Raw genomic sequence first — 70491 nt, 5'->3', positions numbered from 1 at the left:
GCCCTAGCTGTTCCTCTCCACCTACCCACAGTATCTTTTTTTTTTTTTCCGGAGCTGGGACCGAACCCAGGGCCTTGCGCTTGCTAGACAAGTGCTCTACCACTGAGCTAAATCCCCAACCCCGTTATCCCAGTATCTTACGCTCACAAATAGCATTCTACATGCAAAGTGTATTTGTTCACACCTGTTTTCAGAAGGACCTCAGCAATGGTCAGGACTTGCCTGAGATCATGCAGCAGATGATGAAGGCCCAGCCTGTCCTGCCCAGAACTGAGAGGTAGCCAAGCCCTCCTCGTTCTCCCTCACTCCCCGGCCTTGTCTCTAACTTGTCCCTCCCTGGCCTCTAGGCCACAGTGTTGAAGCCTCCCCATTAACACTCCAATGGACCCTTCCAGAGTAATGAGATACCCTGCTTCATACACATGCCCCCTTCAACCCAGCCAAGAGCATCCCTGTCTCCACTTTGCACAGTGCCAGCCATCACCAGGCCTGGCTTGCATCCTGTAAGACTTCCTCCTTGCCTGACCTTTCCCTCCCCAGGGTTTGTCTTCAATCTATCTCTGAAACAACTCCAGGGTGGTTCCTACTGCTCTGCGGTGCTATGTGTAACTGTGGGGTGTCCCCTTAGGCAAACAGAAGCCATTCCAGGTGTTTCCTCAGACTGCACTGAATAAGGATTGCGACCGCTGAGAGCAAATGCTAAGCAAGTCAGAAACAGTGGCAGGAAGAAGCTTCTAGCCCAGGCTGGGTCTTGGGAGTAGAGGTGGGTCTGTCAGGAAAGGGGAGGGGCTGCTCACAGGTGCTGGAGCCGGAAGGAAGCTGCTAGAAGCAAGCCTCCCCCCCCTTCCTAGAGCCCCTCCCCCCATGTTGTTGCCAACATTTTACAGATGGGAAACTGGGCCTTAGGGAAGTAGAATCAACTTGTTCAGAGACCCACAGCTAACATTAAAAAGTGTCAGAACTGGGGTCCAAGGTAAAGTCTGCTGACACTTGTCCCACCCTATCCCCCTGACTAATGAGGCCAGCAGGAAGCTGTGAGGACAGGTGGCTTGACTTCCATCCCTAGAACTTCACGCCTGGACAGAGGACCACTCCTTGGACCCTTTGACCTTCGCCCATGCTTCCAGCCCAGCTGTCGTTGACCTGTGTACACACCTCTGCCCTCCTGCGTCTCCTGTATCTTTTATCCCTCACGACCGGTACACACAGGTGCTCAATGAATTCATGGGGGGAAACATAACCTAAAAAGACAGCTGAGGCCAAAGTGAGCCAAAAGCAACATACAGAGGAGTTTGTGGTAATTTGCTGTACCATTTACCAGGTCTCTCAATTGAAAGTCTACCCCACACCTCACGAAGTGACATCAAGCTGACCCAAGTCGTCATCTTCAGGGCTTCGTGAAGCCTAGTGAGATGTTGCTCAAACTAGATGTAAAGACCTCAGCCCCTGGGCTGACCCAAGGAGTCTGCAGCTTCACTGTTACAGCCCGAAACAAAGTCTACACCAGTGGTTCGCACCGGTGGGTCACGGCCCCTGGGGGTTCACACATCAGGTGTCTTGTTTATCAGATATTTACATTACAATTTATAACCATAGCGAGATTACAGCTATGAAGTAGCAATGAAATAATTTTATGGTTGCCATCCCCATATTAAAGGGTCGCAGCAATTAGCAAAGTTGAGAACCACTGGTCTACACTGAGCCATGCTAGACAGAAAAATAGGAGCCCTGGAGTCTCTCGTCCTCCTGGCCTTCAAGCTCTGTCCCCATCTTTTTAATACTGCCTGCTCTGACCCCGAGATCCTTCTGTGGACTTAGCATCACAGAGTCCCTCAGAGTATGTGGACTCTTTGGAGTCTCTGAGGAACCTGCCAGCATCTTCTACATGTCTCCACTGGCACTCCCCCCCCATCACCTCCAGGTCACACTCAAGTGACAAAGGATCTCTGCTACTCTCTCCAGACTCAGAATCCTTGGATCTCTTATTGATCCCTCTCCAGCTCTCCAGACACTCCTGGTGCCAGCACCATCCATCCTGGCCACCGGGCATAGGAGCTCCAGGCACTCCAGTCTCTCACAGCAGCACCCCCACCCCTTGTCCCACCTTCCTGATGCCTTCTGCAATTTTCTCCAGGTGTCTGGGAACTTCCAGCAGCAAAATATCTCGGAAGGGAGAAGAAAGGAAGAGAAATGGCTGGAGAGATAGCTCAGCAGTTAAGAGCACTGGCTTCTCTCCCAGAGGATCCGTCTTCAAGTCCCAGCACCCACATGGCAGCTCACCATAGCTCCTTTTTCAGGGGCTATAACTCCCTCACACAGACACACATGCAGGCAAAGCACCAATTCACATAAGATAAAAATAAATATTAAAAAAAAAAAAAAAGGAAGGAAAAAGGAGAGGAAGGACTAGCGTGTTCTGGCCGTGGATGGAAGAGACCACCTGACTCCTGGCCATCACTGGGCCCTACCATTTCTGCCTGTGGGTTCTTCTCTGTTTCATTTTCCCAGACAGGTCTCACTGTGTAACCCTGGCTGACCTGGAACAGATTTCCCTGGACCCTGTGTTGATCCTCCTGCAGTGTCAGCTCCCAACTACAGGGTCGACAGACATGCCACTAACTGTGGCTGTCGACTTGACTCCATCCGAAATCAACTAAAGCTGAAGCAACTGGACACTCCGATGAGGGATTTTTCTTGTCTGGAACATTTGAGGTGGGAAGACCCTCCCTGGGCCATACTTTCTGGTGGCTATGTAAAGGACACGGAAGAAGGAAGGCTTTGTTTTTGCCTGTTTGCTTTTGCTCTTGCTGGCAAATTCATCCAACCTGCTGCTGGGGCATTCCCATGCTGGCATTAGAAGCCATTTCTTTGGGATTCTGACGTTTGCCGAACACCAGCTGAGACATTCAGCCTCATGGACCGAACAACCACGTCATTCTTGGTGTTTCTGTCAGGACAGCCACTGTTGGACGAGCCGCATCACAGCCTGGATACACCCATATCCCCACACTCTTCTCTAAGCAGACCACCCTGTAGATGAAAATTAGCCATTCTTAGATCTACGGGAGCCGTTGGTAGCCATGCCCAGTCTTCCCAGAAGGAACGTGTGTCAGCTTTTTTAAAGGTAAAAAGACCCCTGCTGTGTGCATGAGGTGGACAGTTTCAGGAAGTGGGCTATGCAGTGTGGGACTGTGGCCCATCCTCAGGGCAGAGCAGAGGCTGTTCTGGGGCGCCCTGCTGCCTGTAAGGATGTTTAGATTTCTGGCTTCGGTGGTCACAACCAGATATCTGGAGTGTAAAAAGCAGAATCGCTCTTCTCTTTTCACAGACGGAAAGCAACCGTGGTTCAAGGGGGGGGGGGTGTGGGAGGTGAATGCTGAAGACCAGGCCGTCCTAGTCCTGAGTCCTAACGTGAAGGCAGGCCAGCTGGGGTTCTGGAGTTGCTGAGGCCCTAATCTACATTTTCCCCTCCATGTGCTTTCCCTGCCACAAACCAGCTTTCCCCTGGCTTGGGGAAAGAAAACCACAGCAGCAGGCTGGGGAGACTGAGGACTGCAGTGCTCTAGGTCATAGTCCCCAGACCCTTGGAGGCTAGCTGCCACTCACCTGGCCTCCTCCTCGGGAGGCCTTCCAGGCATTACAGACCCCCAGAGCACCTGGCCCCACCCTCCTCCTCATTCCTATCACCACGAAAGTACCTTCCTGTCTCATTCCTAGATTTCCTCTGTGTCCCAGAGAGGATGCACCACATCTGACCTGTGATGGACACCCCACCCCACCTATGCACTCACCTCCACCTGCCCTCCTCAGGGAGGGCCCACCTGCGCTGAGCGGTGAATGAGAGGCTGGCACAGGCCTCCATTTCTTCGTATATACACATCATGACGTAAAGATAATACCAGCCTCACCCACAGGGAGTACCGCAACCTCGGGGAGTGGCAGGGCCTTGCGTTGAACCACAGCTGACTTAGGACAGCTTGTTCCATTTTACAGAGGTGGGCACTGAGATTCAGGGCGACAGCACGTGCCTAGGCCACAGGGCTATACTAATATACTAGAAGCAGTTCATCAGAACCCAACTTCTCTCTCTGTCTCTGTCTCTGTCTCTGTCTCTCTCTCTCTCTCTCTCTCTCTCTCTCTCTCTCACACACACACACACACACACACACACACACACACACACACACACACAGTCCCATCTTTTTTGCTATCTATGTGTGACACATGCAACCTCAGAGGTGGCCTCTGAAGGACAAACATAAAGGGAGGATGGAAGTCACTAAGAGGTCACTATTTATTAAAATTTCTTTTTCTTTCCTTAGAACGCCAATGTGAAGGTGTTGAGCACGGCCTCTATGCCAGCAGCTTACCAATGCTGGGAATTCCAGAGAAATCGGAGAAACTTTCTACGTCAAAGAGCACTCAAGATGCTCAGGCAGGCAGAACACAAGTGCTACCCATCTCCAAAATTAGTAAATAAATGACCTGACCCATGCAGGAAAGGGTTTTTTCTTATTTATTGAAGAAGTTGAATGTTTAATGACGACAGCCAGTTATGCGGTCTTCCCCGACTCCTGAAAGCACTAGAACTGCAAACTGAAAGAGGAGCAGAGGAGAGGAGCCCAGGAGACACCTCCAGGGGTCAATGTGAGCATCATTAACGGGTCATCTAATTTTAGTCACTGTCGGCTGCGGTGAGAGCACCAGAGTCCCTTCTGTGACACACTGGCCGAAAACAAACAGTCCAGCTATGATAATGACGACGTGGCAGGAAATCCCTAATGAGAGACATTCTGCATTCAGTTTGTTTTAAGACAAGGATTCCAAAAGGACTGAGGAACATTCCAACTCTTTTGAACGCTGAATGTCACACAGTAGTTGTGTGGAAGGCTCAACTTGCAGAAATTGTTAAAGTAATTGGGAGATGATGGCATACATTAGCCAACTTCAAATGGCTTAGAGGGGAAAGTTGTTGAGCACGGCCTCTATGCCAGCAGCTTACCAATGCTGGGAATTCCAGAGAAATCGGAGAAACTTTCTACGTCAAACAGCACTCAGGAAGCTCAGGCAGGCACAACACAGCGCTACCTGGTTTTGTATTAGAACTTGGAACTTGTCTATAACCTAAGAAAGTCTGTTCTCTAAAGGTTCATCAAAGGTGAATTTTTAAGAAAAAAAATGAAGAAAATGACAGAGGAAGACAGCGGGTGGTGAATTCTGGTCCCCACATGAGCACATTCACCCATACACACACAAATAAATAAGAAAAAGTAAAAAAACAAACAAACAAACAAAAAAACTAAAAGCAGAAAAGTTGGGCTGGTTTGGTTGGAGACTCAGTTGTGTCCTATGATGTTTTCTGGAGCCTGTCTTATGAGAGGATGTTTTGCTGAGGCCAGACACGTGATGTTCTTCTGGAGCTGTCTGGTGAAAGGGCGTGTGATGTTTGGCTGGAGCGGACGCCTGAGAGGACATAGGGTGTTTGGAAAGCATGTAAGTATAACCCAACAGTCAGGGGATGACACCAATGCATTGATTCGCCTCCTTTCTCCTTCGATCTTTGCTTCATAGAGAGAAACGCACCAAAGAACTTCTGGAGGTGTTCCGGCTGCTTCTTGCTGTCTCAATGGACTCATGCCAGTCAGTGAACCTTACCATTTTTTCTGGATCAAGCTGCTGCTGGTGACTCGAGTGGACTTCTGACAATGATGATTGGAATCACCCCAAAGAACTACTTCTAAATAGGTCCATGTCCCCCTTGCCCTATTAGCCATCTTCCTCCCTGGCGTCTGGTGGGGGGGGCGTGGCTAGAAGGGAAATTGAAGCATTCAGAGCCCTCTTATAGTAGGTTTTGAAAAATCTAAACCTACAGGGTGTGGTGATGAGCATCTTTAATCACAGCACTTAGGAGGTAGAGGCAGGTGGAGCTCTACAAGTTCAAGGCCAGGGTGATCTACTTAGTGAGTTCTAGCCAGCCATGGCTACATAGTGAGATCCTGTCTCAAAACACAAACGCCAAAAATAGTGGGAAATACTGGGGAAAACATTTCTCTGTGAAGAAAGAACTACAAATTACTGTTTATAATTATAATTCTAAGGAAATAAAATATTTTTGTTAGCACTGTGACAATTGAAAGATAAGGAAACATTGCTAATAGCTACAGAAGTACCCAGCCTTCTACCTACTCTTTACACACAGCCTTTATCTCTACATACTCAGGGCAAAAGGATTGTGCATTATGGCCAGCCTGGGCAACCATAGCTCAAAATAATTAAATAAGTGTTGGAGAGATGGCTCATTAATTGAGAGCACTTGTTCTTGCACAGGACCTAGGTTAGATTCCCAGCATAAGTGCCCGTAATTCCAGTGCCAAGGGATACGATGCCTTCTCTGACCACCTCAAACATGGAACACACACACTGCACACACATCCACAAGCAGGACACACACAAAATAAGATACATCTTGTCTTTATTTGTAATAAAGTATATTTAGGTTCATATAGAACAATAAAATTTGGAAGATATAAATAAGCCGCTACGAAAGCCATGCTTAGTACCACCAGACTATTAATGCCAATTCAGTTGTTAGTTAAGCACCTGGAATTTGGAACCTTCATAGGCATAAACTTTTTTTTTAAAGACTTATTTATTTATTTATGTGAGTACACTGTCGCTGTCTTCAAACACACCAGAAGAGGGCATTGGATCCCATTACAGATGGTTGTGAGCCACCATGTGGTTGCTGGGAATTGAACTCAGGACCTCTGGGAGAGCAATCAGTGTTCTTAACTGCTGAGCCATCTCTCCAGCCCAGGCATAAACTTTTAATGCAGATTTTTCACTTGCAAAAGCCACTTAAAACTAGTTCAGATGTTGAGAGAAACTTATTTTCCTCATGGGTATAGTAATGGTAAGTTGCTCATACTCTGCTGAATATTTCCTGCCCAATCTCATACAGGCAACACTTGTCATGGTTTGAATATGCTTGGCCTAGAGAGTGGCACTCTTTGGAGGTGTGGCCCTGTTGGAGTAGGTGTGCCACTGTGGGTGTGGGCTATAAGACCCTCCTCCTAGCTGCCTGGAAACCGGTATTCAGCTAGCAGCTTCAGATGAAGATGTAGAGCTCTCAGCTCCTCCTGCACCATGCCTGCCTGGATGCTGCCATGTTCCTGCCTTGATGATGATGACTGAACCTCTGAACCTGTAAGCCAGCCCCAGTTAAATGTTGTCCTTGTAAGAGTTGCCTTGGTCATGGTGTCTGTTCACACAGTAAAACCCTAAGACAACCCTAATTAAACTCAGTGAGTCAAAAGAGAGAGTATGGTGAGATGACTCAGTGATGACATTTGCTGCAAAGTCTGAAGACCTGAGTTCAAGCCCTGGAACCCACACGATGATGGGAGGGGAGGGGACTGACTCTGGCACTGTCCACTGATCTCCACATACACAACTGGGCAGAAAGGAGGCAGATAAGAGAGGTTAATAGAGGTTGAATATGGTCATAATACTTTATATTCCTGTATACAACCGTCAAAAATAAAAAAATATTAAAAGTCTGAATACCGCAAATTTTCATTTGGATTTTTGTCATTACTACAGTCTTTCACATGATACAAACTTATTTTCAGAGGCTGGGAAGATGGCTCAGTGGGTAGAAGGTGCTAGCTACACAAGTCTGACAGCCTATGTTTGACCCTGGTACCCACGCAGAAAGTTGAAAATGGCAGCAAGAATCCATAGGACCGGGGGTTGGGGATTTGGTTCAGTGGTAGACCGCTTGCCTAGGAAGCGCAAGGTTCTGGGTTCGGTCCCCAGCCCGAAAAAAAAAAAAAAAAAAGAATCCATAGGACCAGGTACTCCTGCAGTGGGGTGGGGATGGGATTGCCTGACAGCTTGTAGGCCAGCTGGCCTGGAAGACACAGGGCACTAGAAGAAACAAAAAGAGAAACTCTAATTCATGACCTCCAACTTCTGAAAGTTGCTCCCCCCCCTCTCCCCCTCTCCCCCACTTTCCCTCTCCCCCTCTCCCTCTGTGAATAAATAAATAATTTAACTTTTTTCAATACAATTTTCAACTAGTATTAGGAAAGAAACAAAATAGCATAGTAACATTGTATTAGTCATTACTGTGGTGGCAGTAAAAAGTATCTTACAAAAGAAAAAAGGACTTGTTCAATGTGTTCTTGTGTGTGCTCTGTGAGCCTGGAGTTGTTAATCCCCACGAGCTGCAGTCCCAGGCAGTTGTAGCTGCCAGACGTAGGTGCTGGGAACCAAACCTGGGTACTTTAGAAAAGAAAAGGGTGCTTTTATCTGCTGTCAATCTCTCCAGCCCCAGGAAGGCATTGGGTCAGGAGCAGCAGGAAGCTGGTTACATTGTTTCCACAGGGGAGAGCGGGCCAGACTCCACTTCTTCCTTTTAGTCTAGGACTCCAATCTGGGTAATGAATGAAAGGGTACTATTCACATTTAGGTTGGGATTTTTCTGCTCAGTCAAACCTTTCTAGAAAACCATGGTGATCTTAAATCACATCCCATCAAGTTGACAATGCAGTCTAAACATCGTAATTATCCAAAAAGTAAAACTTTCTTTAGATCATTTACTTTTTCTAAATTTCCTTATATTCTTGATTTGCTTCAGAAGGTAGATGCTTATCATGGGGCTGTCTCAGACCCAGCAATAGTATAAGTAATAACACAGGAGGCTACTAATTAAGTTTAAAGCTTAGGCCTTTCCTTGGACAGTCTCCCCGCTAGCTCATCTAACTTAACCCAACTATCTAGCCTACGAGCTGCCATGTGACAACCTCTATACCTCTCTACTCTGCTGCAGTCTGTCTGTCTGCTCCGTTCTCTAGCACCTGCTTTCTTCTCCTTGCTTCATTCTCTTCCCAAAAGTTCCGCCCCCTACTTCTGCCCAGCTATTGGCTGTCAGTTCTTTATTGCAACCAATCAGCAGCGAGTCAACCTCTGATAAAATTCTAGAATGCCTTTAGGCAGGTGGGGCAGGACAGCGAATATTTATTTTCTATTTTGAAAACCCAGTGGTGGCCGTAGAAATGAGGATGGCAGCATCTCTGCAGGTTCAGAATTAACAAATGAAAGTATGGAGGGAGACACACCTTAACACAATGAAATTAAAAAAAAAAAATTACCCCAACAGATGTTGGCTTATCTCAGTAAAGACACTGAAGTAGAAGATCTAAAACCATCCAGATTAGCGTTCGCCAGTGGTTTCTGTATTTTTTTTTCTTTTTCTTTTGGGGGGAGGTGTTTGAGACAGGGCTTCTCTGTGTAGCCCTGGTTGTCTTGGAACCCCCTATGTAGACTAGGCTGTCCTCGGCCCTGGAGATCTGCCCGAGTCGGTCTCCCCAGCGCGGGGATTAAAGGTGCTGGTTAGCACCTCTCAGCACCGTACGCTTACTTTGCAACTCCAGAGGCCTCTGCTTGGCATTGTGATTGCTTTCAGATTGTTGTTACTGTATCTGCTGTCTGTCTTCTGGGAGGCAGTAAGAATGCTAACCCAAAAGCAGGCTGCCCAAAAAGAAGACCACAACCGTCGTGCTAGATTCCAGAAACCATGAATCTTACTGTCACAAGATTGTACACCTTTAATCCCAGCACTCAGTGAGTTGAAGGCAGCTTGGTGTACACAGTGTAAAATGATTCAAGCTAAGCCACACAGTCACCATCAATCCAGTTCCGACACTGGACACTTAGTTGGCAGTTGGTCTCATGTAAAGTGACAATTCTCCCACTGAGGGTCCACAGTGGTATTTCGCTGGCTGCATCTAAACCTGTTCCTTGCCTTCCATGATCCTGCTCTGTATTTTTTTTTTATCATGATTTTCATCAACCACTACTAAGTGACAGCCAAGGAGAAAAAACTCAAGAAGCAGGGTGCTCCCATGGAGCCCAGTTCTCCTCACCTATACCTTCAACCAGTCCATGGGACCTGCCGTCTATCAGTGGGCTTTTGGAAGTGAAGGCTGACAGCTACCATCCCAGGCTCACGATCCCTTTCTGCTCCTTCACTTCTTTCATCACCATTGCTTTTTCATAAGAAGTAGAGGCATTAGGAAAAAACATGTGGGGCTAAAGAAATAGCTCAGTGGTTAAGCTACCCCCTGCTCTGCTAGAGGACCAGAGTTCAGTTCTTCTGGGAATCATGGAAGTGTCTCTGCTCTGGTGCATCTTCCTAACAATGGTCTAAAAACTCTGAAACCGTGAACCAAAATGTAGCATTCCTACTTTTAAGGTATTATCACGGGGATTTGTCACAGTAGCAAAACATAGAACATCAGTGCCTGAAATTGATGCTGTAATCCTAGGAGTTGGGAAGGTGAGGCAGGAGACCAACTGGAGCTTCATATTGAGGTACAGGTCAAGATAGGCCAAAGAAGTAGAGTTTCAAAAGAAAAAAGAAAAAAAAGGAAGGAAGGAAGGAAGGGAGAAAGAAAGAAAGAAAAAAGAAAGAAAGAAAGAGAAAGAGGGAAGAGAGGATGATGGGAGGGAAGGCAGGCAGACAGACAGAAAGAAATCAGTACTGGAGAATTAAATTCATTGCTGTGACTAAGCTTGACTTTGTACTTAAGAAGGCTTGGAAATTTTTTTATTTGTAGGGACACTGGAATCCCATCAGGGGTATGTGCTTCTCGGCTCCAGAGACCTTTGGTAAGGTGAGAGGGCCCAGAGCAGCAGCCTTTCTAGACAAACTGGATTTGCTATAAAGTTCTCACTGGAGCCACCAGAAATATTTCAAAAATCTTTCTGGTATTACCACTCTGAGACTTTCAAGAGCTGGGTAGCCAAGCAGTGATAGCACACACCTTTAATCTCAGCCCTTGGGAGGCAGAGGTAGGCAGATCTCTGAGTTTGAGGCTAGCTTGATCTTCAGAATGAATCCCAGAGCAGCCAGGGCTAAACAAAGAAACCTTTCATGGGAGAAAAAAAACTCTCCAAAACCAACCTTTAGTAAGTATAATCAAAATGCTTTAACCTCCCTTCTGGCCTACCACCCGCCAGACGTAGTGGAATGGAAAAATGAAAGGTTAATAGGGCAAAGGAAGATGTGTATCTGTTTAGAAATAGTTCTTTGGAGCAAATCCAGTCTGTGTGGTCAGGATAGCAGCAGCTCAGTTCACACAAATCAGCAGCAGGAGCTCAATCCACTTGCAAACACCATTCATGAATCAGCAACAGCAGTCCAATCCAGAAGAAACCACCAGGCTCTGCCAATTGACCCAAGTCTGCAGAAGTGGCAAAAAGCTGCTGGATCACCACCAGAAGTTCTTTGGTGTGCTTCTCTCTATGAAGTCATGACAAACAATAGCTGGCAAAGAATGGTAAGGCAAACCAATACCACACAGCGTTGTCAACAAAGCCCAGCATCAGCAAAGCCCGACAATGGCCAGTAAAGAACGGTAACCACACAGCATCATCCACTGTCTGTTGGGTTATACTTATACTCTTTGCAAACATCATGTGTTCTCTCAAGCATCTGTTCTACCAACACATCACATGCCCTTTTCCTAGGCTGCTTCCAGAAAAACACATGTCTATTCTCAGCAAAACATCCTGCCATGTGACTGCTTCAGCAAAACATCCTCTCATAAGACAGCGTCCTGAAAAACATCACATGACACAACTGAGTCTTCAAAGACCCAGAAATGTCCGCTTCAGTTCTGGCTTTGGTCCACTGGTGACATCTCCTCTCTTCACTTTTATTGGTGTCAGAGTGTGAATCCCAGAAGGATGCCCACAAGGTTTGGAATTTGTTTGTAAGCAGAATGTGTAAATATGGAGAAGGAGGCTTAGGTAAACCTAGAATGCAGAGGCTGGGGAGTTGGCTCTACGGTTGATGGAATCTGTGATGGCTAATCTTGGTTGTTAACTTGACTACATCTGGAATTAACTAAAACCCAAGACACTGGGCAAAACTGCAAGGGATTTTACTTGATTGGATGATTTAAGATGAGAAGATCCATGTTACATCGGAATCATTTGAGATGAAAAGAACCACTGTATGGAGAGATGGGGTTGCCAACCCACAGTCAAAAACTCTGACCCAGAATTGTTCCTGTCCGAAGGAACTGCAGGGACAAAATAGAGAAGAGCCTGAGGAAAAGGAAGTCCAATGATGGCCCAAATTGGGATCCAGTTCAAGGGGAGGCACCAGGGCCTGACACCATTACTGACGCTGTGATGTGCTTGCAGACAGGGATCTAGCATGGCTGCCCTCTGAAAGGCCCAACAAGCAGCTAAAAGAGTCAAATGCAGATCTTAGCACCCAATCAATAGACGGAAGTCGGGGACCCCTGTGGTTGAATTGGGGAAAAGCTGAAAGAAGTTGAGGAGGAGGGTAGCCCCATGGGAAGACCAGCGGTCTCAACTAACCTGGACCCCCCAAGATCTCCAGACCTTGAGCCACCAACCAGACAGCACACACCAGCTGATATGAGGCCCCTGACACAGATACAGCAGAGGACGGCTGGGCCTGGACTCAGTGAGAGAAGATGCACTTAATACTCTAGAAACTTGAGGCTCCAGGGAATGGGGAGGTCTGGTGAGGTGGGGGATGGGGACATCCTCTTGAAGATGGGGATGGCAGAGGTGGGGAAGAGTGGGATGAGGAACAGTTGGGGGGCAGACCAGGAGGGGGATGAAGACTGGACTGTAAAAAAGGATTAAAGAATAAATAAATAAATAAATAAATAAATAAATAAATAAATAAATAAATGGAGGGAAGAAAAGAATCACTGTAAGTCTGTGCCACACGTTCCCGAGTCAGGCTACATAATAAAAGAACACGGAAGGAACACACTTTTGCTTTTGCCTGCTTACCTTCACTCTCCCTGGCCATCTATCCTCCATGATGAATTTCTACATTGGTGTCAGAACTTCAGGATTCCAACATATAGCCGTAAGACACATCAAATATGAGTCTTATCCTTTAAATAGTACAAAACCTGTGGTTAGGACAAGGAATTAACATTTTTATCTCCCCACCTTATAATACGTTTATGAAACTTTTGTTTATACAAAGGCCCAGTGCTCTATTCTGGTAATTTGATGGCCTGGAGCAGTAACTTTCTCCCTTCTTCCTTCATTTGCTGTGTACCAATTTTTTACAGAGTAGCCAACTGAAGAAGTGACCCACGCCGGTGGAAAACAGACACAGCCATCACTTGAGTTAGATGTACTTCCTGCTTAGAAGCTTTTCTGAACCCACCCTCTTGACCAAGACAAATTTTGTTTTGTCCAGATACTTCGGCTGCAATGGCAGTCTCTTTCTTGGAAATCCTGAACTTATTTCTAACAGACCAGAGACCAGCTGAGACATCCAGCCTCCTGCACTGAACTACTACTTGGCCGTTCCATTGGTCGACAGCCACTGTTGGACTATCTGGACCACAGCCTGTAAGCCACTCTAATAAATCCTCTTTTAATATAGATCCATTCTATCAGGTCTATTCCTCTAGAGAACCCTGACTAATACAGACTGTGTACAAGGAGTGGTTCTGGAGAAACAGAATTATAAGAATGGATTTTTTTTAAAGTATCTGAAATAGGCTTTCTAATTTGCTGACACCTATTGTTACTGAAGTCTCTTCTAGAAGCACGGAGAGCATTAAAATGCCTTGATGTGAATTATTTAATCAATTTATGAAATAAAAGCGCTTGATTATCCTGCTTCACCTAGGGCAAGGAGTAAGGAGTTTGGTGAAATGATGAAGCTGCTGATTGCTCTTCCCATCATCCCTGGATAAACGGACAAAGGAATGAGCCCATGATAAAGCAGACCAGCTCTAGATTCATATGCACACCGTATTCATATGCACACTGTATTCATATGTACACTATATTCATATGCACACTGTATTCATATGCACACTGTATTCATATGCACACTATATTCATATCACACTATATTCATATGCACACTAGATTCATATGCACACTGTATTCATATGCACACTATATTCATATGCACACTAGATTCATATCACACTATATTCATATGCACACTATATTCATATGCACACTGTATTCATATGCACACTGTATTCATATACACACTATATTCATAGCACACTAGATTCATATCACACTAGATTCATATCACACTAGATTCATATCACACTAGATTCATATGCACACTATAAAGGCTTCCAACTGTTCCGTGGAAGAGAATCTTCCCTCTAGCAGCTGCAGAGCTCAAGTTACAGAAAAATCAAACAGAAGCCCTGCTTTTAAGATTAGCTGACTCATAATGAAAATTTAAGTCCCAGTGGTAGATGGTGTTGGCAGTTAGAGTAAGGACACTGACTAGTAAACACTGGGACCCTGTATCTTGGGGTTGAAGTGTATGGGAGTGTCCCTGTGAGGCCGAGGATTCTGAACACTTGAATTCTAAAGAAGTCTCTCCGTTAGCAGAAAATGCGCCTCCAATTCCTACCTCCTGCAATATGGCCTTCTTCACCTTTGCTGTGAGAATTAATTCTTTACTGTCTGCTGAACCAAAGGCGACCTTCCCTGAAGAAGATGCAGGCAAGACAATACCGGTGTCCCTCAGAACCCACCAATAGTTGCCTCTGGACCTATAACCAGGGCTTTAAGCAAGCTCCTCAGGAGAGGTGTAAAGTGTAGACAAAGAGAAAGTACACTACTGAAGTGGGAACGCCTGGGTTCTTTGGAAAGTCAGTGATGTCAATGTTTTGCCGGGGCACACAGGTGAGAGGAGTTTTGCTAAAGCAGACTGTGAAGGGACACGTGATATTTAGAAGGACTATAAATACGACCCCACAGACAGTGGGAGCTTGAACACTGGTTTGTTTTGCTCCACCTCATTAGTCTTCGCTGACAGCACACGTGTATTGGTTCACCTTACACTGCATTTCTGAGCTTCACTTGTGGTGACTTTATAGAGAGAAACTCGATAAAGAACTTCTTGTGAGGTTCTTGTGCTTGCTTCTGCAGACTCAGGCGGATTGGTGAGTTTCTTCTGGATTGAACTGCCCTTGCCAATTTGTATGTGGTGTCTGCGAGCAGACCAGACTGCAGCTGCTGATTCATGTGTGGTGTTTGCTAGTGGACTGGACTGAGGACAGTGAAGATTGGAACCACCCCAAAGGACTATTTCTAAACAGGTCCACTTCCCCTGTATCCTACTAACCTTTCTTTTCCAGCACCTCTGGTGGGTGGTGGGCTAGAGGGGAGGATGAACCCTTATTAAAATAGGTTAAGAAAAAATATATGCCTACACACTGCCTACTAAAGAGCTTGAGGAATTTGCTAATTCATTCAAGCAGAAATCTGAGGAATATGTGTTGGATAATGGTGGAAGAAACATGAACTGGGTCAGGCTGAGGTTATTGATATGGGCCCCCTGAGGGGAAATTCTAGTTTTAACATGGAAGCTCAAATAGGTCTTTTTTTTTTTTAAAGGTGTGTTAAAAGTTTGTTTGAGGGGCTGGAGAGATGGCTCAGCAGTTAAGAGTACTGATTGTTCTTCTAAAGGTCCTGAGTTCAATTCCACATGGTGGCTCACAACCATCTGTAATGGAATCCGATGCCCTCTTCTGGTGTCTGAAGACAGTGACAGTGTACTCATATACATAAAATAAATAAATAAATCTTTTTTTAAAAAATAGAAAATTTGTTTGAATGGTTGGCTGAAGCATTTTTCAAAAGATGGCCTACTGAAAAGAATCTAGAGATGCCTGATGTCCCTCGGCTTAGTGTTGATGATTTTGGGGAAATCACAATAGAAGAGTGATTTCCCCATCCAAAGATACCATCCAAAGAGTACACATGGACTGACCTGTGACTCCAGCTGCGTATGTAGCAGAGCATGGCCTTGCCAGGCACCAATGGGAGGAGAAGCCCTTGGTCCTGCCAAGGCTGGATCCCCAGAGTAGGAGAATGTCAGGGCAGGAAGCAGGAAGGGGTAGGTAGTTGGGTGGGGAACCCCCTCATAGAAGAAGGCAGAGGGGGGATGGGATAGGTGGTTTATGGATGGGAAACCAGGAAAGGGGATAACATTTGAAATGTAAATAAACAAAATATCCAATTTAAAAAAAATGCAAAGGTTAAAAAAAAAAAAAAAGAGTGGATACACTGTGTAAAACCTAATCCTCCACAATAGGAAGGCATGTCCTTCAGTAAAATTCATAAGATACAAAAAGGTGAAAGGGGCACCAGCACATTTGAAGGGCTTTGTTGTTGTCGTTGTTGTTGTCGCTGTTTCCTTGTGTCAGATCGAGGATCAGACTCATTAAATGTGGTAGGTTAACCGAGTAGCAGGAGCCAGGTGGCAGCACTGAGTCATCAGAGGCAAGGTGGTTATAATGGGCTCATGACCACAGAAACACCCACAATGCTCTGTCCCAAGTGGGAAGCAAAAGCGAAGTGATTTTTATCATGGCATGAGTCATATGGAATTTGGGACTTAATAGCCAGTCATGGTATGTATTAGAGTTCTCTAGAGTAACAAAGCTGAGAGAGAGAGGAGAGAGAGAGAGAGAGAGAATGACTTACAGATAATCCAATGATGGCTGACTATGAACAGAAAGTCTGAGAAAACAATACTGTTCAGATCGTGAGGCTGGATGTCTCAGCTGTTCTTCAGTGTACTCTAATACCCAAAGAAGTAGGCTCTAATGCCAGTGAAGGAATGGACTTGCTAGCAAGCAGAGGGAAGCCAAAGCGTCCTTCTTTCCTTCCCTGCTCCCAGCAGCAGGAATGGCCCAGTCCAAAAAAAAACATATCCTGGGCCGACACACATCAGTTAACAAGAACAGTTTTTCAGAAGCAGAACTACAGAAACCAAAAGGTAAGGTTAATACATCTATGAACTTCGATGGATTAGGCCTTTGTTTTGTTTTGACAGACAATGCGGTCTGAATGCTGAGTTTAACAGCCCGAGTGGTTCTAAGAAGGCATAATGCTTTTTTTTTTTGATTTATTCATTTATTATATATAAGTACACAAGTACACTGTAGCTGTCTTCAGACACACCAGAAGAGGGCATTGGATCTCTTTACAGATGGTTGTGAGCCACCATGTGGTTGCTGGGAATTGAACTCAGGACCTCTGGAAGAGTAGTCGGGTGCTCTTAACCGCTGAGCCATCTCTCCAGCCCAATGCTTTTTTGAACTGTGTAAAGTTTATCCTTGTGTTATTCAAATACTGATTTCTCTGCCCTTATGTTTTGTTTCAATCTGGACAGGTATTGTAGTTTTTATGTGAAGAATCTCCTCTCTGAAGCTGGAGATGTGGCTCAGTGGTTAAGAGCACCAACTGTTCTTCTAGAGGTCCTGAGTTCAATTCCCAGCAACTACATGGTGGCTCACAACTGTCTGTAATGGGATTCAATGCCTTCTTCTGGTGTGTCCCAAAACAATGACAGTGTATTCATATACATAAAATAAATAAGTAAAAAAAAAAAAAAAAAGAATCTCCCATCTCAGCAGCTAATGGCACTGCCTGCTCTTCCAGAGGTCCTAAGTTCAATCCCCAGAAACCACATGGTGACTCACAACCATCTATAATGTGATCTGATGCCCTCTTCTGGTGTGCAGGTACACATACAGATATATACATAAAACAAATCTTAAAAACAAAAAATAATTTCCTGTCTCAAGTTTGTGTAAACAATGCTCTTCCTTGTCAATAAAAGCTGATCGCCCAATGGCTGGACAGAAAAGGGAACAGGACAGGACTTCTGCCAGCAAGGGGAGAGAGAGAGAGGAGGACCATATGATCCAGAAGGCCTGATGTTACTTGAGGTGTCAGTGGCAGATGGGGATGCTGTCTGGAGCCTTTAGCGAGTCCCTATAGGTGAATTACAGAAGAGACCTTTGGGACTTTGGTGCAAGGCTCTACCATCATCTGTAGACAACTATTCTCCCTTTGAAAGATAGCTCTTGGCCTGCTGTTGGGCCTTAATGGAAACTGAACATTTGACAATGAGCCATCGTATTAAATGCATATGCCGTGGGGCTGAAGCAGAACCTGAAGGCACAAGCAAGTTACACGAAGAAGTTTTCCAAATGCCTGGAGTTTCCACTCCTGTTACAACACCGTCTGCTGCTAAGCACGCACCTACAGCCTTGTGGGGTGTTCCCTATGATTGGTTGACAGAGGAAGATAAGACTAGAGCCTGTTCTGCATGTTACAGGAATTACCCAGAAGTGGACAGTTGCAACATTATAACTCCTTTCTGGGACAACCCTGAAAGACCCTTGAGAAAGGAAATCTTTACAGTGGGAAGAACTTCAGGCAGTACATATGGTACCACAATTTGTTGGAAGGAGAAGTGGCCAGATGTGTATCTGAGTTATGGCTGCAACAAAACACCATGACCAAAAAGAAAGTTGGGGAGAAAAGAGTGTATTCAGCTTACACTTCCAGATCATAGTCCCTCATTGGAGGAAATCAGGATAGGAACTCAAGCAGGGCTGGAACCTGGAGACGGGAGGCAGGTCATGGAGGGTTGCTGCCTACTGACTTGCTTCATATGGCTTGCTCAGCCTGCTTTCTTATAAAATCCAGGAGCACCAGCTCAGGGATGGCTGTAGGCAAAAATTATTTGTAGCCTATTTTAGTAAACGCTCAACATCTTCTCTAGAAAAGAAGTTATTAGGCTATGGGGGAAGTGGACCTGTTCAGCAATAGTTCTTCGGGAGTGAACTTGATCTTCTTTGACAGCAGTTCAGTCCTGTAGCAAACACCACTGGTCTGGAGGCAGACCAGTCCTCTAGACAGGCAGACACCAGGCACAAATCAGCAGCTACAGTCCAGTTCCTTCAGCAAGCCTACACCAGGCAGCTGTAGGTCAGTCCTGAAGAAACCGCCAGGCTCACCAACCGGCCTGAAGCAAGACCACTGAAGCGGCAAGCTGCCGCAGAAACCTCGAGAGCGGTTCTTGGGCGAGCCTCTCTGAATGGTGGTGTTATCAGAAGTTGAGATCAACAATGCTATGTAAGGCAAATCAATACATGTGTGTCTTTAGCAAAGAGTACTGGGGTGGATCAAAGCAAACCAAAGCTCAGTGCTCGTCTCCCACTGTCTGTGGGGTCATCTTTACACTCCTTCATCACGTGTCCTTTCATGTGTCTGCTGTATCCAAACATCCTTTCACCTGTGCACCCCAGCAAAACATCATTTGACATAACTAACTTTCCAAAAACTAGAAGTTTCCACTTCAGATGGCACCACCTAAACTGGGCTGGAACCTCCCGCGTTGATCATAAATTGAGAAAATTCCTTTTAACTGGATCTCATAGCGGCATTTCCTCGGCTTGGTTTCCTTTCTCTTTGGTGACTCTAGCTTATATCCCCCAGTACAATGTGCAGTTCTTCACTGACTCATGGGCTGTACCTGATGAATTGGCTGGATGGGCAGGGATTTGCAAAGCATGATTGTAAAGCTGGTGAGAAAGACATCTGGGGAAGAACGTGTGGATAAATCTCTCCAGATGGGCAAAGGATGGGAAGGTACTGGTGTCTCGTGTAAATGTTCATCAAAAGATGACTTCAGCAGAAGAGGAGTTCAGTAAGCAAATAGATTGTATGATTGGTTCTATAGATAGTCTCGTTCCTGATCCATTCCTATCATTGCCCAATGGGCCCATGAACAAAGTGGCCATGGTTGCAAAGATGAGGTTATGCAAGAACTAGACAACATGGACTTCTACTTACCAGGGCTATCTGGCTACAGATATGGCTGAGTTTCAGATCTGCCAACAGCAGACACCATCACTGAACCCCACATATGGCACCATTCCCTAAGGTGACCAGACAGCAACCTGGTTATAGGTTGACTACATTGGACCACTTCCACTGGAATAGAAACTTACCCTGGTTATAGATTTTCCTTTCCTGCATGCAATGCTTCTGGCGAAACTGCCATCCATGGACTTACAGAATACACAATCCAGCATCATGGTATTTCACACAGTATTGCTTCTGACCACTCACTTCACAGCCAGAGAAGTGCAACAGTGGGCCCATGACCATGGACTTTACTGGTCTTACCATGTTCCCCACCATCCTGAAGCAGCTGGCCTGACAGAGGATGGAATGGCCTTTTGAAGACACAGTTACAGCAACAATTAGGTGGTAGCAGCCTGGAGGGCTAGGGCTGGGTTCTCCAGAAGACAATATATGCTTTGAATCAGCGTCCAACATATAATACAGTTTCTCCCATAGCCAAGATCCACAGGTCCAGGAATCGAGGGGTGGAAAAGGGAATAGTTCTCCTGCTGCAGTTACCACTACAGTCCAGATATGGAGAGGACACGAGTGAGAGATGGGCTGCTTGGTGTGAAGATGGTGAATCCACTTCTAGTCCTGACCTTTGAGGTAGGAAACAGACCTCTGATCCAGATCTTGAGGTAGGAAGACACACCTTTAATCTAGGCCACATCTTCTGCTGGAAGCCTATATAAGGACATGGAATCAGGAAGGTTTCCTCCCTGCCTGCTTGCCCTCACCTTGCTAGCACATCCATTCCTTCACTGGCATTGGAACCTAGGTCTTCAGGATTCCAGCAGATACAGAAAACCAGCTGAGACATCCAGCCTTGTGGGCCTGAGCAACCACTAGATTCTGGGACTTTCCCTTCACAGCTGTCCATTGTTGGATTAGCTGGACTAAAGCCTGTAAGTCATTCCAATAAATCAGAGAGAGAGAGAGAGAGAGAGAGAGAGAGAGAGAGAGAGAGAGAGAGAGAGAGAGAGAGAGAAATTGATTCCATAACTTCCGTGACTCTAGAGAACCCTGACTAATATAGCCTGCTATTGGGCCTTAGTAGAATGTTGACAATGGGGCATGCCAAGTGGCCTGTGACCTGAACTATTCATTATGAAATGGATATTATTTGATCCACTGAGTCATAAAATAGGACATTCACAACAGCAAACCATTATCTTTTTTTGTTGTTGTTGTTTTTGTTTTTGTTTTGTTTTGTTTTTTTCTTCCGGAGCTGGGGACCAAACCCAGGGCCTTGCGCTTCCTAGGCAAGTGCTCTACCACTGAGCTAAATCCCCAACCCGCAAACCATTATCAAATGGAAGACAGACAGACAGACAGGAATGGAAGATATATATTCATATGACCCGTGTGAACGATCAGGGTCTGACTAACAGAGTCCTTTGGCCTCTATCTATATGCTCACAGACATACCTAAGAAAGCCTAGAATACAATAAGTAGAGATTAATAGGTAATTCTGTTGGCAGCTCAGAAAACCAAAATGGCTGAAGGGTGCTTATGTCTCCTCACAGGGGCTCTATTGGGAATTGAATCAGAGTCCATTCATGTTACATTATAGCAGAAAGCCCGGTTCTATTTTTTCCAAGCCCTGAAACTTTGTGCTTGGCTATTTAAAAGTGACGATGTAGAGAGAATCTCTTAAGCTTGTGGCCAATGAGCTGAAGCAGGAAATAGGGGGTATCCAGAGGGGGTAAAGAGAAATCTGGGAAATAGTCAGAGATGGGCATAAAAAAGACAAAGAGAAGAAACCAGCCACATAACTGAACCCAGGTAAAAATAAAAGGGATAATAAGTTAAAAGCAAGTCAGAAAACAGGCCAACGCTTGTGGCCTAGGCACTTACTAACAAATAATTAGTCTCAGTTGTTATTTCTGGGAATTAAGTGGACCAGAAGAAAAACCTGATTATTTTACAGCAATAGAATAATTAACGTGGGAGAGGCCGTTTCAGGGCCCAGCATTCAGGCAGCAGCATGAATGTCACTGGCTACTTTTAACTAAATTACAGTCAGAATAGAAGCCAAGGTTTAAAAACACTGCCGTTTGGGCAGAAAAGCCCACTTAAGACTGAGGTTAAGCAATGTGTGAAGAGATTACCAATGTTCAAAAGGAAACCACGTGCCAGGCCTGTGCCATGCTTTAATCCTAGCTCTCTTTGGGAGGCAGAGACAGCCAGATCTCCATGAGTTTGAGGTTAGCCTGGTCTACAGAAACTCCAGGCCAGATAGAGTACATAGCAAGACTCTGTCTCAAAAAGCAAACAAAAAAGAAAAGAAACAAAAGGTCAAGAACCATGAACTGGAAAGACAGGAATGATGTCTTGAAGACATCTCAGAAATCATCAGACACCTGGGAGTAAGGGATAAAAGTGCCAACTAAGACTTCCCCTTGAGGAGCAAGAGCTGCTGGGGCCCTGTGCTCCTAAGGAGTCACCTCTCAGCCATGCAGCTGAAAGGCAAGGGTGTCTGGCTGCAGGCCCCCCTAGTGGTGGAGCTTGGTATTGTCCACAGGTGTTGATGGCATGCAGAATGTAAGTTAAAAGAAGATGGACCTTCCACTCAGATTGGAAGGAAAGCCAGGCAGTGTATATAGAAGGACCGATTCCCTGGGAGCAGCCATATGAAGGTCATATGTGAAAGTGTAAGAGTGGAACCAGAGATTCCCTGCCAAACCCAGAAAGGTAGGAATGCCAGGACCAGGGCTGCAGGCAGTGAGCAGAGCTAGCTCGAGAGAGGGGCCACATGGACTGCAACCAGCAAGGCCACAGAAAGGACGTTATATGTCCAAATGTCAGACACGGAGTTACAGGGTCTTAAGTGTTTGGTGTTGGCTTTTGGTCTTGCGTTGGTCAGGCCCCTCATATCCCTGTTCAACTGTGAAGTGAGACTGTTAGCTCTGTTATATCTGGGAAGTCTGTGACTCTATTTTGAGTCTACAGGGACCTGCAGCTAAGAGTTTGCCTTGCATCTCAGAGACACTTTGAATTTAGACTTTTGAACAATGTTAACAGGCTGGATACTGCCGGAAATGAACAGAATGCAACTTGCCGGGCGGGGAACAGATGAAAACAGGTGTCAAGTTGCCAATGGATAAACTTGTGATTTCAATCTTAATTGTCAACTGGTTGATAGATGCATGGATTACTAAAGGACTCTTCTGGACTGTCTGAGAGGGTGTTCCCACAGAGAATTAAATGAAGGACGAAGGCTTTCCCTGAACATGGATGACACCATAGCATAGACCAAGGCCCCGGAGCAGTGGAAGAGCGCTAGCCAGCACAGGTGAGCTCTCTGCTTCCTGGCTGCTCTGCTCTGCCATGCCCTTCCCAGCACAATGACTGAGGTCTGAAACTGGGAGCTAAAATAAGTCTTTGTCCCCTTTAGATGTCTTACTCCTATATTTTGAAGCAGAGTTAGAGGGACATAGGTAGATTAGGAAAACGTAAGTTGGTTCTCTGAGAGGAGTGCTTCCCGCTGGCAGAAAACCTGGTGAGGAGAAATGGGGAAGGTATGGGGGGGATCGCATCCAAACAGGACAAGCAGGGCAAAGAGGAGGACCCAGGCGCCTATAAAATACCCAAAGCTATTTAACGGACTTCCAGACTTGGCTTCTCCGATCGGAATGTACAAAGCTGATACTTTTCTTCTCTCTGCTTTCAGAATGGCTACAAACAGTGGGCAGGGGAGGGCATTCTACAGGCAACGACTTCCTGGGTGGTCTCTTCATCTGACGACTTCACAGATGACTGTGTTAAGCAGCAGGGCCAAGGCAGCTTTGGATGTAGATACTTGGGAAATAAAGCTTCAAATCTCTTACTGGAAAGAGCTCAGACCTAAGCGCTGCTGGAGACGGGTGGCGAAAAGGAACACGATGACTGTCAGTTACAACTTCTGGACCAATCACAATCAGAGGCCTGCAGCTTTGTTCACTAATTCTTCTGCGTTACTCTAAGAAAACTGTCATAGCCACCATTCGAAAGGTGTTACTGTCCAGGTCTCTAGCTCCCTCCTTCTAGAAAGTGGAGTAAAGAGTTAAGATTATCTTTAAAAAAAATTTTTTTTTTCTGAGACAGGGCTTCCCCTAAGTATCCCTGGCTGTTCTGGAACTTGTTGTGTAGATCAGGCTAGCCTCAAACTCACAGAGATCCTGTCTTTGGACTAAAGGTGTGCATCACCGTGCCCAGTGAGAATGTCTTTTAGTTTTTAACAGAACGAATATAAAAAGAAAATTGTAGAAAGGGTCAAGGGATTGACTGAGTTGAACATAAAGCTTGTATTACTTTAGAGTCTTTTGTTCTCTGAGGGAAGGGCATTGTTTGCAGTCTACGAGAGTCTTTTTTGCAAGGCAGGGTCTCAGATGTCCCAGGATGGCCTGGAACTTGTCGTGTAGCCCAAGGATGACCTTGAATTTCTGATCCCCCTGCCTCTGCCGCCTGGGTGCTGGGATTAAAGGTATGTCTGGTTCAGCTTTTCCTTTACTCCATGCTTAGTTTATGCAGTGCTGGAGATAAAACCTAAGACCCCATGATGGATATCAGCTAAGCACACTGCCAACTGAGCCCACATCCACAGCCCCCTCAGTGCCTCTTGACTCATTATTTCCAAAGAGAATACCTGGTCCTGGGCTCACTACCACACTTATCAGAGCCTCCCTACTCACTCCGTTTTGGTTTGTTGGTTTTATAGCCACAACTTCACAAGTTGAAGTCTTTCTGATTGGAAAGACAGATTGGACAGATCAGAATGACAATCTTCACACTCTGTGTGTGAAGCTGATTGCTCTGCATCACCTCTTCATTCTCTCTCTCTCTCTCTGTCTCTCTCTCTCTCTCTCTGCCTGTCTCCTCTGTCTCTGTCTCTGTCTCTCGGTCTCTGTCTCTCTCTCTCTCTCTCTCTCTCTCTCTCTTTCTCTGTCTCTCTCTCTCTCTCTCTGTCTCTCTCTGTCTCTCTCTCTCTCTGCCTGTCTCTTTCTCTGTCTCTGTCTCTCTCTCTATCTCTCTGTCTCTCTATCTCTCTCTCTCTCTTCTGTCTCTCTCTGTCTCTCTCTCTCTCTCTCTCTCTCTCTCTCTTTCGCTTGGTTTGGTTTAGTTTGGTCTTGGTTTTCTGAGACAAGATTTCTCTGTGTAGCCCTGGCTGTCCTGGAACTCACTCTGTGGAAGACCAGGCTGGCCTCGAACTCAGAGATTTGCCTGCTCTGCCTCCCAAATGCTGGGACTAAAAGCCGTGCAACCTCATGCCTGGCTCAGCTACCTTTTTTTTTTTTTTTTTTTTTTTTTTTTTTTGATTAACATCATTATACAGTAATGAACTCACAAACAAAAATATCACACTGCTAAGTTAAAGTAGCCACGCAAATAAACACTTGCCCAATCCCAAACTCTATAAAAGAAGTATAAGTTCCATCTCATAGAGTGAACTTTAAATCCAATCAGAAAGTGGTTGACTACTCCCATAGCATTGGTGCCATGATTACACCAGGATATCTTGCAGGCAGCTCACTGTCGAGGTATCAGTTGCAGACAGATCTTCTATGCAACTCGAATGGCCGTCCTGAAACTGCATCGCTTTGCTCATGATTTTAAACATCAGCTGTCAATTACACTTCTAGGCACTTAACCATGACAAAAAAAAAAAAAAGAGCCATGATATGGTTGAAACCAGAGCAATTACCTTCACTCACAGCTCATGTGGCCTTTGCCTGCGTTCCATCCTTCCTCATCACCTTTCTTCTCTAAATATAAAATTTTTATACAATGTATTTTGATTACGTTTTCCTCTCCTGCAATTCCTACCAGACAGATCCTCCACCTCCCCATCCACTCAATTCTATGTTCTTTTTTTCTTTCTCTTTCAAAAAAAATCAAAAATCAAAAATAAAACTAAAATCAAAACAAACAAACAAAAAAACTAATAAGGGGGAAAAAGCCCAAATAAAGCAAATAAAACGAAGTCCACAAAAGTACCATTGTGTTCACTTTGTTTTGGCCAACTAACTACTGGTGTGCATGGGGCCTGTCCTGGGGTTGTGAGGTCTGAATTGAATCTCTTTCAGGACCTCTTGAACGAGACTCACAGAGACAGTGATTGATGCAAAAGCAAGAGGAGTTTAATTCCAACATGCCGGGGTCCTCCCACTTAGGGGAGACGACCCTAAGCAGACTCTGACAGAGAGTTATATACCTTGCAAATAATTGGGGCAGAATTCAAACAATTGGCAACTAGGCAGGGTATTATTGATGGGACAAAGTGACCTCCAAGCTGACTTGTGATCAGTGGACCGTTCTGGACTTTCCAGGGGAAATGGTTGGGAGTCAAGGAGAGGTCAGTTGGGAGTTACAGGTGGCTTTGTTTGACATTTTGGCTTGCAGTTGCTCCAGGAACTAACTACTCCCTGGAAGGGAGGGGTCTTTGTGCTTGGAGATTTGTGGTAGAACTTTCCCACTGGCCTTAGATTGACCCCAACTCTGGCTTTTCAGGGTATGGCTGATATACCCAGTGATACTTCATTGGAGAAATCTCATTTTCCCTTTGTCAGAAGGTATCTTAGGGCTGGAGAGATGGCTCAGCAGTTAAGAGAACTGATTGCTCTTCCAGAGGTCCTGAGTTCAGTTTCCAGCAACCACATGGTGGCTCACAACCATCTGTAATGAGATCTGATGCCCTCTTCTGGTGTGTCTGAAGACAGCGACTGTGTATTTAGATAGATAGATAGATAGATAGATAGATAGATAGATAGATAGATAGATAATAATATATATATACACATACAATATATATATGTATATATATACATATAGAAAGAAAGAGAGAGAGAGAGAGAGAGAGAGAGAGAGAGAGAGAGAGAGAGAGAGAAGAAATTATCAATTGCAGATAGCTTCTTGATTAGGGATAGAAGCCCATGTTCACTTCCCCATCTTAGCCAGGACCTGTCTAGCTTGAACCTATGCAGGTCCCATGAATGTTGCCACAGTCTCTGAGTGTTAGGTCAAGAATACATTGTTTCCTTGGAGACATTCATCCACTCTGGCTTACAATCTTTCCACTGCTCCTTCCAAATAGACCCTGAGCCTTTAGGGGTTGGGGTTCCATTTAGTACTGAGTGCCCCACAGTTTCTCTCTTTGTACCCTTTCCAGTTATGGGTCTCCATATTAATTTCTATCGACTGCAAGAAAAGCTTCTCTGAGGTGGGTTGATCCAGACACTGATCTATGTATAGGAATAGCAGTTTGTTATTAGAATTCTTTTAGGTTTTGTGAGACAGGGTTTCTCTGTGTAGTCCTGGCTGTCCTAGAACTGGCTCTGTAGGCCAAGCTGGCCTCACACTCAGAGGTCCGCCTGCCTCTGACTCCTGAGGGCTGCGATTAAAGATGTGTAACACTGGGGGTTGGGGATTTAGCTCAGTGGTAGAGCGCTTGCCTAGGAAGCTCCGAAAAAAAAAACCAAAAAAAAAAAAAAAAAGTGTAACACTGTCCAACTTGGGGGCTCATTTTATTGCTATATTCCTTTAGTAAAATAATAATGGTCGGTTTGCCCCTAAGCCCATGGCCTATTTAGTCTTAGGTTCTTGGCCACTTTAACAGGATCAGGAATGAGTTCCACCTTATAGAGTGAACCTTAAATCCAATCAGAAAGTGCCTGGCTACTCCATAACGTTTGTGCCACTGTAACACCAATATATCCGCAGGCAGGTCACTACTGAAGGTCACAGGGTTAGTAGCTGGTTGATACTGTGATGGCCTTTCTCCCCCAGTAGCATGCAGAGTATATACTAGTATTATGCATGAAAGTCAATAGAGGTACAGCTTCTACCTGGCCATTCAATCGACTTCTCCATGTTTAATGCCAGAACTAAGTGTTGTCTTCAGTTAGAGAGCCTTACCATCAAGCTGTAGAGAACAACCAATAGATTTGGCAATAGGCTGTGATGTTTGGGGGTGTCTCAGTTAGGGTTTCCGTGACCTCTGTTCTCTTGCATTGGCCTAACTCTCCTATTGTGATATTCCAGCTGTGGTCTTATTTGTTGTTTGTTTATTTTCCAAGACATGAATTTTCTATGTAGCCCTAGCTGTGTTAGAACTTGATCTGTATACCAGGCTGCCCTCAAACTCAGAGATCCCCCTGCCTCTGCCTTCTGAATGCTGGGCGTGGGACAAAAAATATGCTGTCTTTTGCATTTCTTTTTTAAGATTTATTTATTTGTTATATATGAGTACACTGTCTTCACACATAACAGAAGTGTGAAGATCTCATTACAGATGGTTGTGAGCCATCAATGTGGTTGCTGGGATTTGAACTCAGTACCTCTGAAAGAGCAGCCAGTGCTCTCAACCGCTGAGCCATCTCTCCAGCCCTGTCTTTTGCATTTCTAAGCCATGTTAAATATAGTGATGTGGGTCATAGAATCTGGTTTCCTGGGTAGATGCCAAAAAATGCAGAAGATGTCAGCTGCCCAGTGTACCTTGCCTCTGGCTTGCAAGTTCTACCTCTTACAAGCCCCACAGCCTCCCAAGACAGCAACTACCTGCTTGGAAGCACACAATGGACAAAGCTGTGAGATAGTTCGGAATGGACCACAACCGCCAATCCTGCCACTTCTAGCAGTGACATGTTTACTTAGCAGATCCCCTAAGGTTGCTTAGTGTTGCCCTAATTCGAATCCATCATCTGCTCAAAGACGGACACCAGACCCCTCCTCTCTAACTCAGGGTCCCATGGGTCCCACATAACTAACACAGCCCCCCAGCAGCTGGAGCAATGGCCCCATGAGCAAGGTTCCTGCTACACAGCATGTGGGCCTGAGTTGGGAGCCTCGGGATGCACATACAAACTGGGCACACATCTGCGAGCCCGGTGCCGGGTTCACAGGAGATAGGTGACTCCCAGAGGGTTAACTGACCCTGCCAGTGTAGGAAAGATGAGCTCAAGACTTTTTTTTTTTTTTTTTTTTTTTTTTTTTCTTTTTCCGAGCTGGGGACCCAACCCAGGGGCCTTGCGCCCAGGCAAGTGCTCTACCACTGAGCTAAATCCCCCAACCCATGAGCTCAAGTCTTAATGAAACACCCTGCCTCAAAAAAATAAGATGGAGAATGGTCAGGGAAGCCACTGGCCTCAACCTTTAGTTTCCTTGTTACATACATAGGCGAGTGTGCCTGCGGTATAACACATATGTTGAACAAGCACAGACACATATACATATATACACAAAAGTTCTTCCAGAGGTCTAACCCACATCCTTCCTGTTGCAGCTCTGCCCCATTCTCCTCATGTATCTCCTCAAAGCAAAATTCTGAGTATGAATCTCTGAGAAGCCTTATAACGCTTTTAGAGAGGGGACAAAGGTCAGATAGCAAGAACATCTCATACCTAACAGAGTAACCCACCCCTACCCAGGGGCCTGCCTTCCAGAAACAAGACTGTAGCCCGACTGCACTTTCCATGACGTGGGTCCTTTCAGAGACAAAGGCAGTGGGTAAAGTGACATTTCCTGCCCCTGGGGGAAGAAGTGGGAGGAGAGATGAGCTGCTGCCGAGTGTGCACCTCTTTTGAGAGCACGCACACCTGCTTCCATGGAGTTCTGCTTGGCCCAGACATGTCCCCAAGGTACGTGGAAAGTTCTATCTCTCCTGCCTCCCTGAGCCTGAGCTCCCACTTCTCGGTTAAGCAATTGACCCAAGCCAGAGCTGCCATGGTGCCCACAGCTTTCGGTCCATCTCCGGGGCTCTGCATCTCTGCATCCCTGAGGGCAGAGGATGGGATCCCAAGAGGTTTGTAAGGGACTGGAACAAGAGGGTGGAAGGAGATGGCAGGTGGAAGAATCTCAATCAAGGGAAGGCCTGGCCTAAGGGACCTACCTCTCTACAGGCCTCCAGGGCTCAGAGATCCAGCCTAGTCCCCACGGTCCTTGTTTTACTGATGACCCTTCTGTTGTCACAGCCCCTTTGAAATGCCTTGACTCCTTTTTCCTATTCCTGGGGTCCCTATCCACTACCCCCTGGTTCACACTTGCACTTCTGTCCTCATGGCAGTCCCTGTCGGGAAAGCCCTTTGGAGATGTTTAAGAGCCTGAAGTGTGGAAGGGAGGGAGAGGTGGTCTGCCTCAGGGACACCTCAGCAACCTCCCTTGTGCCAACAGGGAATCATGAAGCCACCTCCCCAACCTTCAGCACCTTCCAGCCCACGAACCTGACCCAGGGGAGATGCCAGGACTTGGGTTGTGGGGCCAAGCCCAGCATGCAGGCTCTGAGGGAACAGGAGGTTCAGCTCAGCCCCAGGGTTACCCACACAGTGGTGAGTAGAAACTTGGGTGGGTACAGCTGCCTCCTCCACTGACATCCTCTCAAGGATGAGGGCATTCACTGGAGCCCATGTCAATATGAGAGCCCACAGGAATAAATGGTTAGCTGAGGACCGGAAGCAGGAAGTGGGGAGTGCCTTCCTCCCATGCATAGCTATCCACTTGCCCTCAGTTTCCTTGGCCCTGAAAATCTCAGACCCAGTCATAAGGGGGCCAGGACACAGCACACTGGCACCAAATGCAGTTGTCTGCATGCTGTGTCAGCACCTCCATTTGCCCGGAGCATTCCAGATCTTTTTTTTTTTTTTTTCAGTCACTTTTCCTCTCACCAACCAGCTCAGTTTCCTTTACTAGAGAGGAAGCCACCCTCCCTCCCCTGGCCTGAAGTGACTGCCTGTACCATCTCCTGCCCTCTAGGGCCACTATGGAAGATACAGAAGGAATTTAAGTCAGCGACCTTGGAAAGGACTTTCTGGGCAATCTCACCCTAAAATAGATTAGGGGAGGAGCTAGAATGAGGATAAAAAGGAGGCAGCATGGGGTCAGAAGAAGTCCTACAATCATGGCTGCTTCTGTCCCTGACTTCTCATGTCCAGGCCTCTGCCTCAGCCCCAGGAGCTGCCTGGGTCCTAGGGACTGTCAACAGGGAGGAAGAGGAACCTGGGAAAGGTGAACTGTCATTGCAAGCTGAGACCAGAGCATGGGTTCAGAAGACCCAGGCCCACTGGCTCTTGCTCAAGACTGCACCACTTTGGTTCCACGGCTTCATTACCAGAAGGTGAGTCACAGAGGAAGAAACCCCCACAGGGTCCTGAGTCAGTCAGGGAAGTCCTGACATCTAGGGCTCTAGCTTCCAGGTCTCCGTCTCTCAGCTCTCTTCTCTCCTCCCGTTTCTCGATCTTTTTCACATCAGAAGAAGGCATCACACCCATAAGGAAGGGGAGGAGGGAGGGGGATGTTTGCCCGGAAACCGGGAAAGGGAATAACACTCGAAATGTATATAAGAAATACTCAAGTTAATAATAATAAAAAAAAATAGATAAATAAATAAAAAAAAAAAAAAGAAAAGGCATCAGATCCAATTGCATTTGCTGGGAATTGAACTCAGGACCTCTGGAAGAGCAGTCAGTGCTCTTAACCGCTGAGCCATCTCTCCAGTCAGATTCCCCATTTCCCAATCCTACTTCTCTTTCATTATCTCCAGCTTTCGACTTCTAAACTTTATTACTGTAACTACCATGTCCGTTGCTGCTGCAGCTCCTGCTCCCTGCTACCCTGCAGATGAAGCAGGAACTCAATCCCCTATCCCTCTCATCTCCACTTAGTCTTGGTATGCTTGTTTGGGGTGGAGGTGAGAGGTCTCTTAAGGGAGGAGACAGAAATGAGGTCGCAAGTCAAGAACTGACTCCACACTTCTCTCCAGGGAAGCTGAGAGGCTACTGCAGCCCCAACCTCTAGGATGCTATCTGGTGCGCTTCAGCGAGAGCGCTGTGACCTTCGTGCTGTCCTACAGGTGAGGGGCAGTCCTCATGGACCAGCTGGAGGCGGGGCTTCCTGCTAACTAAGGGGCAAGCCCCTGTGCTGACCGCTCTCTCCAAAGAGAGCTCAAGATGCTTCCCTCAGCCTGGTGGGGGAAGAAATGCCAAGTCTGACTCAAAGTGACCCTCCAGGAGCCGAACCTGCTGCCGTCACTTCCTCCTTGCTCAGCTAGGGGATGGGCGCCACGTGGTGCTGGGTGAAGACAGTGCCCACTCGCAGCTTCAGGACCTGCTTCAACACTACACAGAGTGCCCCCTCAGTCCCTACGGGGAGATGCTCACCCAACCCCTTGCTCGCCAGGTGAGCCTTTATCCAAATTCCATAACTGAATGTCGTCGTTGCCGCCACCCCTACCAAGTCCAGGTTACTGGCCTCTCTGTCTTTCTCATCCCAATCCACGATCGGCCACCCTGACTTACCCACACCTCTTCCAGAAAGGTGTCCTTTCACGACCAGACCAGCCACAAAGAACAGGGTACGGAGAGGCAGAGAGGCAGTCAAGTTAAATTAAGCAAAGTTTACTTAGTCTCCAGAGCAGGGCTGAGAGGGAGAGGTTCTGTCAATAAACCTGTGACCAAGACAAGATGGGCATCTCGCTCACCAACCTTACTACAGTAGCAACGACAGATAATCCAGTGGTGGGATCATGTGTGGTGGCTATGATAGACAAACGTCAGGGAGCCCCCACCTTCAAAAAGTGCAGGCGCTTCAGACCACTGTGTATTGAGAGAGAGGTTAAACACGGAGGAAATAAACAGTCGCGATTTATATCTATCTCCTGGCCTTCACGAGGCATCTATTCTAAGATTAGGCAGATGCCGTAAGTGATACAGAGAACACATTGATAACAGGAAGGGTGAGTGCTAGGAAGAAAGCCAAGCAGAGATGGAGAACAACAGACACAGCAGAGAAGCTAAGGGACATCTGAGCAGAGGCCTGAATGGTGTCAGAGGGAGCTGTGCAGACAGCTGGAGAAAAAGCATTTGGCGTGGAAGTGACAGCAGGGGCAAAGGCCCTGATGTGGGAGGATGTCTGAGGTGTCTGAGGACTGAGCAGTGAAGAAGCAGCCTCACTGTGAGCAGAAGTGAGGATCAGGATGATGGATGGACAGAGAGGTCGGAAGTGAGGTCAGAAGGGAGACGTAAGGGGGCCCTGTGGCTCTTACAAGGCTCTGAGGTTTTATTCTGAATAAGATTTGATTACATTGATGAGTTAGAAGCAAGGGCCTCACCTGACAAGGTCGTGAGGGCCCAACAAGGCCGCAGGAGGTGAAGACTACAATGTTTCAGAGGGCGGAGGAGTGGGGTGTGGGGAGTGGGGTAATGGGGTGTGAAGGGGCGTTAGGGCCAAACAAGGCCACCTGAGATGGAAACTGCAGTTGCGTCAGGGTTTCAGAAGTTGATGGGCCTGGCTAGCACAGGGGAAGTTGAAGGAGTAAGAGAGGGCCTGTGGGCTGTTTAGAGTGTGGGGTTGACAGGATCTTTGCAGAACAAACAAGGAACTGGGAAGATGTTTAGATGAAGGAGCCTGTCTGAACCAGGTGTGGGAACATTTGTAGTTTGAGGTGTCAAGTAGGAAGCTGGGGGCTCAGAAATAGCTGGAGGGGCTTGTCTAGCTCCAGGCTACAATTTCAGTCACCAGCTCCACAGGAGAAAACGGGGAAAGGCAATGGGAATCTGTAGGACTGAATCCAGTCTGGAAAAAGGGTCAGAACGGGAACTAGGTCCAGCACAATCAAGCTTGAAGGTCTGGAACCTTCTAGAGCAGGAAGCCCTGGCATGGGCTAGAGAGACTGGGCAAAGAGACTGCAGAATGGTGAGCGTGGGAACCAGTGGGGATGTGTGTGCACCTGAACGGAGGTGCTGGCTGCATGTGGGCTCAGAGAAGATGTAACCCATTGTCGGGGGACAGGACAGCTTGTGTTGGGTTTGATGAAGGAGGAGGGTGAGGTATTGACGCTGACTTCCCTGCTGTTTGGGCAGCAGGGTGAGTCTACTGCTTTCTCAAGGAGAGGTGAAGTACAGGGTAGACACAGGAGAAAGAATTCTCATCTGGATCTAGGAAGCCAGACGCAGAGGGCATGTGGAGCCCTGCGTGAGGCTAGCCTTAATGCCGAGCTAAAAACAAAACTACCACGGAGCAGTTAGAAGGGAAGGTTTGTCTCTCCTGAGGTGGTCTCTGCCCCCAAACACGAAGCTTCTATCTTCATACATTAAGCTTCTTGAGCCTGAAGAAGTAAGGGCCAGTAGTTATGGAGGTTAGTTCCCGGAGGCAAAAACTCCCAAAGCCTAAAGCCTCCCAATTTTATGCAACTGTAAGTACAGATGAGACAGTCTTGGCCCTCATTCCAGACGGTTCATTGTTAGACACACTGCGAACAGAGTTCGCTTCCGTCCACAGTTCCCAGGCCCCCTCAATACCCACCCCCTCTCTCACACAGAGAACCCGGCACACACACCACACACACACACACACACACACACACACACACACACACACACACACACACACACACCACACACCACACACACACACACACACACACACACACACACACACACACACACACACACACACACACACACACCACACACACACACACACACACACACACACACACACACACACACACACACACACACCACACACACACACACACACACACCACACACACACACACACACCACACACACACACACACACACACACACACACCACACACACACACACACACACACACACACACACACACACACACACACACACACACACACACACACACACACACACACACACCACACACACACACACCACACACACACACACACACACACACACACACACACACACACACACACACACACACACACACACACACACACACACACACACCACACACACACACACCACACACACACACACACACACACACACACACACACACACACACACACACACACACACACACACACACACACACACACACACACACACACACACACACACACACACACACACACACACACCACACACACACACACACACACACACACACACACACACACACACACACACACACACACACACCACCGTCCCCCCATCCTCTCAGACCTAATTGCTTTTCCTGGATCGCTTGTCGCCGCCGACCGCCCCAACCCTGCAGCCTCCTTCTTTCCCTGCAGACAGCTGAGCCTGCCGGTCTTTCCCTAAGGGCTGAATCAGACTCTGGAAGCAAAAGACAGGACCCAGACACCCAGCACAGCCTGTTCATCCAACAGGGGCAGGCCCATGCCCAGGCCCCAGGACATAAAGAAAAAGTGAGGGCCTCCCAACAGAAGAAGGTACTGTAGTGATCAAGTCAGCCTGGGGATGGGCGGGGGGCGGGGGGGCAGGGCATGGAGAGGGAACACAGGACAGAGGGAGAGGTCAGGAAGGGAGGGCTCTCATGAGTAGAGGCTCAGGCTGTGATAGGCCTGGGCTTAGACCCTGTCTCCACTCCACAGTTCTCATTAATTCTCTTCCCTGGCCTTGCCTTTTTCCCTAGACTTCCCAGGCATCCAGACCCAGGCCCCCCATTCCTGCCAAGCCTCAGCTACCTCTTGAAGCCTACACAAGTCCTGCTCCACGACCTCATCAGGCCCTACCCATTAACCCCGTCTACCAGGAGCCTGACGAACCCATAGCCTTCTATGCCATGGGGCGGGGCAGCCCTGGGGATGCTCCTAGTAATATCTATGCTGAGGTGGATGGCCCACGGGAAATACCACCCATTGGGCACCCCACCCTCCGTAAGTGCTGGTCCAGGCCTATCTCAGGAGGCCAGGGAAAGGGGGTACAGGAAAAGAAAAGCTCAAGAAGGCCAGCAGGAAGAGGGAGCCCCTCCTGAACAGCAGGCAAGGCGAAGGAAGAAGCAGGCTGGACCAAGATGGAATGGACCATGCTACTGAAAACCTTTGCCCAGCCCCAGGCCTGAGGTTGTTCCTGGACATGCACATGGACTCAGCTTTGTCAAGCTCTACCTGCCCCTACTCCAGAGAACATTAAAGGGGATGGGTTTCCTTCAACCTTTCTCCATCCCAGGCTGCCTCTTGTCAGTCAGGCCTTCCTCAGACACATGTGGCACTGATCCAGCTCCTCGGAGAAGAGCGCTTAGGAGCCCATGCATTGCCACCAGTGGGCTCAGAGGAGGAGGCCACCCACTGTGTGCTTGCCCTCACAGTTTCCCCCACAGAGAGTTTCATGTCTGAATGTGGTATTATTATTAAATGAGTCGGACTCTTGCCCCTGTACCTGCCTCAGGTTCTTCCTCAGCCTTCCTCTCTGCTGCCACCAAAGACCCCTGCTGGGCCTTCGCCAGCTCCTGCCCTCTTAACCCTGGGTTCATCCAGGCTTTGCCAGGGTTCCAAAGCCACTCGAACATTGGTTCAGCCAATCTCACTCCCACCCTACACACACACACACACACACACACACCACACTGTCCACCTGTGTCCCATACCCTGACTGATTAGCTCCCAGCACCCAGCTATCCAGCCAGAAATGTGAGGTCCCTAAACATTTCCATCCTCTTTACTTCAGTCTCTGTAGGTCAATAACGTCTGCCTTCTCCCCGACCCATTCTAGTCCCTGCCATCTTCTCATCAAGACTTTTCTAAGAACAATGGGGTTTTTTGTTGTTGTTGTTGTTGTCATTTTTGAGACGCGGCCTCACTGTGCAGCCGTGGTCTCCTAGAAGTCATGATGGTATAGACAAGGCTGACTTAGCCTTTGTGGGTATCTGCTTGATTCAGCCTCCCAAAGAATGCTGGGTGCTCAACACTCCTGGCAAGGTCTCTTGCAGCCCAGGCTGGCTCCCGCCTTACCGTGAAGCTGGCGAGGACCTTGAACTTCTGACCCTTTTGCCTCTCCCTCTTGAGTTCTGGGATTACAGTGTGTACCACCAGGCAGTCCATACAGTATGTGCAATCAAGGTTGGGGCTTGGTACATGCTAGGCCAGCACTTTACCGTCTGAGCCACACCCCAATTTCTCTACGAGTGGCGTAACTGCTCTCCTAGCACCAGGCTTGTCAGTTCTGACCCATTCTTCCCTGAGAAAGCAAGAATGGGCTTTCTGAGGCAGCCCTCCAGCTCTGACACCCGGCCGGGCCACTGGCCCATTATTCTTTATTTCTTCTCTCTCCCTTCCTACTGAGCATGATGTCCTGGAGACAGGCCTGGGGATACTCAGCTATGTCCAAAGTACTGGCCCAAATGCTTGACATGAAGCAGCTGCCACAGGAAGGGAGGGGGAGGAGAAGAGGAGAGACGGAGGAATGGATGGAAACCTAAACCCCCACTGGAGGCCAGAGGGTTAAGACCTTCTAGAGATCATAGACCTGACCCATAAACAGACCCAGGGCTGTCCTTCTGTCGTAGAGGACAGATGGTCCAGATCTGCATTCTGAGGAGCGTGTGGCAGAGCACGGTGGCCCTCTCCTTCCTCATCCCCTAGAGGCATGCACTTCTAGATAGGCGCTTCAGGACAGAGAGCATGCATGGCTCCCCTCAGGCCTCCTTAGGTGGTAAGTCTGATCCTGGAGGGTAACTTGGGGCGTTTTGTGTCCTCAGACCTTCACAGAGCCCTGGGTCCTTTCTTAGGGGAGGCAGGTGGAATAGACTCCAGGTGAGCAAAGCTCCTTCATCGGCAACAAGGAGGTGTCATCCCGCATGCCAACTCCAATCCATTGGTCTCGGCTGCCTAGCGTGCGGCACTGGAAGGATATTAAGGTCAGATCTAAGCTCAGCAGAAAAGAGCAGGGTGACGGATGAGTGGCGTGCGTCTGCCGTGCGTGCGGGGAGGAAGGACGAGCAGCATTTCTTTCTCCTCTATTAATTAAGTCCAGTTCTCTCATTATGCAAATAATGAAACAAGCCAGAGAAGGAGAATGTCTGGGCCAAGGTCATGGATTAAAACCCCTGTTCAGTGTTCCCTATCCATACTCTGAATCCTCTCTTTTCCACAAGGGACGGAGAGAGTTTCTCAGCTAAGAAGCTGGTTGCTTTCCAGAGCTCTGCACTGGGACTTCCCTGCACCCCAGCTTTCCCTGTCCCTCTAACAAGTCTGCCTTCCTTACTCCAAAGCAGCCTGGAGGTCAGAGGAACAAAATGTGGGATCTGTGCTTCCTCATAGCAACACACACACACAACACACACACACACACACACACACACACACACACACACACAGAAACACCCACACACACACACACCCCACACACAAACACACACACATGAATACACACACACACACACCACACACACACCACACACACATGAATACACACACACAGGTAAGAGGAACAAATATGGGATCTGTGCTTCCCTCAGCACACACACACACACACACACACACACACACACACACACACACACACACACACACACACTGCTCCCTCTGAGAGTCTCCAGGAACCAAGGCAAGGAACTGTATGTACTAGGGAAGCCATCCTGCCTCCTGTGCCCTGGTTTTTCCTCTTGAAGAGACTGGACCTTAGGAGCCTTTGCATCTGGGCCCTGGTCCAATTGCTGCTGTTGTCTGAGGAATGGTTTGGTGAGAACAGATGTTAGAATTTGTTTGTTGGTTCTTGTCTGGCTAATAAGTCATCAGCCACAAACTCACTCCTCAGGAATCTTAGTCCTTCCAGCTCCTCCCCAACCCTTTTCTCTCTCCCACTGTGGTTCATAGGGGTCTAGAGGTTCAAAGACTCTTAGGCAAAGTTATTGATCTTTTGGCTGAAAGTTGAAGATCTTGAGGACCAGGACACAGGCTCCCTTTGCCAAGTGCTTCTCCCTTAGCTGGGGTAGGCTGGATGGGCAGCCAGGGGCACAGGAGTGGATGCCTATAGAAACAGGCGGTTCAGAACTGGGGAGAAGGGTGCCCTCAGAGTCTGTGAGCCCTCGGAGGATGCACACTCCTGAATCGGCTCCAAGTCTCTCCTGGGACTTCCTGACCTCCTGGGTTTAAGCCCTTGTCTCACTCAGGGACCCATCCCCCCTCCCTGCCCCACCCTATGGGATTTTCTCCCTTCTCTGCCCAGACTCACTTCAGGACTGGCTTGCTGCCCTAGAACAAAACTCCTCTGGAGACTCTAGAGTCCTGACCAGGGAGGAATCTGCCCTAGGTCCCACTTTCATCTCACACTGGGGGTTTCTGGGACTGGTCATGCAGTAGGCTGGCCTGTGGCTCCAGAGTCACCTGAGGAGTCTCTGGAGGTAGCCTTTGCCACTGCTCCCCACCCACCTGTTACCCTAATTCTGCTAAGGCTCGGCCACCCACCTGTTACCCTAATTCTGCTAAGGCTCGGTTAAGGTAACGTGTGCTCTTTGGGTCCTGCTTTCTTCCCTAGCTGAGGCACAGCAGTCTGACAGGCTCTTCCCTTCAGTTTTCTTGCAGACAGCGGCCACAACTGCCCCTCCCCCAGCCTGGCACCCACACCAGCACCAGTGACTAGCCAGTTCTTTCTTCCCCACTCCAGTGCTAATCAGCTGGAGACTCACCGGTTGTGAATCAGCAGTTCCATGTCTGCTGGAGATCTAGAGCCTCCTAATCATGGGAGAGATGGGAGCGAGGGGCACACGACAACCGATAACCGCTCTCCTCAGGAATCAGAAGAGAGAGGCTGAAAACACAAGAAAGGTATCCTGAGAAACGTGGGTAGTCCTCAGGGTAGGTTCCGGGCAGGCAAGAAGAGGGGATGAAAGCAGGGAGTCAGAAAGCAAAGGATTTCCCGGGCAGAGCGCAGCGGGCACCTACGCCTCCTTAGGGCACTCTACTGTTGAATGCTGCAGACTTTAGGCTTAGGCCAAAGTAGGCCCCAAAGACAAAGTGGGACTGGGGCCTCCCCTGCAGAGATGTGTTTTGCACGGGCAGCTTTGACTAGTATGACAACTAGGACCAGCAGGGGCTTTGGAGATCCCTTGTGACACCTAAAGAGAGTGCAGGGTCAGAAAGGGAGGTGACAGAAAGCTCCAGACAGTGAGACAGAGCCCTGGCCTTTTCATCCTAACCAAGTCCTGATACTAAGAGACCCCCAGAGGAATAAGGTCCCTGACCTGCCAAAGCTTGAAAAGGTAGCCCAGCCCTGAAGCTGAGCACTTGCCTATGTAAGGCCCAGAGCTCAGTCCCCAGAGCATACGGAAATAAGGTTCAAGGTCATGACCCGCCCCGCCCCGCCCTGCCAGCAGTACTACCGACCTCAGGCCTACAACTACAGTGAGGCCCTCAGGTGTGAAATTGATCAACTGAAGAAGGAAAGGGAGCTGACTCCTTGGCTTTCCAGGCAGCCTCCTCACGTGGGAGGTGGGACCAACTCAGCCTTTTCCAGCCATTCCGTCTGTGACAGCTGATGTTGTCAACTGGAAGAGATCTAAAACCACCCAAGAGGCAAGCCTCCTAGCACATCTGTGCTGTGGCAGCAGTATCTAGACCAAGGCTAGCTTCTGAGAATGCTGGTGAGGGACTACTGTTAATTAATGTGGGAAAAATGCTCCTTAATTATGGATGGAACCACTTTTTGGGGCAGGGGATCCTGGACTATAGAAGCAGAGAGCGGAAGCTAAGCAGCTTCATTCATTCACTGCTGTTACCTGGAAACACGGAAGCAATCAGCTGCTTCAAGTTCCTTGTGATGGTTTGTATATGCTAGGCCCAGGGAGTGGCACTGTTAGGAGGTGTGGCCTTCTTGGAGTGTGGGCTTTAAGACCCTCAACCTGGCTGGAGAGATGGCTCAGCAGTTAAGAGCACTGGCTGCTCTTCAAGAGATCCTGAGTTCAATTCTCAGCAAAGGGTAGCTCACAAGCATCTGTAATGTGTCTGTGTCTGTAATCTGGTGTGTCTGAAGACAGCTACAGTGTACTGTATATACACTACACAGTGTATACAGTGTATTATTGTATGTATTTTATACATAAAATAAACAAATCTTTAGGACCGTCCTGTCTGGAAGTCAGTATTCTGCTAACAGCTTTCAGATGAAGATGTAGAGCTCTCAGCTCCTCCTGTACCAGGCCTGCCTGGATGTTGCCATGTTCCCACCATTGATGATAATGGACTGACCCTCTGAACCTGTAAGCCAGCCCCAATAAATTGTTGTCCTTATGGAGTTGCCTTGGTCATGGTGTCTATTCACAGCAGTAAAACCCTAACTAAGGCACTCCTGTTGCCTTGACTTCCCTGCCGTGACATGCTTAAAGTATGAGCCAGGAAGAAAAACAAAACAAACTTTTTCCCATCAGATACTTTTGTCAGAATATTTTATCCTATCAACAGAAAAAGAAACGAAGACAGCAACCCTCCTGCCCGGTCCAGGCACTTTGGCCCAGCCTGCTCTCATGTCTGCCCACAGTCAGGCACAGTTGCCACTGCAGATCAACTGTCCTTCAGACCCAGCCTTTTGCCAGTGACTGATCCTTGTGACTGCCATTTCCCTGCTCCTTCATCGGAGATAGTAGAAAGTTTCAGAAATGCCACTTGTGGCTGTCTCGAGGACGAGGCTGGAAAGCAGTGACCCCTGCACAGATGCACTCAAAAGGGCTGGTTATCCTTAGCGGTAGCTAAGATACCATAAGATAAGACTATAGAGGACTGTCCTCTATAGTCCTCCCCGAATGCGAGCTAAAACCAAAATCCAACCACTTTCCAGCCAACAGCAGGGAACGGCTCTGGGTGGATGGAAGTCCTCACAGCAAGTTCTCCATCTTTCTGCAGTTTGAGTCAGATCTTCAAAAACCTCGGTCCTCTCCACTCGTGTCCTGGCCAGTGTGACTGTGCACCTGTATCTTCAAGGATAGTGATTTGTTTTGAGGCAGGGTCTCAGTCTGAAACCCAAGCTGGCCTTGAACCCTTCCAAGGGCTAGGATAGAATACATATGTGGTCAAAGCCTTCCCGCCTTCTCCCCCTTGACCGTCGCTGTTAGGCCAGTTTTAGGCACCCGTCATTCCTACTCCTACCTCTCTGATCCATCCATCATCTGTCTTCTCTTCCTGTTCATCAGAGGAGGTTCTCTTCTTTTCTTGACCCATACCTTTTAGAAAGGGACTCACTATGTAGCCCTAGGTGGCCTGGAAATCAGCGATCGACGTGTCTCTGCCTTCCAAAGAGTGTTGAAATTAGTGTCCCACCATACCTGGCCTACCTTTTGAATTTTGAGACTAAGTCTCACACTTGTAGGCCTTAAACTTCTGGTAATCCTCCTGCCTCTATCTTTAAAGTTCAAAAATAACAGGTGTGAACTATCACACGTGCCAGCATTTCTTGATGACTAGGAAATTCCAGCCACCAAATAAAATGTCATCTTTTTAGGGCTAAAGAGTGACTTAAAGATGTGTCTAGGAGCTGGTGAGGTGGCTTAGCAGAGAAGAGAGCACTTGCCCTTGCAGAGGACCTGGGGCTTGGTTCCTAGCACCTACACATGGCGGATCACGACCATCCTAACTCCAGTCCTGGGGATCGTGATGCTCTATTGACTTCCTTGGGCACCGGGCATGCATTTGGTGCACATACACACATGAATGCATGCAGGCACAACACACAGATGCATAAACCTTTTATTTTTTTTTTTTTTTTGCCGGTGCTGGCGACTGACCCCAGGGCCTTGCGCTTGCTAGGCAAGTGCTCTACCACTGACCTAAATCCCCAACCCAAACCTTTTAGACTTTAATTTTATGTGTATGGATATTTTGTCCATGTGTCTGTCTGTGGGTGGTGGGAATTGAACCCAAGTCTTCCGGAAGGGCAGCCAGTGCTCTTTTGACCTCTGAGCCATCTCTCAGTCTGACACATTTTTAAAAATTGTTTTTCTAGAATAGGGGCATAGTGGTGCACACCTATAATCCCAGCTCTTAGGATACAAGACTAAAGTTTGGTCAGCCTCAGCTACATAGTGAATTTCAGACCAACCCAATTGCTGTAGTGACCGTCTCAAAACACATTTTTTAAAAGGTAAATAGAGAACCCTTAAGAACCGGAGGTGAAAGGCCCATCTCCTGCACCCCAGCAGTGTCGGGCACTTCCTAGCACATCACGGTGCAGACTCTGAGGAGAAGCTACTGAACGCAGAGTGGTAACAGCACAGGTGGTTAGAACTGCACCTAGAGCATGCCAGGCCCAGAGCGCGCCTGGCACGAAGGGATCTCAAGACCTCTGGGCCCTGCTGAGCCCACTATGAGCCCCAGCTCTGAACCTCAGTGGACAGGGAGTGTAGCCGGAGCCGATGCTCCCTGCTGAGAATGGCTGGATGCACACATCCGAACTGCAGTCCCTGTGGGACTCAGAGCCCTGTCTGGCTCCAACCCCAAGTAGGTCAGATTTCAGATAAGCTGTTAGTTTTCCTGTAAGTGATGAAACCCTACAACGTACTTAATGAGAAACAGACGCCTCGACTTACCTCCATACACAGAACCAGAAACTGAGATGTCTAGTCTACTGGACCCTAGTTCCACCACAACCTCTTCAAACCGTCGGCTGAACACTACTAAACCCTGCCCGGTGTTTCCCATCAGCAGTGGGCCGAAGCACGGCGCTCTGCATGGCTCCTCTGCCTGGCACCGACAGGCTGGAGTCTATCACTCCGTTCCTGCAGAGCAGGTAGGGCTCTCTGATCCCTGGCAGCTGACTCATGCATGCTGTACAGTTTGTGATCATCCCTGCTTGAGCCCTGCCTGATCTGAAAGGAAGACACTGCACTGCGTGCTGTTCCTGGTGTGCACATAGCACCCCACAGCTCCTATGCTACATTCCCTTCCATATCCCTTCTTCAAAACACACAGAGGTTTTGAAGCCTCCATGGAGATCTCTCTAGCCTCCGACTTCTATGCCTGGCTTGCAAATTAACCTGTGTATATTGTGGTATAGTGGTGAACACGACTTACTCCAAACCAGTCCATGTCCTTGACCTCAGTGTTAATTTGATTTTCTCTGGAAATGGGATGTTTTGCCACAACCTGCTGGGTGTCCCTTTGATTCTACTGCTTCTTTTTCTTTTTCTTTTAAAGGTAGGGTCTTGTTACTGTAACTCAGGCTGGCCTTGAACTCACGATCCTTTGACTTCAGAATCCTGAATGCTGAGATCACAGGCATACTGCACCACACCCACACCGACAAGTCCATCCTGAATCACCTGAGACCAGCAATACGCTCCACATTTGGGGATCATGCGCCTGATAATCACGCCTGCAGGTGAGACACAGCAGCTCCCGGGGTGGTCAGTGGAGACCATGGGCAAAGGGGAAGCAAAGCACTAAGAAGTCACTCAGGTGCTTAGCAGGGGGCACTTTGCACAAGCTCAACTCTGAGATCCAGACACAGTATAGGCAGCATCTGTCACACTCAAATGTTTTTATTTGAACAGACATCCCTGTTTAAAAAAAAAAAAAAAAAAAAAAAGAAAGAAATGGTGGGAGAGTTCACCATCTCATCACACCCGACAGGAGCAGAACTCCCAACCAAGGTCATAGATCCTTGGGGCAGCACGCGAGTCTTTCCAGCCCCAGCACAGAAAGGAGCTGGATTTTCTAACTTGTTAAGAAAAATCTATCAAATATGTTCCTTCTCCCGGACGTGAGGGCCGAGTCCTCAGGGTAGAGGTCCTGGACACAGAGCAGCTGGGGTCCTGGAGGTGAAGCTGGGGTTGAGCCAACTGTGCCAACGGGAGGTCCTGGGCCATCGGTTCCTGAGCCCTAGAATCCATATTTGGCTTGGGTCTGCCGGCGACTGAGCTTGTTTTCTGACCACGTGTTCTTCAACTCCAGCTCCCGCTCCTTAGCCTAGAACACAAGAGGGGGTAGAGAGTCACAGTGGGCAGACTCACTAGGAATCACACCCACAGCCTTCGGACAAGCTAAGCTCACACAGCACCTCTGTGCATCCCAGACCCAGCTGCTGCTGCTGCTTCTTTTTTTCTTTTTTTAAATAAAACGGATAAAGTTTCTATTGAAAAAGCCTTCTGGGGGTTGGGGATTTAGCTCAGTGGTAGAGCACTTGCCTAGCAAGCGCAAGGCCCTGGGTTCGGTCCCCAGCTCCGAAAAAAAGAAGAAAAAAAAAAAGAAAGAAAGAAAGAAAAAGCCTTCCGGGGACTACCAAGACTGATGGCTCAGTGAGTAGAGGTGCCAGCCAGCAAGGCTGAGAGCTGACTTCAGCCCCTGGGACCTGTGTGATGAACACAAACAACAACAACGAACAGTGAAATTTGTCCTGACCTCTCTACTCACACTGTGGCACACATCTAAGTAAATACAGACACACAAACGAGAAATAAAATGTACTAATCAACTTTAATAGAGAGGATGAAGCTCAGCTGGTAGAGTTCTTGCAGGAAGCACTCAGTTCTTTCCCCAGCACCTTAGAAACCAGAGAGGCACACGCCCATAAATCTCAGCACTGCCAAGGGGCAGACCCGAGGGAACCAGAAGTTCAAAGTCATCCTAGACTATAGCCTGGAATGCTTGAAACCCTGCCTCAAAAGACCCAAAAGAGAGCTGGAGAGATGGCTCAGCAGTTAAGAGCACTGACTGCTCTTCCAGAGGTCTGAGTTCAATTCCCAGCAACCACATGGTGGCTTACAACCATCTGTAATGCGACCCGATGCCCTCCTCTGGTGTGCCTGAAGACAGGGGCAGTGTACTCACATACGTGAGATTTTAAAAAACACCCAAAAGAATCCCATAATAATTCTTTCTTACATGACATGGTTTCACTAAGCACCTGAGCCAGACTCCTGAACCAGAGGCAGAGGGGAATGATATTAAGAACACAGCCTCCCCCTAGTGGTCACATGGAGAACAAGAGCCCATGTCTAACAAAAGGGTGCCTGGGACCCGACCTCATTAACTCCATCCCCACTGAACGGAATCCTGTGAGCCCTGAGCATCCTCACCTGATGAATCAGATATGTGATCTGGTGTTTCCTCCGCTGCTGGCCAGTTGGTTGCTCACCTTTCTTCTACAAGAAAAAACAAAAACAAAAAGCAGTCCTTAATTCACGGATGGAAAGACAAATTTCTCCTGTGCATGGGCAGTGTAAGGCTGACGAACTGAGGCATCAGACACACAGCCCAAATCTTCAGGGAGAGCAAGTGAACTTGGAGCTGTTTTTGTGTCTGTATACTTACAAAGTTGACCTTCTATTAGAGCCATTATGAAAAACAAATCTAAAGTGAGAATCCTTGCGAGACGCAGCCTGTTAATCCCCAACAGACTGGCTATTCTTTGAGGTCAGGACAGGAATTACTTTGTCTCTCTCCCGCTAGCCCAAGCTCCAGGCTCTGCCTACAGACATTAGCTTGTCATAAGTCTAGGACAGATTTTATGCCATGGGCATGTGATCTGCTGACCTCCAGACTTCCTATCCATCTGCCTCTTTTTTTTTTTTTTTTTTTTTTTTTTTTTTTTTTTTTTTGGGGCTGGGGACCGAACCCAGGGCCTCTACCACTGAGCTAAATCCCCAACCCCTCCATCTGCCTCTTAAACCTTCATTTCTGTCCTCTTCTCTCCAGCCTGGCAAGAAGTCTGGTCTGGCTCCTACCTACCACTTACTAAGCCCTCTCATGCATCACCTTTGGCTGAAACTGTCCTGTCCTGTCCTGCCCTGGGACACATCAACCACTTCCCTGCGATGACAGAGTTCACAAGCTCATTCTTCCTCGATCCATCTTCCAACCTCCATCAGTAACTACATTCAACTGCAAACCACACTTTGATGCAAACGATTTACTGTCAAGATCTATACTGGTCTGAGCTTTCACTGTGTGGTTTTTCTGTCCTCTGCCAGAGCTGTCTCGGGCTAGAAGCTTTCTCGCCAGCCCCACCCAACTCTCAAAACTCCTCCCCAGAGTCTCCTCAGCACTTATGTAATCAATTTGCACTGTAATCATTTACACTCAAGTGTCCTTAAATCTCTTCCCAACTCTGCTGTCAACTTCTTGGGGAGAGAGGGGACTCTATCCTTTCTTCTCTTAAAAAGCAAGCTCAACAAAATGAAATAGGACAACACCCCGGAGTTGGGAAAAGACCAGATTCTAGCTTGCTATTCAATGCACTGCAACTGTAATTGTAATGTTACAATGAAGGTGATGCAGGCAGACTTTCAGTGCCTCCCACAGTGAGCACACCAGCAGCTGCCTGTGAGGATGCCTCTCAAGTCCAAGCTAGCAAAGCCCTTTCTCCTAAGTGGTTTTTCCAGTAAACAGTGATAGATCTATGCTGCTCTAACCACAGTCCTTTGCTCTATCCTGTATGACGGCCAACATTCAGTTAAAATAAATGATGGGGGCCTGGAAGGCCATCTGTGACCATAGAACAAAGAAAAACCAATTGGTGGTGGTGGTGTTACATAAAATCCTCAACCTTGGTGCTGCTAGCACGCTGCTCATATCCAGCTACCCCACCCATGGCAAACTCCTAAGTATCCATACTACTCAGTTGCTAAGTGAAGAGACATTCAGCATACTGACTGAAGAAAATGAGCACAGGGAAGGCCCTTAGTGTGGGAAACAAGAACACCCAGAGACAGCAGTTAGCTACAAACTATGGAAACAGCAGCAAAAGAAGAACAGCATGCCTGGGACCCAGGGCCTAGAACCTCGGAAGAACTGCTGTGCCCACTCCCCAAAGACAGGCTGAGCCAGCTCCCAGATTAGCAGCATGGAGACTGGCGTGATTAGAGAGCAGCTGTAGACTCTCATCTGTGGGAAGAGACACACACCAGAGATCTTCCAGCAGCTGGGAAGCCGATCCAATCATTCATTCCCAACAACTAGACCACACCAGCAGCTGGACAGCTGTTAAAATTCTGTAAAGCTCTAAAAAGCAAGAGTTGTTCCCATGAAGCTCAGTGTATATTTCATTCCCATGGACAACAGTATTGGCTAAATATACACAGGTATATTGAGATAACAATGGGTCAGATGAGGTGCAGGTCAAGAACACCTTGTGGCCTTCTAAGTAGGCCACCCAAATGGTCTTTCGCACTTACTTTGCTGAAGGACTTCATGGTTTTCTCTTCTGTCAGTGACTTGGTCATCCACTGCTGAGCCCCACTGAGCTGGTCATCACCTTTGATCTCCACAAAGTTGATTTCCTCTCTCCCTCGGTTCCTCTTGCCCTGTAGCCGCTTAAACTGAAAAAGAAAAGATATAGAAACAGAAGTGCAGGCGTCTGGGAAGTGGGTGAGGAGAGCAGGAGACACTGCTAAGAACCCGCCTCTGGTCTAAAGCAGTGCTGGGCTCTGTGCCCCAGATGCTATGCCCTTGGTTTCTCTCTGAAATACTTCCTTTCACCTGATCTCTACCAGCTTCCATGATGCCAGGCAAGAGGGCTGTTTCTCAGGAGGCCTCTTGGAGTCAAGAGCCAGGGTGGCCAGAGGACTTGTGGAGATCCCTAGGTGCAAACCACATAACTGTGCCTGCCTGAAAGGTCAATTACACCCTTCTTCATTTCTGTTTTTGGACACAACCATGATGGCCTCAGATTCAAAATCCTTCTGCCTCAGTCTCCCAAGGACTAGGATTACAATTTCCAAATTAAGAAATGAGGATAGGCCAGGGGACGGTGGTGCAAGCCTTTAACCCACAGAGGCAAATGGATCTCTGTGAGTTTGAGGCCAGCCTGGTCTACAAAGCAAGCTCCAGGACAGCTAGGGCTACACACAGAGAAACTCTGTCTCGAAAACAAAACAAAACAAACTTACTGAGAGGAAGGGGCTGGAGACATGGCTCGGCAGTTACAGAGCACCGTCTGCAGGGTTAATTCCCAGCACCTGAATGATAGCTTAGAGTTATCTAACTCCAGTTCCAGGTAACCGATGCCCTCTTCTGGTCTCCATGCATAATTGCATGCATGTGGGACACAGACATACAGGCAAAATACCCAAATACATAAAATAAAAATAAATAAAATCAAAGGTGTGGCTTTTTTTTTTTTTTTTGGTGTGTGTAGGCAAGGCTCTACCACTTTTTTTTTTTTTTTTTTAAGGAATTGAGGGTAAACTGAATCTGACAGCAAACACCTGTAGTCCCAGCAACTTGGGAGGCAGAGACAGAAGTCTTTAAGTTCAGTAGTTTGTTTTCTGGATTTTGTTGTTGTTGTTGTTGCTTAGTGTACCTTTTCTTTTTTATTGCATTTTATTTGTGTGTGAGAGACAGAGATAGAGACCACACACATTCAGATCAAGGCACATGTGTAGAAAGCAGAGAACGGCTTGTGGAGATTGCTTCCCTTTTTTCACAATATCAGTAAAACTCAGGTCACACGAGGCCTGGCAACAAGAGCCCGTGCCCGCCTCCTAATGAACAAAGCAGCATGAAGAATCAGAGCAAGACCCACAATACTAAAGGGGAAAAGCTGTAAGATTCTCCTAAACATCCTTTCAGGACTGGGCTGTGACTCACTAGAGTCTACATTAAGTGGGTACTAAGCCCTGGTTGTCTCCCCAGTCCTGTAAACCGGCCCTAATGGCACACAGGTGTAATCTCAGCATTCTGGAGGCAGAAAAGGGAGAATCAAGGTGATCCTTGGCTACACGGGGAGTTCGAGGTCACCCTCAAAGATTAAAATCAGGCACCCCTTCAGTTCTCTTTCCACCATTTCCTTCTTACTGCATTGGTATCAGCCATCGTCAGATTCCACCCCAAAGAAACAATGGAGAAAGAGAATGTGGGGTGGATAGTAAGGGAGCCTCAAAAGGCCAAGGAATTCTCTATAATACTCCTGTTCTTTTGTCCTCTGGAAGAAGGAAGGAGGAGAAAAGTTAACAAAGATTAGCAAAGGAAAGGAAAGGACAGGATGGGGCAAGAACCATCTGGGCATGGCAGGTACACACCTAGAATACCTGTACTGAGGAGGGCAAGGAAAGAGAACGGACGTTGACTCTGAGACCAGAAACCCCATCGGGAGAGTAGGGAGGGAGAGGAAACAGAAGAAAAAAAAGGAGAGGAAAAACCCAGATCACCTGGAACACTGGGCAGCGTCGGTGAGACCCAAGACCTGGTGTGACTGCTGGGACAAGAAACTACCATGGCTGCTGAGTCAGTGTTTAGCTGCACTTGCCTCAAAGGTACTACTCAAGGGAGTGGGCGCACAAGCTACCAGTCAGAACAAAGACTAGCAAAGGACAGTCACCTTTCTGGGGAAATTGAACAGAGAATTATTTTCCCTAAGAACTAAACTGCAACTTTCTTGCAGACAGAACAGTTTGTTGTATCTTGATCTTGGGTTGAAAGCCATAGGGCATCCTTCAATTTGCCTGTCAGTCAAGTTAAACACAGGGATCTGATCACAATTGCTAGGTGTCTCTCAAAATACACTATCCCTTTCTTTGGTGCCAGATTATCATTCAACTAAAAAACTGCTTTATGAGCTTCACTGAAAACAGATCTGGCCATGAGAACAGACTCTTACCTAGTCATAAGGGTAAGTACCCTAGGGAGTTCTAGAAGTCCTCAAAAGAGAAGGGAAATGTCCCTCCTGTCTTTCTCCATCCTGCTGTAGCTCCCGTGCAGATGTAATGGCAAACATTCCAGCTGCTAGCATGAGAATCAAGACTAGAGATAGCAGCACAACTCAGCAGAAACCATTTTGTGGAGCTGTGATACCAGCCCTGGCCTGCCCCAAACTTACTTTCATAAGGAAAAATTTAACTGCCATTACACAAGCTATTGTTGGGGTTTTGTTTGTTAGTTAGTTTTATGATAACTTAACAAAAGCCAGAGTCATTTGGGAAGTGGAAACCTCAATTGAGAAAACACCCCCACTAGATAGATCTGTGGGCAAGCCTGTGTTACACTTTTTAATTGATGACTGATGTGAGAGGGCCCAGCTCACTGCAGGTGTTGCCTGGGTGGGCCTGGGTGCTACCAGAAGGCAGGCTACATAAGCCTTGAGAAGCATGCATGGCCTATGTGTCAGCTCCAGTCTTCAGGTTCCTGCCTTGCCTTCCCTAGATAACAGAGACCACAGCTGGAAAGATGACGTAAACTCTTTCCTTCCCAAGGTGTTTTTGGGTTTTGTTTTGGTTTTGTTCATGATATTTTAATCATTGGCTAAGACAATGTGTCTATACATCTATATGTACAACAAAAAATTAAGATGTAGTAAAATTCTTTTTAATTAAATAAACTTCCATCAGGTGTGGTGGTGGTGCACACCTTTAGCCCCAGCACTGAGGAAGCAGAAGCAAGTGGATCACAGAGTTTGAAGCCAGCCTGGTCTACACAGTGGGTTCCAGGATAGCCAAGGCTACACAAAGAAACCTTGTCTCAAATAAATAAAATCAGTCAATAAATAAATAAATAGGGGTTGGGGATTTAGCTCAGTGGTAGAGCGCTTGCCTAGGAAGCGCAAGGCCCTGGGTTCGATCCCCAGCTCCGAAAAAAATAAAAAAATAAATAAATAAATAAATAAATAAATAACTCCCTATAATCCCAGCAGTCAGAAAACAGAACAGAAAACTTCCAAGTTCAAAACCAGTCTGGCCACACAGTGGCACCCTGTCTCAGACAAACAAACAAAACAAAAGCAAAGCAAAACCTAAACAAGAAAACTTTTCCCTTTAGCTTCAGATTTGAAACCTGGTGTCAAAAATGGTCATTGGTAGGGCTGGAGAGATTCTCTGTTAAGAATGAGCACTGTTGGGCTGGAGAGGTGGCTCAATGGTTAAGAGCATTGACTGCTCTTCCAGAGGTCCTGAGTTCAATTCCAGCAACCACATGGTGGCTCACAGCCATCTGTAATGGGATCTGATGCCCTCTTTGGTGTGTCTGAAGACAGCAACGGTGTGTACTCACATACATAAAATAAATAAAATCTTAAAAGAAAAAAAAGAATGAGCACTGTTCTTACAGAGGACCTGGATTTAGTTTCCAGCGCCCACAGCAGCTCACAACTACATCGTCCCCAGCTCCAAGAGGCCTGACCCTGCTGGTCTCTGCAGCTACCTACACTTATGTACATATACATAAAGATACACATACATAAAGATATACATAACTAAAAATAAAATAAATCTTAGATTTAAATAAAGGCCACTTGTGAGCTTAGGATAGAGCTCTGTGGTCTACTTCTTGACTAACAAACACAGGGCCTTGTGTTTGATCCCTAGCACAGGAAATAGAAAGTCATTCTGATTTTGTGGTAGTTTAAATAAGACAAGTCTCCCCTATTAGGTTCAGGTACTTGAACACAGTCCCTAGCTGGTGGTACTGTTTGGGGAGATGGTCCAGTCTTGCTGGAACACTGGTGGTGGCTGTGAGAGTATAGCCTTGTCCCACTCTCTTTGTTTTCTGTTTCCTGTGTGTGAATGGAGAAGTGAGCTCTCAGCTTCCCACTATCCCTGCTCCCCTGAAAGCTGCTTGACCCCAGGCCTTCCCACCGTGATGGTCTCTCATCCCTTTAGAACTCTAAGACCAAAATACGCCTTCAATAGGTTATTTTTGATCCTGGTATTGTCTCATAGCAACAGAAAAGTAAGTAATATATTTGTTAACTCACTGCTTCATCATCAATGAAGGAGGCATCAGGGGCAATTTCCTGGGAAGGGACCAGAGCCGGGTCCGGTGCAGGGTAGTAGCCACCACTGTAATAATCCTATAGCCAGAACAGAGAACATACAACTGAGGGCATAAGAAGACAAAACAAAGTGCATGGAAAAGGCAGACAGAGGCCCCCACCAAAGCCCCTCAGGCGATCCAAGGACCTCCCTCTGCTCACCAACAGTCCCTACAGCCCCCTCATCGGCACCATCCAGGGAGAGGTGTTGTTTTAGAGAAGGTGACAAAGAATGCACTCTCTCTCCTGCTCTGCCCTGCTCCCTTAGCTGCTTCCCAGTATAACGCCCACCTCACCTCTCCAGTGCCCTTAGCCAGACCTGACCTGTCCCTAAGACACAGCAATCTCTGCCGTGAGCAGGGAAGAAAAGGCAGTGCTATTAGATCAGGAGCCCCATCACCTCACAGACCAGGTTATCCCTCCTTCCTGCCCTCCCCTCCCTTCCCATCCCTACTGTACAGTTTCAGGGGGCTGCCTGGCCATGTGCTATGATCCTGCAGTCAGTCATAAAAGGTAGGCTCCCTCCCTGGAGCCTGCATTTGGGAATCAGAGGCAGCCTGACTATAAACATGTACCATGAGCTACTTGTTGCTGGGCGTGGTGGCAAACACCTTTAATCCCAGGACTCAGAAGGTAGAGGCAGGTGACTCTCTATGAGTTCAAGGTCACCCTGGTCTATGTAGTAAGTTGCAGGACAACTAGAACTACATAGTGAGATGCTGTCTCAAAAATACATACATACATACATACATACACACACACACACACACACACATATACATACATACATATGATGCTTAAAAATTGGGAATGAACTACACTTGTTAAGAGCTGTGCACTTCGTGAATGTAATAGCTCCCCTCAAACATGAATACAGATTCTAGAGGAGACAAGGTAGAAACCAGGCCCCCCTGCCTCGCCAACAGTTTTCTCCTTGCTGCACTGTTTGTCTCTGTTTGTATATTCCATAGCCCTAAATCCTCCTGCCTCAGCTGCAGTCATCAGTACATTCAAGCTTGTCTGAAAGGCCGCTAAGAACATGCCTCTTAGAAACTAGGTGAAAAACATACTTCATATTCATCACACAAAAAAGCACAACAGAAAATCCCTAAGCAAAGCTGGGTGCAGTGGTATGCGTCTATAATCTCAGCACCAAGGAGGCTGAGGCCAGGAAACAGAACTCAAATTAGAGGGGATAGGAAAAGAGGAGAGAAAGCAATGAAGAAAATAGAAAGGAAAGGGCTGGAGAGATGGCTCAGTGGTTAAGAGCACTGACTGCTCTTCCAGAGGTCCTGAGTTCACTTCCCAGCAACAACATGGTGGCTCACGACCGTCTGTAATGGGATCTTATGTCCTCTTCTGGTGTGTCTGAAGACAGCTACAGTGTACTCTTATACATAAAATAAATAAATCTTAAAAAAAAAAAAAAAGACAGAGGCTTTCTTAGCACTGTGTGCTGGCTAGCTGAGGGGGCTCTAGGGTACTTGCTTTGCCAAAAGAAGTTGTCTTGACAATTGCTTTGACTTTGTTCATATATTCCCTTATGACACTACCTGCTACCCAGAAGCTTACACTAAACTTCCCCATTCCTCAATATCTATCCACATTCAAGGGACTCAAGACCATTCCTCTCCTATGTTAAATCTCCCACCACCACCCACAATAAATTTCCATTTTCAAAATTCTATATTTGGGTCAGTGTCTCCTGCTGATCCATGTGTTAAAGACTTGGACACTAACCACTAAAACTATTGAGAGGTGGTGGGACTGTTAAAGATGTGGAGTTTACTGGAAGGAAAAAAGGTCATCAGTGGTATAATCCCATAGGATTCTAGACCCTTCTTTTCTCTTAGCTTCCTGCATAAATTGAGTAGCTCCTCTGCTGCACAGTGCCATGATATACTGCCCAGCAGTAATGTGGCCAATGTATGGTCACAGGCCCGAAAGCAAAGCAACCATGAACTAAAGCCTGGGACTCTGAGTCAAAATAAGCCATTACTCTGCAGCAGATCACCTCTAGACGTCTATCACAGCGCAGAAAGCTAGCATGCAGAACGAAGGGTTAATGACATGATTTACCCTGTAACACTTGGGCAATTTAGATCCGTTCAGAATAAAAGTACTGTTTTGAGACATAGTGGATATAAGAAAATCACGTGACCCATAGGTCATATCCCTGGTTCAATCTCCTTCAGCACCATGTTCCAATTCTCTTGGGCCTGCCCTCTATGTCCTTACCTACCTGATAATAAGCACCAGCGGCATTGGCATCGCCATATGTGGAAAACTGATTGTAGCTGTAGTCGTCCCCAGGCTTCGGCATCCAGGGAGCCCCACTTGACCCTGCTGCCATCTTAAACTCAAGGGGGGCATTGGCTGCATCGTCCTGGAAAGCTGGTTCTGGTTCTGTGCCTGGAGGCAGCTCTTCAGGGACAGTGGGGACAGGGTAAGGGTATGGCTCAACTCCAGGTGGCTCAGCCTTGTCAGGGAGGGAGAAAAAGTTCTCAGGAGCAACTTCCTCATCGCTGTCATCATCCTCCTGTGTAATCTGCTTTGTCACCTGCAGGGCAGCACTCTTGGCAGCAGCCTTGATGGCAGAGGGTGATGGAGTGGTGGTTGTGGTACCCAAAACAGGAGCAAGTGAGGCGGACTTGGTCTTAGAAGCCAGTCTAGAGGGCTTAGCATCTGAGGAGACATCTGAGGGTTTCCGGGAGAAGGCATGGGGCAGGAGCAACCTGTTAGTCTCTTTCACAGTCAGGTTTTTAGGTTGGGGAAGCAAGGCAGACAAACCAGTTCCCTCGCCGGATCCCTAGTGAGCCCAGGTTTGGAATGAGAGAGAAGAAAGACAGGTGAGACTTCATGTCATGCACTAGCAATTATGACAAACACGATCATAGCTCTGTGCTTCTCTAAGGCCCTCACAACCCTTGATGCTCTGTTATGTCCATGCACTCAAGTCTTCCTGCTCCAGGACTTACTGTAGATGTTTTCCACAATGAGAGGCCATCTTGGCTCGGCTCTGCCCAGCCTAGTTCCATGATTATCTGACACAGATCCTACCTGAACTCCATGTCTTCAGTAAATACAGTACATGACCTCAATCTCACATTAGCCCTTCTTAAAAACCTACGTCTTGAGTCCAGAGAAATCATTTAGTGATCAAGAGCACTTGTTCATCTTCCAGGCAACCAGGATTTAGTTCTCAGCACATACATTGCAGCCCACAACCTCAGGTAACTACAGCTTCAGGGGATCTAATACCTTTCTCTGACCTTGGTGGCCATCAGGCACACATGATGCATATATACACACAAACTCATATACAGAAAATAAAAATAAATCTTAAAAACAACCGAATATTTAACTTCTCCCTTCTTTAAAGTGGTAATTAGTCAAGCACAAGAGATATCTGTACCTGTTACTAAAAGCTCCTTCTACCAATCTACCCAAGGAATACCCTCTATGTAGCTAATGCCCCAGTCAAGCAATTAGCTTATTGGTTTGTATACTAACTGGCCCCGCCCCTCCAGAGCTCTTCTTATTCACATGAACTGCCTAGATTCTGCTTTCTGTACGCTAAAGGGCTGGTCTACCCTAAGTGCAGAGAGGTATCAACAGAAAAGGGACAGTGGAGTAAGATTACTGTGTCCTGGAGCAGCAGGGTTCCTATTCAGCCAAGAAATTCCCCAATGAGTTAAAGAGAACTTCTGAGGCAAGCAGGCCAGGCAGAGGAGTGTTCACTTCTCAATGCTCTCTAAGCTTACAGGACCAGGGTGAGGTGCTGGGGGTGGGAGGTCAGGAGCCCTGCTTAGGCCACCTTAGAAGTGTTCAACTTCTTAGCACCATCTGGGATCACCCCACACAGCCCTCTGCAGGGCCAGGCTTCTACTCTGCTTTCACAGGTCATCTCCCTGTGCACAACTTTTTCACCAACTGAAAGACAGCGCTTCATTTGTGGAGTGCCTTTCAAGTAAGTCTACTACTACAGGAAGCCACTGATGAGAGAAGCGCTGGGCCACTGGCTTCTCCAGTGCCTTTCCTTCACTCTCATTATCAACACACATACCACACCACCTTCACCAAGAGTCCTTTTGATGTCCACACGACCCTGTCCTAAGACCTGCCAAAACTAGAAGTGACACCTTAACAAAGTGAAAAGAAGGGAACTCCAAGACAAGCACCATATAAGGCAGGCACTTTCCCCCAAGATATAAGAGAACATGAAATCAGAGAGTGTATAAGACATCAAGTGTACAGGCAACTGAAGACACTCTAGAGGACCAGAGTAAAGGTACCAAGACAGTGGTAAGCAGCCAATCACAGGTCACTCAGTTGAGACTTCTGTTCTTGCTTGCAGAGAAGCAGCCAAGCACAACAGCTGCTTGGATTCCCCAGGACCAGACTTGGACTTCGGAGTCAGAACCCCTGACACAGGTGTAATCCCTGCTCCGCCCACACCAGCTGTCTGACTTTGGCAAGTCCTCAGCTTCCTCATGTAAACTATGGTCGTAATCTAGGATTCAGGCCCTCCAATGAAGAAGGACTCAACTAGACACTGGTAAGGCATTTGAAATGAATGTTACCCAGTACAAAGTAAGTGCTGTCTGGGTATCCATTTCCAGATTAGAGACACAACAGGCAATTTTACAGCACAGATGTTCCCAATCATCATCTGACAAACACACTTACACACCCCACCCCCACCTAAACAATCTTTCTACCTGAAATATAATGGACTGAATTAAGTGACAGTCTCTGCTCCTACCAGGGCCTGTCCTTCCAGAGAGGGCAACTCCATTGTGCTAATGCCAGGAAAGAATGAGAAAAAGCGGGGTGCATCAGACTCAAAACAGCTACACTGAAAACCAAAGTCAGACCAAAACAGTCCTCAATTACCTGCAAACGTGCTAGTTGTCGATTGAAAACCTTTGGGCACTCTATGTCCTAACTTTCTGGAAACAACCCAGAAGGAGATGGAAAGCTATGGTAACCGAGCTTACCTGCGGGACAACTTTCTTCTTTGCAGGTTCATCTTCCTCAGAATCTGACTACGAGAAAAAGAACCAGAGTAAAGCATGAGTGTTGTGGGACAGTAGAAGAAACACACTCATCAAATACTTATAAAAGACTGAACAGCAGAGAGACCATTACGCCTGTGAGCATCTCTGCAGAGCAGCAGTCACACGAGCCCACTGCAGCCGCTCCCGCCTCAGTTTCTGCTGTTGAAATGGGACCATTTCCTCCATTTGATCCTTGGTGCAAAGCAATGCTAGACTTAGTCTTATAACTGCATCCACTTAATGATGGAATTTGGCCCACAATCTCACCCAATCTCAGCTTCGCTTTCTTTTAAAGAAAAAATATTGGTTGGGGATTTAGCTCAGTGGTAGAGCGCTTGCCTAGCGAGCGCAAGGCCTTGGGTTCGGTCCCCAGCTCCGGGAAAAAAAAAAAAATATTTATTACATATAAGTACACTGTAGCTGTCTTCAGACACACCAGAAGAGGGCATCAGATCCCATTACAGATGGTTGTGAGTCACCATGTGGTTGCTGGGAATTGAACTCAGGACCTCTGGAAGAGCATTCAGTGCTCTTAACCTCTGAGCCATCTCTCCAGCCCTCAGCTTCACATTAAACCACTTACCCAGACTGCATGACCACACAACTGGGAAGCTTCAGTGGGATTAAGTGGTGTGTTAACTGCTCCTCTATGAGGCATTAAAGGTCAAAACCGTTGGAGAAATCCATTCTCTCTCCAAGTCTGATCTATTGTGTGCCAGACACCATCCTTCCTGGAAAGTCAGGAAAATGATGGCTCAGAGATCCTGACTGAAAAAGGAGGCCACTAGCTAATAGCCTTTGGACTCAACAGGGGCCACATTGAAAAGACCTGCCTGAGTTTTTTTTTTTTTTTGACCAAATGCAGTGGCTGCCTTCAGTCGCAGCACAAGAGGCAGGTGAACCTCTGTGAGCTTAAGTTTGTTTTAAGCACACATATTCACACGCACTCACACATATACATAATTTAAAAGAACACTGTTTAAAGCTGTTTTAAATAAGTACTTCCGAGAGCCATGGAGGTGGCTCAGCAGGTAAAGACTTGACATGCAAGCCTGACAATCTAACTGTGTCCCCGGAAGCCCATGAAAAGCCAGACACAACAGTGCACACCCGTAACCCCAGCATTCCTGCAGCAAGAGGGGAGACAAAAGAATTGGTCAGAAGTTCCCGGATGGAGTACACTGTGCAACAGCAAAACAAGAGACCCTTCTTCAACAAAGTAGGGTCCCAAAAGTTCTCTGACTCCAATGTGGTCACATATATACATATATATATATACATATATACATAAAATACATACAAATAAAACAAAAGTTTATTTATTATTGGGGGAGGGGCACACAGGCCATAGTTAGTGTGTAGAGGTCAGAGAACAACTCTCATCAATTGGTTCTTTCCTTTCATCTTTAGAAGGACTCTAGCTAATGAGCTCAGTTCAGGTCTGTACAGCAAGCATTTTACCTGCTAAGCCATCTCACCAGCCCCAAAGCAAAATTTAAATTAAGGGCCAGTGAAGTAGTTCAGCCAGTAAAGAAGTTTATTACATAAACCCAGCAACCTAAGCTTGATCCCAAAACCTTATGTAAAGATGGAAAGAAGAGATTCCACAAAGTTGTCCTCTGATTTCCACACACCTACCATGGTGTGTGCACACACATGTGCACTCACACACACACACAAAGAGTAGGGGCACAATTCAATGGGAGAGAATCTGCCTGGCATGTATAAATAAATAGGGGCTGGAGAGATGACTCAGTGGGTAACAGTACTCCCTGCTCTTAAAAGCACCTGAGTTCAGTTCCCTTACATCAGATAGCTCACAACTGCCTGTAACACTCTCTCCTGGCCTGTAAGGGCACTGTTCTCACTGTTGATACTCCTCCCAACACACACACACACACACACACACACACACACACACACACACACACACACACACACACTTAAAAATAAAATATATCAGGGTTGGGGATGGGGATTTGGCTCAGTGGTAGAGCGCTTGGGTTGAAGGCCCAGGTTCGGTCCCCAGCTCAAAAAAAAAAAGAAAAGAAAAAAAAAAAAAAAAAATATATATATATATATATCTTAAAATAAATAAATCTTAAAATTAAAAACTTTTTCCTAGTAAATAAGAACACTACCACCACCACCACCACCACCATTAACAACAACAACAGTGACTTCTCACATCTACCTTTCCATGGTCTTGGTCTAGGCATCTATAAAGAAAAGGTGATTAGGCTGCCTTGGTGGTACGCACCTCTAATCCCAGCACCCAGGAGGCAGAGGGAGGAGAATCTTTGTGAGTTTGAGACCAGCCTGACACTGTTTTGTTTTAAAGGCCTGGGCATCAAGAGTACTACTAGTCTTCAAAGATACAACCTGGGCCATTTAAACTGAGCAGATGTTCTGTGTGATCTGCTCACAAAGAAAGAAAGAAAGAAAGAAAGAAAGAAAGAAAGAAAGAAAGAAAGAAAAAAAGAAAGAAAGAAAGAAAGAAAGAAAGAAAGGAAAGAAGGAAGGAAGGAAGGAAGGAAGGAAGGAAGGAAGGAAGGAAGGGGAAGGGAAGGGAAGGGAAGGAAGGAAGAAAGAAGGAAGAAGGAAGGAAGGAAGGAAGGAAGGAGGAGGGAGGGAGGGAAGAAAGAACGAACTTACTTGACAAATGCCCAAATACCTGTGAAATCAGGTAATAATAATAAATCGGACGTAGTCCAAGCTTCCCTCAGTGAGTATGGCCACTCTGAGTGCAGCACTATGTGTGCATGGAATCTGTGTGTTTTTTGAGGCAGCCCTGAACTTGTAATGATCTGTGTATTGAAAAAAAACATACCCATTTCACTGTTTACAGTAACACCATCCTAACAGTGTCAGAGCCTGAGGACCACACTGAAGTCACACGGGGTCTCATACGGAACAGGACAAATCAGAACACAGGCTTTTGTGGCAGCCATATCACTTACTGGGTGGGAAATGCAGCTACTCCGACTACCCAAGGCTAGCTAGAATAGTACGATCCCTGTCACAGTGACGCAGACTGTATGGGCTACTGTCCAAGAAAATGCATATAAACCAAGGTTCCAGCAGAGCTCAGGGTTATCATGCTCTCCCCCTCACCATAAGAAACATTCAACCAAGAAAAAGGTGTGAACATCCCCATCTGAGCATGTTCAACCCTGTCTCTCTTCAATCCCCATTCCTTCCTACACCTCTCCACATACACTCCCGCCTTCTGCTCCTAGAGAGCTCAGGAAACCCCAACATCTTGTTCCCTTCGTTATCATGGGTCCTAAACTTAAGTATCTCCCATATGTTTAAGAACAGCTCTGGGGCACCTGAAGACCATCCTTTTTGTTTGTGGAGTTTTCATTTCTTGTGTTTGTTTTTTGGAGACCATGTTTCACTCTGTAGCCAAGCTGGCACTGAACCCTCAGCAATCCTCCCGCTTCAGCTTTCCAAGTGCTGGGATTATTCATCATGCCTTATAATGTCCTCTTTTCTTAGAGCCTGTGAAACACAGGGGCCACTGTCACAGTGGAGACAAACTGTCCTACAGGCTCACAGAAATGAGGGCCAGATCAGCAGTGAGAAGAAAATTCAATTTCTCTTTAAATGTCAGACTGTTTTCAATATACTATTTTTTTTTAATTTTTTTTCAAAGATTTTATTTATTTTATGTATGTGAATACACTGTAGCTGTCTTCAGACACACCAGAAGAGGGCATCAGATACCTGTTAGAGATGGTTGTGAGCCACCATGCGGTTGCTGGGATTTGAACTCAGGACCTCTGGAAGGGCAGTCAGTGCTCTTAACCACTGAGCCATCTCTCCAGCCCTTCAATATACTATTGATAACCTGGTTTGTTGTTTGTTTTTGGTTTTGTGTATTTAAAAGGGATCTATGTACCCCTGGCTGTCCTGGTACTCTCTATGTAGAGCAGGCTGGCCTCAAATTCACAAAGATCTGCTACCCCTGCTTCCGAATGCTGGGATTAAGGGTATGAACTACTCCCAACTGATGTTTATTATTTAAACACATACATAATATCCCTACTGACTGACCAGGTCAAATATGCCACTACTTCTGATATAACCACTCACATTCATCCTTCTCCAAGTTTCTACTGAGAGGCCTTTATAAATTATCCTGTGACATGGATCTATGTCAGACTCCCAGACACAACACATCCAGGAAGCAAGCAGGCAAATACATAACTAAACAAACAAACAAACTGCTAAGAGGCCAAGGAGATGCCTCAGTGGGTCAGTGTTGGCTGTGAAAGAGTTCATAACTCGGGGTTGGGGATTTAGCTCAGTGGTAGAGTGCTTGCCTAGGAAGCGCAAGGCCCTGGGTTCGGTCCCCAGCTCCGAAAAAAAAGAACCAAAAAAAAAGAGTTCATAACTCCAGAACCATGTACAAAGTCAGGTACAGCTACTGGTGCTTGTAACTTTGTAACCCCAATAAGACAGGGATGAGAGACAGGCCACCTGGGAGCTTGTAAACTAACCCAGCTTAGCAGAAAAGCTTGTTATAAATAACAAGGTGGAATGCTGGTGAGATGGTCTAACAGGTAGAACAATCCAAATGCAGGCCTGACCATTCCAGGTCTCAGGAGAGAAGGTTAGAGACAGCATATTCTCAAAGAATGACAAGGGTACCAGTAGATGAGGAAACAATATAGACACACTTCCTGGTCCTTTCACAAACCTTCCCAACCTAACCCCAGGAGTAGCTGGAAACATGGGACTCTATTGTACACTATGCAGAGAAGCTATGGTGCACTCCTGGGCACCAAGGAACTTGACCACAGACTGACGGGAGACAAAGTACAGAAAGAAATTATCCCAACAACCCCACCCCCACCCCCCCAAAAAAAAATAGAAAGAAAAGAAAATCCAGTGAGTGCTGTTGGGGCTGAAGCTCAGTAGCAAAGCACTCACCTAGCATGCATGAGGCCCTCCCTGGGTTTGATCCGTGCAAATACAGCCGGGCTTCTTAAACATCTCTCACCATTTTGGCCGGGGAAATTTTTATCTCCCAAGTATACAGATATACAAAAAGCATATCAATAAAATACTTTATAATAAGTTTTGAAGAAATGTATCCTTTGGGGGTTTTAGAGAGGCTTGGGGATTTTAAGTTGTTTTCTGATAGAATAGAATGTAGGCATCTCTCTAACTGTAGAACAGCCTACGGTCCGGCAGACCTTTTGTGGGCACTCACCAGTGCTCCTTTGACTGTCAATTCTGAGTTGTGAATACTTTTTTCATGACGTATATTTTTATTTTATGTCCATTGTCATTTTGCCTGTGTGTATTATGTCTTTGCAAGGGTATCAGACCCCTGGATCAGAAGTTACAGTTGTGAGCTGCCATGTGGATACTGGAAATTGAACCTGGGTCCTCTGAAAGAACAGTCAGTGCTCTTAGCTACTAAGCCAGCTCTCCTGCCCCAGTTGCGAATATTTATAACCCTAATAAACTCCATGATCTACCCAGGTGGACTTTGGTAGTATATTTCGGTCTGTTGTAGGTCCCCTATTTAGGGTAAGGAGACATTTGTTCACAACTCTCCAGGAATAATGTCACACAGCACTGTTGTGCCTCTCAACCTGAACTACTGAGTAAACTGGGGTGGGGATAGCATTGTTATACTTCTTAGCCTCACAAAACCCTAAATCTCAGTGGCCACCACCATCCTCTCTAGCTGCCAAGAGTGACAATATACACACCCAGAGACTGCTGAGCAAGAGCGGAAGCAGACATGTTCCATTAGGCCAAGTCCAGCGGGATCTTCGCATCTATCAGTGCCCCACTCCCCACGGCAGCCTTCCTCTTATCTTCTCAGGCTCTGGTTCGGAGACTCTCTCCAAAAAGCAATCACCGGTTATCAGGGCCAGGAGCCAAGTAGGAAATCAAGGTTAAGAACAGACACTCCACCTCTCCAGACTCCAAATGAATTACACTATTATCTCATTAGCTGGGTTCATCAACTTCTTTAACTCTTTGGTCTCTTATCTGCCCTTGGGTTAGGATTCTGTTTTCACTATTCAGCTTGTTTGTCTTCCTTTCTGATTTGTGCCTGCCCACGGGTCTTCTCCTTATCTTTTCAGTTAGTATCAAAAAGAGTCAAGCACTCATAGGTTCAAATCTAACCTCTGCCTCCATTTCAAAACTAAATGGCTTGAGGAAACTTGTCAGTGTTCTCTAAACCCATTTCCTTCTTGGTAAAGTAAAGAGCCTAGCACTAACAGAAGTGGAGGCCAGATACTACAGGGTGAGTAACAACATCCTGAGTGCTGAGAATTAAAGGTGTGTGCTCCCACATTCAACAAGGAACCAACCCTAAAACTATTTGTGTCACAATATATTATGAAAATTCTCACAAAGACTTGCTATCCTAAGTCTGTCTTTTTTAGTATCTTCATCTGTTGGCCTAGAAAAACCAACCAATGATTTCGGTAAAGTTTCAGTAAGAACAAGAAGAGCAGGGGCTAGAGAGATGGCTCAGTGGTTAAGAGCACTGACTGCTCTTCCAGAGGTCCTGAGTTCAAATTTCCAGCAACCACATGGTGGCTCACAACCATCTGTAATGGGGATCTGATGCCCTCTTCTGGCATGGAGGTATACATGCAGATACTTATACATTAAATAAATTTTAAAAAAAAGTCATTGCCAGAAGCTTCTGATGCTATGGTCTCTTTAAAAACAAAACAAACAAACCCCAAGAAGAACAATAAAGGGGAAAAAAAAAAAACAATCGCTCACTCCATGGATCATACTCAGTTAAATCAGAAGCCAAGCTGAGTGAAGCCCGGCTTGTGGCACATGCCTATAATCCCAGCACTAGGAAAGTTGAGGCAAAGGATCTGAATCCATGTGCATGCACACAAGCACTCACGATGGAAAAAGGGGAAGAAATGACGATCGTCAAGAAAGAGGAAAGATGTCTGAGGTTGATTTGGACGCCTCTGCCCATGAACAACAGATCACTGGGTAACCGGGCCTAGGTCAAATCAAGGGTTGGACTACAGTTTGCTGCACTGATGAATGAAAGGAAACTTAGAAAACAAAGAAATACCCAAGATGGTGGTTTTCCCTTTTTCCACTGAAACAAACCTAAGAAGCACTAAAATTCTAAAAACGAAACAACAAAAAGCACTTTCTTTAAGGCAATGAGCTTATCCATGTGTATCGGCTTGAAAGAAACTGCACCCCCTCACCCCATAGGCTCACAGGGAGTAGCACTCTTAGATCTGAATAAGCAATATCTTTGTTGGAGGCGTGTCTCTGGAGGTGGGATTTGAGGTCCCAGAAGCTAAGCCTCTTCCTCCTGCTGATGGGTCCAGAAGTAGAACTCTCAGCTACCCTTCTAGCACAGGTCTGCCACATGTTTCCAATGTTTTTCTTTATAAGAGCTGCTGTGGTCGTGGTGTCTCTGCACAGCAAGAGAAAACCTAAAACATTCAGCAGACATGCAGAGAGGGCCCTCGATATGCACGACATGCTCAGAACCAGAGCTATTAGAACCAGAAGGGACATAGCTCTTTAAGGACCAAGTCACAGGGTTGGAAAGATGGCTCAGCAATTAAGGAACTGGCTGCTCTTCCAGAGGATATAGGTTCAACATCCGGTATCCACATGAACACAAGTAGCTCTACGTCCAGTTCTGGGGATTATACGCCCTCTTCTGGCTTCCATGGACACTACATGCACGAGGTGTACAGACACACTCAAACATCCACATAAAACACACCGACCGACAGCCGAGCATTTAATCCCAGCACTCAGGAGGCAGAGGCAGGTCATCTCTGAGATTAAGAAACCTTGTCTTGTTTTGTTTTTTGTTTTTCAAGACAGGGTTTCTCTGTGTAGCTCTGGCTGTACTGGAACTCACTCTGTAGACGAGGCTGGCCTAAAACTCAAAGAAATCTTGCCTGAGTGCTGAATTGAGAAGCCCTGTCTAGAAAATTCAAAAAACACACACCTGAGAACCTTCACTATTCTTAGGCTGCCTCTCCCTAAGAGTTATGTTTAAAGAACAAAACTACCAATTTGAACATAACTGGGAAACAAACAGCTAGGGCGTGGCATTGAGTGGACTACAATTCCTTCACACTTCAGAACCTCAGTGGGTCAAATAAAAAAAGCTTTCTGTTTTCTGCCACTTTTACAACTACAACCTCCACACCACAAATCTTTTTCCTTTTTTGGATATTTGAGACAAGGTCTTGCTCTGTAACCCTGTTGGCTATGAAAATTCAGGGGGTGCCAAACTCAAGGCATTCCTCCTGCCTCAGCCTCTCAAGAGCTGGATTACAAATGTATCCCAGCAAGTTGTTGTGATGCTACCTTTGTGCAAGAGATGAGCCTTTCCACAGCTGTCACTGTGAGAGAAGAATTCCCCACATATAGCAAATAAAATAAACAATTAATTCCAGGGGGAGAGGAGAGGAGAGGAAAGAAGCAGCAGGCAGATTATGTTTCTGGTCCATTCGTGGATGGGCTTTCTTTGGCCACAGTTAAATCAAGATCAAGGTTAGTTTCAATGGGGGAAACAGAAGGCTTTTGTAAAATCTTAGACCAAGAAATGACAAACTCAGGCAAGAATAAAGGACAGGTGATATGAAAGGAAGTTTTGAAGCAGACTAGAGACTCCAGGATCTCCTTCCAGAAAGAATCTGAGTTTATTCATTCAGAAAAAAAATTCAGAGTGCCCCCCCCCCAATCATGAAGGATATTTTCTCTTCACAACAGATGGAGACCCCCATTGAAAACCACAGCAATAGCGCTTGCCTAGGAAGCGCAAAGGCCCTGGGTTGGTCCCCAGCTCCGGAAAAAAAAAAAAAAAAAAAAAAAAAAAAAACCACAGCAATGAATCAACATGCAGAGTTGAGATGCCCAGTCCCAATGGGCCGATACATCTACCAACAACTCCTACAGCCACGGCTGAGGTAACATTAGGGAAGAGGGGGGCAGTCAGGTGATCTGCAGTTTGCTATGACATTGTGTCTCCTACTAACATCAGAAACTACACCCACCGAGTTTCCCCAACATGACTGCCTTGACATGAGCTGACAAGGACAACAGCCTCAACCCTACATAAAAAACTACAGGCAACTAACAAATGCCTAGAATAGAGAAATGTCTTCCCCACAATACCGAATGACCATCCCTGAAAACATACACACAGAACAACATATGGTCTGAGCAGGTTATATATGTACAAATACATATATACATACAAAACACACACACACCCATGCATGTTAACATAAATTTAAAAGAAAGCGAAAGGAAGTATAAAAGGAAAATGATGTAATTATATCATAATTATAATTTCAAAAGTAAGTAAAAAAAAAAATGTAGGGTCCTAAGTAACTTCTGCCTTCATGGAGTTTCTATACCAGAAAAGGGAGAAAAGCTAAATATATAATATAAGGTAATAAGGTGGTTGGTTAAACTACAGAGAAAAAGCAAGGCCAGGTATGGTGGCTAACACCTTTGATCCAGCACTCACAATGCAGCGGCAGGAGGATCTCCATGAGTTTAAGGCCAAACCTGGTCTATGTAGCAAGTTCCAGGCCAGATAGGGCTGCACAGTAAGACCCTGTCTCCAAAGGACAGTGTAACCAGGCAGGCTGGGGTGCTGAGAACGCTCCTGTCAAGACTTGACAGAGCATGATGAAAAGAACAGGACAGCTACTGGGGAGAGACTCGAAGATAAAGATGGCCCTTGGTAGCTTGGGAAAACTAAAGAAGAGCAGAGTTAGCAAAGGAGCCCAGGATGGACCAATTCATTTACTAAAAGACAGAAAGCAGAGAACTGTCACATGTTGCCTCCTTTATCCCAGAAGTCCTCATGGAAGAGGTCTTGGCCTTTCTTGCTTAAACATCTATCTGAAAACAACGTAAGTCAGGCATGGTGGCACAAGTCTTTAATCCCAGAACCCAAGAGGCAGAGGCTAGAGGATCTCTGAGTTCAAGGCCAGCCTGGTCTATAGAGCAAGTTGTAGGGCATCTAGGACTACATAGAGACCATCAAATAAACAAACAAATAAACAAGAAAGCAATATAATCTTAGCTGCCTCTTCTAGAAATTATATCCTAATGCTCACATAGCCTTGACAATATCTAGGTGGTGAAACTAAGATTTACACAGATCCCGTTGTCAATCTCTAATAAGATCTTGCATACTGGAATCCAGTTCATATCTGTAAATAGTATGTTAGGGCTGAGGATATCGCTCATTTGAGAAGAATGTTTGCCTAGCATGCACAAAGCCCTAGACATGAAGGTAAACTACATAAAGCAGGCATGGTGGTTTCAGCTGTAATCCCACTTCTCAGAAAAGTAGATGAAGGGGGGGATATGGAGTTTAAGGCCAATCTTAGCTACTAAATTTCAAGCCAGCCTGGGCTACCAAGCCTTGGCTGTGTAGGTTATAATCCCAGTTACAGAGGAGACTGAAGCAGAACAAGCTAAAATTCAAGTCAGCCTAGACAATCTAGAAAAGCCATTTCTCAAACAAAGGAAATGGGGCTGGGTTTTGTAGCCCAGTGGAAGAGCATTTGTCTACCTAGTATGTGTGAGGCTATATACTTTTTAATCCAGCACTAGGATTCTCTTGAGGCAAGAGGATCACAACGTGAAGCACAAGCTGAGCTACACAGTGATTCAAGGATAGCTTGGGCTACAATACTAGGACCATCTCAAAAGAAATAAATATTCCATTTCTTCTCTAACACCACTCATGTCCTTTACCCTTCAGGCCTGCTTAGTTTAGAGATGGGGCAAGGATAAGGTGGTCCTGGATGTTCAACGGGAGTATTAGTCCTATCAGCTGTCAGTCACTTCAGGTGCCGCTAAGAGCACCTGACCTCAATGTGCGAAGAGAAGCCAACCAAGCCAACCGAGTTGAAGATGCTAAAAGGGAAAGAAGTGTCTCTAGGCACGCGTCTTAGTCTGTCAGTACCGAGGATACCATGCATCCCTTTCTGCAAGCAAGCCCCAGGTTCCAGAATGCCTCATGGCCAATTCCCTAACTCCCCATAGCAGACAAGTTCAGCTGAATTTAACCGCCTTCTAAGAGGATTCTAGCGGCCCTGAGTCAACGGATGAGTTTGTTGAGCTCCATTATGGCTACAAGTCCCTCCTACCCCTAAACTCAAACCCAATGGGACTTGAGGTGCCCCCCCTCCCCAGATACTCACATCGCCCTTATGCAGCTCCGGCGCCGCTATCCTAACAGGCTCGGTTCTCTTCTTTGGCTTGGGAAGCCCCAAGGGGGGTCCGACACTGCCCACAGCTGGGGGCAGGCTGAGACCAGGGCCTTGAGGCGATGGCAGCCCCAGCCCCTCCCCAACTCCTGCAGCTTCGGCAGGGCTCACTCCTGCAGGTGGCGGGAAGCCGCCCAGGCCAAAGGGCAAAGGTGGAGGCGGCTGCAGCCTGGGGTCTCCGGTGGGCGGGGGCAACAAAAGCGGCGGGGGAAAGGCTGGGGCCAGCATCTGGGGGGGCGGGTGCAGCAAGGCCGGACCTTTGGGTGCGGGAAGAGAAGCGAACAGGCCTCCTAAAGTGGGCCCGGACATAGGAGCCGCCACATCCTCTTCCTCCGGCTCCGGCTCCGGCTCATCCGGCTCACTATCGTCGCTGCTGGCATAAGCAACCAGAGACATGGCGCCTCCCGCCTTTGGGACGCCCTTGCTGGCAGACTAGGCCTACTTGAGACCCGGGATGCCCCGGCAGCCTAGTAGGCCCTACCAGCGGGCAAGGCGGGGAACCGAAAAGCGCTCCCTGCTCCGTGCTCTAGAACTATCCCTGGCAGGAACCCATGGCCAGGGTTGATTTCCACCGAGTAAGAATTCCCGCTACACTTAAGCTCCTAGCACCAAGCAACTACACACAGCTAATGGCCGCCGAGTCACTCCGCCTACTAGTCGCCTCACAGACTTAAGAACTACAATTCCCAGAGAACACTTTAGCAACAATCCTATTCTCTACCTCAGGGAACTCAGTGCAAAGCATTGCGGGAATTGAAGTCTGAAGGTGGAGTAAAGGGTGCGCAGAAAGACTGAGAAATCTTCCTCTGACGCAGGGATTCCTGGGATTCGTAGTTTGTTTGTTGTTGCGGCCTTTCAAGTCCTCTGTTACTACAAGCCCCATAGATCACCGCGGTAGCACGGAAGCATTTAGAGCATTTCGGTACTAGAATTTCCTCAGAGCACCTAAGGTTTATGGGAACTGTGGTACACTTAGAAACTGCAAGTGTTGTCGGGAAAGTGATGATGTCTGGGAAAGTGGACGAGTAAATAGCTTAAAGGGAAAGTTATCTAAATAAAATGGTGATAACTTTCAAGTCGACCTGGGAGTTAGAACAAAGCGCCCCAAGAAAAGCCAAGGCTCCAGAGGATATGGATGAAAAATATTGCAAAACCTGAAAGAAAACGAGGCTGCAGGCACCTAAGGGCAATGGTGGTAACCACTGAGTACACCAGTATACATCTAGGACCAGTACACACTTCCCATGAAACCTACCTCCAATGGAGTGTGAAACTTGGACTCCTTCCGCAGCAACTAGTGAGAAGCGCGGGAAACTAGGGAGACGTATCCGAGATTCATCACTTTACCTCAGTGAAGAGATAGACTATGGCCTAGTACACTTAAAAGTTCCGAGGAGGGGCTGGAGAGATGGCTCAGTGGTTAAGAGTTCTGACTGCTCTTCCAGAGGTCCTGGGTTCAAATCCCAGCAACCACATGGTGGCTCACAACCATCTGTAATGAGATCTGATGCCATTTTCTGGTGTGTCTAAGACAGCTACAGTGTACTCACATACATTAAATAAATTAAAAAAATAAAAAATAAAAAGCAAAGTTCAGAAGAATCACCTGTGCCTGCCCTACTGTGCGTGTCTTTGGCATTCATTTAATGGTTGGGTATGCTGTCCGCTTTGCCTTTGTATCCGACCCTCATATCCACCACTTTTACAGTAGGCTTTTTCACATACTGTCTATGGTGATGTGTTTTGCACCTGCTCTTCCCTGTTTCCCTGTATTCTGGATCACTTTCTGTCATCCTGTAACTGAGTGCCCTCTACTTGCCTGTCCTTTATATGCAAATCCATCTCTCTCTGGGTACTACCTCCCTGTTCCTAAGAGCAGAAAACCTGTGAGGTTAGCCAACAATGAAAAAGTTGTTCAAGTTTGGCAAGGAGGCTGAAGAACATGGAGAGGTGCTTTGAGAGAAAAGTG

At 46.9% G+C, this 70491-nt stretch overlaps 2 protein-coding genes across 2 annotated transcripts; one reads left to right on the top strand and one right to left on the bottom strand.

Moving 5' to 3' along the window:
• The first annotated feature begins 29278 nt into the window (after window positions 1-29278).
• On the top strand, window positions 29279-35889 carry Sh2d2a (SH2 domain containing 2A). The gene is made up of 7 exons (XM_032896706.1): window positions 29279-29376; window positions 29909-30063; window positions 30667-30848; window positions 31494-31583; window positions 31741-31909; window positions 34792-34950; window positions 35154-35889. Exons 1-7 carry the CDS (start codon window positions 29343-29345, stop codon window positions 35493-35495), a joined length of 1131 nt encoding a protein of 376 aa, XP_032752597.1. The 5' UTR covers window positions 29279-29342; the 3' UTR covers window positions 35496-35889.
• An 8080-nt stretch (window positions 35890-43969) lies between these two features.
• On the bottom strand, window positions 43970-69175 carry Prcc (proline rich mitotic checkpoint control factor). Its single transcript, XM_032898132.1, has 7 exons — window positions 68457-69175; window positions 57187-57234; window positions 54429-54995; window positions 52130-52225; window positions 47619-47762; window positions 45522-45587; window positions 43970-44412 (listed from the first exon to the last, which is right to left on the bottom strand). Exons 1-7 carry the CDS (start codon window positions 68916-68918, stop codon window positions 44326-44328), a joined length of 1470 nt encoding a protein of 489 aa, XP_032754023.1. The 5' UTR covers window positions 68919-69175; the 3' UTR covers window positions 43970-44325.
• Window positions 69176-70491: the final 1316 nt, after the last annotated feature.

Source organism: Rattus rattus, chromosome 3, assembly GCF_011064425.1.
Source record: "Rattus rattus isolate New Zealand chromosome 3, Rrattus_CSIRO_v1, whole genome shotgun sequence".
NCBI lineage: Eukaryota > Metazoa > Chordata > Mammalia > Rodentia > Muridae > Rattus > Rattus rattus.
The sequence above is the reverse complement of the archived record's forward strand: the minus strand, read 5'-3'. Positions and strand labels throughout refer to the sequence as shown.

Coding starts and splice junctions, on each gene's coding strand:
- Sh2d2a (XM_032896706.1), top strand. CDS start 29,343: ATGGAGTTCTGCTTGGCCCAGACATGTCCCCAAG. Junction 30,849..31,493: donor CACGGCTTCATTACCAGAAG/GTGAGTCACAGA, acceptor ACTTCTCTCCAG/GGAAGCTGAGAGGCTACTGC. Junction 31,584..31,740: donor ACCTTCGTGCTGTCCTACAG/GTGAGGGGCAGT, acceptor GTGACCCTCCAG/GAGCCGAACCTGCTGCCGTC.
- Prcc (XM_032898132.1), bottom strand. CDS start 68,918: ATGTCTCTGGTTGCTTATGCCAGCAGCGACGATAGTGAGCCGGATGAG. Junction 45,588..47,618: donor CCATGAAGTCCTTCAGCAAA/GTAAGTGCGAAA, acceptor TTTTTCTTGTAG/AAGAAAGGTGAGCAACCAAC. Junction 44,413..45,521: donor TCACATATCTGATTCATCAG/GTGAGGATGCTC, acceptor CTTGTGTTCTAG/GCTAAGGAGCGGGAGCTGGA.